Source organism: Aspergillus candidus, assembly GCF_002847045.1.
Source record: "Aspergillus candidus strain CBS 102.13 unplaced genomic scaffold BDW47scaffold_64, whole genome shotgun sequence".
Classification (NCBI taxonomy): Eukaryota; Fungi; Ascomycota; class Eurotiomycetes; order Eurotiales; family Aspergillaceae; genus Aspergillus; species Aspergillus candidus.
The window spans coordinates 17,342-78,900 of NW_020194069.1; the positions used below are offsets into that span (position 1 = coordinate 17,342).

The following is a 61,559-nucleotide window of genomic DNA, read 5'->3' on the forward strand; positions in this document are numbered from 1 at the left end:
AGCATAAACTTACCACCGGTGGTGTAAGACACCAAGGCAAAGCGCAAAGCATCAGCACCGCACTCAGGGATACCCTTGGGGAACGCCTTCTTCTGGTACTTGGTGGCAGTGGCAACCTCCTTGTCGGCAAGGTTACCGGTGAGCAGCTTGGCGTGAAGGTCGTTGATGGCAATGCCCTCCATAACGTCCAGAGGGTCAATCACGTTACCCAGAGACTTGGACATCTTCCGGCCCTCGGAGTCACGGATCAAAGAGTGGCAGTACACCTCCTTGAAAGGAATCTTGCCGGTCATCTTGATACCCAGCATGATCATACGGGCAACCCAGAAGAACAGGATATCCCAACCGGTCTCCAGGACGGTGGTAGGGTAGAGGTTCTCCAGGTCGTGGGTCTGGCGGGGCCAACCCAGAGTGGAGAAGGGCCACAATCCGGAAGAGAACCAGGTGTCGAGAACGTCAGGGTCGCGCTCCAGGGAGAACTTCTTGCCGGGGAACTTGGCCTCGGCCTTGGTCCGGGCCTCGTCCTCGGTACGGCCGGTGACCCAGTAGTTGCCGTCGCTCTCGTCGGTATCCTCGCCCTCGATCTTCACGAGGTAGGCTGGGGCCTGGTGACCCCACCAAAGCTGTCTGGACAGACACCAGTCGTTGATGTTGTGCATCCAGCGGAAGTAGCTCTTCTCGGCGGATTCGGGCTTGATCTTGATCTCGCCGTCCTCAACGGCCTTGATGGCGGGCTCGGCCAGGTCCTTCATCTTCATCCACCACTGGGGCTTGAGGATGGGCTCGATGACATCGTTGGACTTGGCACAGCGGGGGATCTTCATGGGGTTGTTCTCCCACTTGACGTACAAGCCCCTCTCCTTCAGCATCTCGATCACCTTGTAACGGGCATCGAAGCGCTTCATTCCGGCGAAGGGACCGGCCTGCTTGTTGAAGGTACCGTCGTCGTTCATGACAGAGATAGAGGCGAGGTTGTGGGCCTTTCCACGGTTGAAATCATTGAAATCGTGAGCGGGGGTGATCTTCACGGCACCGGTACCGAACTCGGGGTCGACATCGGGGTCGGCGACGATGGGCATCAACCGGTCAATGAAGGGGTGGCGGGCGTTTTTGCCGATCAGGTGCTGATAACGCTTGTCTTCGGGGTGGACGGCGATACCGCTATCGCCAATCATGGTTTCGGGACGGGTGGTAGCGATCTCGATCTTCTCCTTGCTTCCATCGACCTCGTAGCAGAAGTGCGTCAGGACACCGAACTCGACCTTCCGCTCGTAGCCCGGCACATCCAACAGGGTGCGTCCCTCGACCTCCTTGTTCTCGACCTCCAGGTTGGACAGCGACGTGTTCAGGGCCACACACCAGTTGACCAGGCGGTTGGCGCGATAGATGATGCCCTCTTCGTGGAGGCGGACGAAGGTCTCGGTGACGGCAGCGGACAGGTTGGGATCCATCGTGAAGGCCTCACGGGACCAGTCCATCGAACCACCGACTCTCTGCAGGGCGTTCTTGATGTTGGCATGGTACTCGTGCTTCCACGCCCACACACGGTCCGTGAACTCCTTACGGCCGAGGTCGTGACGGGTCTTCTGCTCCTTCTTCCAGAGCATCTTCTCGACAACGCTCTGCGTGGAGATACCGGCGTGGTCCATACCCGGGAGCCACAGGGTCGTCTTGCCCCTCATGCGCTCCCAGCGGATCATGGTGTCTTGGAGGGCGTTGGTCAAGGCGTGACCCATGTGGAGGGAGCCGGTCACGTTGGGGGGAGGGATAGGGATGACGAAGGCACCCTCGGGCTTGACCTTGTTGTCGGAACCGAATTCGGGCTTGAACAGCCCGCGCTCCTCCCACCATTCATACCGTCCGGTCTCGATGGTCCTCGGGTCGTAGGCGTCGGTGGTCTTTTCCTTCTCGACCTTGTTGGGCTTCTTCTCGGCCTTGGGGGCAGCGGGCTTGGCCGCAGCAGCCTTGGCCTTCTTTTCGGCGAACTTCTTCGCCTTCTCGGCCTTTTTGCGCTCCTTCTCCACTGATATCACACATTCGGTGTTAGTGGAAGGGAAGAAGAAAAAAGTTGATGCGTCTCAATATCAAAGACCATCCATGCGCCAATGGTCTGGATACAAGGTAACAAAGGACATACAATCTTTCTCGGTTTTCACCTTCGGAGGCACAGCAACAGCATCGGCGTTCTGGTTTCTCGTCTGGTCATCGGCCTGAGGGGGAGGGCTCACGACGGGAGCCGCGGGCTCACCAGCTATAAGAAAGTCACGACATTAGCCTGAGACCCAGCCTAAGGCAGTAACGTCCACGGCAACGAAAAGAAAGGAATACATACTCGGATTCTGGGGGGCAGAGGATTGAGCCATTCTGGAAAATGCACGATAAGTCGGAGGAGGAAGTCTCCAGGGCGCCGATCGCGCCACGAGTTGTCGGATAAGTATCTTGACAGCGGGGTGAGTCAGACCGCGATAGAGCGAGCGAGAGAGAACGAAGGAGGGGGAGGGGCGGTTGTTGTGCGAATGCGGGCAACTAAATTATTTCCTGCCGCAAAGTAAAAGACCGGAACGAATCAGCGAATGAAACGGCGACGTTGGGTGGTGGTGGTGGAGAATTGGCTGGAGGGTCTTTCAACTCTGGTTCTCGTACCGTGGAGGGACTAGGTTAGGCTGGTAGTCAGGCTAACATAGTCCTATGATATCTGAGGAGACTGGGTGGATTGTGTTGGTCGTTGAAGATCAGTCTCCGTTTCCTGGGGATCTCTGTTGTCTTCAGTCTTTGATTCTATCCATCTTTGCGGCTTTTCCGGCGAGGAAGAAAACATGCATGTCACGTGGTGTGCCGATGCGGATAAGGATGGCTTATCTTATCGGTCGTCGAGCCCTAACATCCTCCAGAGCCAGTTGTGCCAGCTTCACAGCCAGGCTGTTTATGGCTTTGATGGTGAGAGGCGTGGAGAGCGTAGTAGACCCTTTTGTCAATGGTGGGGGACTATACATATGCTGCATAGTCCGCATGTCAAGGTAAGATTAATCTGTGGTGAGGAATCTTTGATGGCGGATCACTAGCCTATTGCAATCAAACCTATTCTCGCATTTGACTTGAGTGGAAAAGTAAGTATAAAATTATTGCAAGACAGGTCAGGATACTAAGCTTGACACTCGTATCCTACTCCCGTAACATGCCATACGTGATTATGCTTTCTGCTTAGTGACTCTTAACACCAATCGATTGTTGTTGCGTTGCCGTGTGCTGCTCTTGGCGACGGACATTCTCCCTTAATGACCACTACTAGCAAATCACTGTTGGATACAATGAACCCTTCTGTCTATCTGGCCTCCTAACCAAGGCGGTTGCCGAGTGGGATCTATCTCACAAAGCATTGTTCATCCCTTCAAAAGAAAGCAGACCCTCACGCCCTTCAATGACTGATCATGATTTGTTCACAGGCAATGGTATTGGAAATAGAATAGTCATAGGCATAAACGTAAATGCAAAACATTCACAGAATCAAAGAACAAAAAAGAATCACGAGGACAAAACGTAAAGCAGATAAACAAGCAAGATCCCATCAACACCAGTCCAACATGACACGGGGAGAGAGAAATTGGGAATAGAAAAGGACAGAGAGAGGCTGGCTGTGTGGTTACGCAGAATTAAACAGGAAGGAAGCTAGCTCACTACCGTCACGCGGGGCACGCGGAGGAATTGGGCTGAGAGGGACGGTAGCCAACTGATTAGGTGTAAGTCATCTGTTCATCATCGTCGTCGCTGTCGATATGCCATAAATCATTCTCCACGCCCTTTCGATCGTACCGGCCTAAAACAACCAGCGATACGACAGTATCATATCTTTTTTTTTATTGTTTTTGTCTTTTTCTTGATCCGGTTCTTTCTGTTTTAGGGCCCCTGTTTCAATGTAGAACCACATGAAGCATGCGTATCAAGTAATCCAGGTTGCCGAGCACAGGGAGCCAGGCACCTAGAAAGTTCGGTAACATGAGAAAAATATGGCTCGTCTCGACGTTTCGAGCCTACGCTGACGTCGTGTTGTTCCTCCGTGCTTCGGTGGTCCGGACGACCTCAAAGAACGGGTGGGCCATGGCTTCCTGGGCGGTCAAACGCTCCTACACGAGTGGTCAGTTACCCTGAATCAGCGAACGGAAAGAAAAACAGCAACATACCGCATGGTCATAGCGCAGGAGCTTGTCCAAGAAATCAATGGCCTCCTCGCTGACGAACCGCTGGTTTTCAGCGTTGATGAAGCTATGCCAGGCCTTGCGGGGGAAGCGCGAGAGGATTTCATCGTATTGAGGATCCAGCTCGATCTCGTACTTGTCCAAGTACTCAAACAGCTCCTCGGTACCAAGGACCTTGGCAATCTTGACCAGCTGGTCGGAGTTGCTGTTGCCGTGGAAGAAGGGCTCTTTGCGGAAGATCATAGACGCAAACATCGCTCCCAAGGACCACATGTCGAGCGAGTAGTCGTACTCCTGGAAATCCACCAGCAGTTCAGGGCCCTTGAAGTAGCGCGATGCGACTCGCACATTGTACTCGGTGCCTTTGTGATAGAACTCAGCCAGTCCCCAATCGATCAAACGAAGCTTAATGTCCGTTAGCCCATGTCATAGTCCCGAGAACCCTGGAAAACCAACCTTGCGCTTCTCATGATCGATCATGACATTATGCGGCTTGACATCTCGGTGCATGATGCCCTTGCTGTGGCAGAAGTCCAGGGCCTTCAGCAGCTCAAAGACGTAGAAGCGAACATCGTAGTCGGTAAACCGCGGGTAGAGGGTGCGGAAGTCGGTGTTGTTGACATATTCAAAGACCAAACTCGGCGTTTTGCTCTGACTGTCCCGGACCACATCCAACAAGGCCACCACGTTGGGGCCGCCTGCCAGGTTCTGCAGGATCTTGATCTCTCGCTTGATCTTCTTCTTCTTGACCGGCTTGAGGACCTTGATGACACATTTCTGGTAGTTGACGACGTTGATACCTTCGAAGACTTCCGAGTACTTTCCACGGCCTGTGGGCAGACTGTTAGCATGCGGGGCCCTCGTCCTATCATCGAGCGAATGGAGATGACTGCCTTACCGATCTTACGGACCACCTCGTAGTTCTCCAGAACCCCCCAGGAAATGTTCACACTGTCATAGTCCCAGTATGACCGGGGCATGCGGTCGTTGACATCGGAGTAAACGCGCGCCATGGTAACGGCGGCTGACAATGGAGATCTGGTCGACAATGACTTCCCAACGACGGCGGGGTAGGGCTGAGGGGTGGCACAGACCGGTGCAGAGGAATGGAAGGATTGAGACAAAAAGAGGACCGACAACCGCAGCTGCAAGACTAGGGGGGGAAACCAAGCCTGTCCGAACAGTGCAGCCGTGCTATCGTCCGAGAGCAGCGATGACAGCCAAGATGAAATCTGGGTAGGCAATTCTTATACGCAGATGATGATCGGGCGAACTTCCCAGCATTAATTTCGGCTCCGCCTTTGCACCGGTCACGTGGTGGGATATCTTGCTTATGTCAGTCGGACCCGGAAAGATATTGATGCGGGAGATTTTCAATTTCCTTTCTCGGACAGCTTCATCTGTATCTATAATTCTGTATACCTCTAGATCACAGTCAGTGGAGATCGTCGTCCTTTTTAATCAATCCCTTGGTCAACATGTTCTATGATCTCAACGTCCCGTACAGCCCGGATGATCCCGAGATCTCCCACACCCTAAACTTCCTAGCTGAACGTATGTCATTTTCCCCCTCTCCCCTCACAAGACCAGCCGGCCTGCAAAACTTGCCCGACCACATGAGACGCTGACCTGACTCGTAGTGGGTTACACAACGGTCGCTCTATCCCAAACCATTGCCGGCAAACTGCCCACCGATCTATCACCACCGCCAACACCCGCGAACACCCCCAAGGGCCTGACACTCCTGACCCGCCTGAACCTGACCTTTTCCGACCCCGCGCAGAACCAGCGGCTCAACAACCTGGCGCAGGTCTATGACCTCGTCGCGGTCCGCCCCACCAACGAGAAATGCCTCCTGAACGCGTGCACCAACCTCGACTGCGATGTGATCTCGCTCGACCTCTCCGTGAGACACCCGTACCACTTCAAGTTCAAGATGCTCTCCGCCGCCATCGCACGTGGGATCCGTCTTGAGATCTGCTACGGCCCGGGCGTCACGGGGAGCGGGCCCGACGCGCGACGGAACCTCATCGGCAATGCCATGTCCTTGATTCGTGCGACGCGTGGTCGCGGCATTATCGTCTCGAGCGAGGCTAAGCGGGCGTTGGGAGTGCGCGCGCCGTGGGATGTGATCAACTTGACGTGCGTCTGGGGCTTGTCGCAGGAGCGGGGGAAGGAGGCGATCTGCGAAGAGGCGAGGAAGACGACGGCGCTGGCTAAGCTGAAGCGCACGAGCTGGCGCGGGATTGTGGATGTCGTGGACGGGGGGAAGACAGTCGAACGAAAGGGCAACGCGCAGAAGGGTCAGAAGGCCGCGGGTAAACAGAAAGGTGCACCGGTCGAGAACAACGGCGACGGTTTGAAAAGAAAGGCGTCGGTTGGTGCAGACACTACCACCGATGAGCCGGAGAAGGCTCTGTCTAAACGGGAATTGAAGCGTCGGGCCAAGAAGGCACGCTTAGCATTGGGGGAACCGGAAGGCGGCTCGGAGACTCCCGCTGCTGGCTAATCGCGCTTAGCTGAAAGGCCGATTATACATGGACCAGCTTGCACTAGCTGCTTCCGTCCTGCAATTGAGTCGCTAGAACAAGCCTTAGGTCTTGCAGCGACGGGGATCGTCCTCTGGTACTACCGATAGATCAGTACGTCGCACTGAGGTTCGTCACACCCTAAAACCACACCTGAATGTCAGGAACGCACGAGTGGAGTGACCTACAAGATCACTCGTTTGGGCATGGCTTTGCCCAGGCAGACAGAGAGGCACACCACGCTTCAAGTCTGAATGACTTTCAAACGAAGGCATGAAGAATGAAGAACACCGTCTATCTCCCGCTGAGAACAGCAGGTGATATCGACTTTCATACCTATGTACCTTACATTCACAGTCGATCAGACACCCGACTCGCAGGCCATCTACAGGTTACATCGCATGCTGAGTCTTAGGCGATCAGTGATGATTCACGTACGTGGCACCATCCATGACAGATTCAGTTAGCTACTTACCTACCTACTTTGAAATTATGCATGGTCTACCTAGCTACGAGTCTACTTTATCATACTCTCCTGAGAAATAGTCACATTCGTCATCGTCTCCGTAGTAGAACAACATAGTTCAATGGGTAGCTTGCACGCTACCTCCACTAGTTGCTATTCCAAGCTACATATACTCAGGGCTACAATTTAGACAAAGACCCGTCACAATGGTTCATCAACAGACACAGACACAGCGACGTATATAGATACAACTAGGTACAACTGTAGCCACGGTTACAATTACAGTTGGATATAGTTATCGATACATATAGCTCGCTAATTCGAGAAATTAAATGGATTCAAAGGAAAAAGAAAACTCTGTCTGCATCATATCTCATATTCACAATTACAGCGAGGAAGAAACAAAAGGAAGAGAAAGAAAGAAAAAGCGAAAGGAATAAAACAGACGAGGACATCAAGGCATGAATGGATGGATGTCCCTAACCTAGAGAGAGGAAACCATAGATATCAATAAAAGTAGTAGTGGTAAAGAAAAGAAATAAGGAATAGAGAATAAATGAAATAGGATAGAACTGAAAGGAGGAATAAGAAGAAAAGAAAAAGAAAAAAAGAAGTAAAAGAAGAAGAAAGTATGCAAACCCCAGGCATCCTCCATTCTCCATTGGGCCCTTTTTCCACCCATTTCACAAGGCATGTCTACCAAGTCACTCAAACAACCGTAAGATAGAAAGATAACATAGCCATGGGAATAAAAACCAGACCGTTAAACGAACCACCCCATGCTTTTCACAGCTCAATCAAACCCCATCGAACACAAAAAGAAGAGAGGAGGGCAAAAAAGATCAAACCTCCTCCCCAACCTCCACCAAAACCCTCAAATCTCCATCCATCCAATCAACACTACTAGCCGACAACAGCGCAATAGTCCACTCGCCATCATTATGCACCGTCGTAAGCCCATCCGGCAGCCACACCTTGAATTTCCACGGTGATGTGGAAGACGTCCACGTTGCTGGGTCGAGGGCAGAAGACGAGTCGGATGGAGGAGGGGGAGGAATGCCGGGTAATTGGCCGGCGAAGCGGCGAGCGATGAGCTGTCGCGTTGTTTCGAGGTCGGGACAGTGGCCTGCGGGGAGGTCGAAGCGGGGGAGGGTGCGTTTGCCGTTTTGGAGGACGTTGAGGCGGAGGGAGATGGGGTGCGTGTTGTTGTTGGCGTTGGGGTTGTTGGTGGTGTTGGAGTTGGAGGTGGGGGTGGACGGGTTGGGGGGTAATGGTGGGAAAGACTGGGGGTGGGAAAGGTTGTGGGTGGATGAGGGGACTTCGTCTTTGGGGGAAGAGAGGCTGTCGCGGATGATGCGCGAGATGTCGTGGATGATGCTGCTCGCACTAGGGGCGGGTTAGTGATGTCGTTAAAAGAGTTGTTAAAGAGAGAGAGACGTACAATTCATTTCGGGTTGGCCGATTAGAACCCCCAATTCTCCATCGCAGATCAGCAGTGGCATGGGAATCCAAGATGCGGCCGACATTTTCGTCCTCGCACGGCGTAGGGCAGTCGGCGCCGCCATGATGGTAGACCTGATAATGGCTGTCCACGGCGGCGACGAGCCCGCGCCAGTCCGGCGGCTGCAGACCAGACAGCTGCCACAGGTGGTCCATCTCGTAGTTCTGATTGTAAAAGTCGTACGACTTGGACACCGTGTTCCAGTCGGTGGGATAACCCTGGAGCAGGAGGTCCGTCAATCCCACCTCCAGTGGGTGGTGTGAAGGGGGCTCCATCTGGGTGTAGGATGAGGCCGACATGGGCGGCTGGCTCGGGGGGTACTCATCATGCAAATCATGCTGCGTATGTATCTGCAGATGGTCGTCGCCGCCAAAGCGCGATGTACTCGGGCTGTTGAAGTTCGGGAGACTGTCTTCGGTCTTGCGTCGTCGTCGCTCCTCGCCGCCGCCCTTCCTCGTCTCGACGGCGTACTGCCGTTGTCGTTCGTTGGTCACCATCCGTCGCAGTAGGGGGATCACCAGGGTGATGATCTTCTGCTGGTCTCGCGGCCAGATATAAGTCCTCGGGCCCATGCCCTCGTTGACGACGTTCTCCCCGAAGAAGCGCTCGCCGTGGCCCTCGCCCTCGAGGAATTGGCGCACGCAGTTCCACAACCGGAGCTTGACCATCTCCGTGTCGCCTTTGCCGCGTTGGCCGACGCATTCCCGCCGCTCCGGGTACTTGTCATCGAGCATGTAGCCCTTGGCGGCAGCCTGCAAGTGGAGGAAGTTCTCCGGCGACAGCTCCAGCGAGGAAAAGAGCTTCGACATGGGAGGACGGGTGCATTTCTTGTTCGCCGCAGACCCCTTGTTGCTAGACGGCTGTCGGAAGAGCGCCGCAGCCGAATGCAAGCCAATAGAGCGTGCATCGGCCAGCGTCTGGATCGGGGCAGCCCGCATCTCCAATCCATCTCCGCCGTAGTGGGAATGCTGGTGCTGCTGGTGTTGTTGCTGTTGCTGGTGCTGATGCTGCGATGGCGTCCCCCCGAGACCCGCACCCGAAGGTCCAGCCGTCAGCGCCGGGTCCAGCGGCTCCTCGTTTCTCTTCCTTTTCTTCGTAGCCGTCCGCGTTAACCCGGTCGACTGGCCCGTCTGCTCAGATCCCGGTCCCCGCAACTGTCTCCCAGCACCCATGCTGGTCCCAAAGTTCGCGTCCCCGAAGCCGTCATCGTCGATGTGTATCTCCGGTCCGTACCCATCCAAATGATGCTGGTGTCCTGTCGCGCCAGCGGCTGCAGCGACCGCCGCGGCAGCCGCCCACTCCGAGACATCCTGACCGGCTGCAGCCGTCGCGGCTTCTACCAGGCCGGCGAGCTGGTTCTCGTTAGGCGCATACCCCCCAGCGGCCATGTGGGTGTTCGAATCGACATTGGATGCAGCGGTTGTATGATTCGTCGAGAAATCCGGAGCCGAAGTGGTCGGGGGATGCTGGCCGTTGGAGCCCGAGGCCGATGTCATTATTGGTGGTTAGATGGTGGTAAGGCGATCGCTCCGAGGTGAGCCAAACAAGCGCGGATCGTGTGAGGTTGGCGAAGCGAGACTGGGACAGCCTGGAGAGAGAGTGTGTGTGTATGTGGTGGCGGTTGACGGGGTATTTCCGTAGAATGATCCGAGCCTCGACCGCCGAATATGATCGTGACGAACGCAGGAATTCCCAAAGATTTCCAGGGAGTCAGCGACAATCTGCGAGACCCAAGCTCACAAGTGCCGTAGGTCGGTCCGTAGCGAAATCAAACGCGATGAGAGGCGCCGCGCAGAGCTCCCAAGTCCGATCGGGGAGCCCGTTGTCGTCCAGCAAGGGACACAGGGGAGTAAAAACACAGGACCGTTGGGTCAATCGGTCCCGTCACGTCCAGGACAAGAGGCGCAGCAGCGGAAGAAGCTGGTCAGCAAGACCACGAGAGCACATGGGAAGCTCTGAGCTTCCAATCTTCAAGGGCAAGCTAAGTCGCGTCGAGATTCGCGATAGATGGAGCCGATATGGTCGCGGGTCCAGATGACGCTGTTTGTGTGGTTTGAAGGAACGGCAGACAGTGCAAACTCTGCAGGGCTGTGAAGTTGGGGGGTTTATCCGTGTAGTTTATCCGGTGCTAATGGGGGAGGAAAGTCCGCCTGTCACCTGTTGCCTGGATGTTCAGGCTCCACATTACAGAGAATATGATCATTCCTACGGAGTATAAAATACAGATTGGAGAAATATCATGATCCAATTTGGAACCTGCCAAAATATGACGCTATGCGATCTGCATGAGCAAATGGTATCCACGCATTCGAAAACATTCAACCGGATATCAAACATCCAACACCGACCCCGAAGCCATTAGTCAAAGAAAGACAAAAAAGAATCCACAAGAACCAAACACGTCGGGAGATACCCAGCAAGGACAACCTGCGATCCCACGGGACGATCAAAATGTGAAATATCAACACGAGAATAGATAATAATAATAAAAAAATAATGGCGGCGATCAACGTGCCCACCGGCCTAGAAGCCGTCTCCCTCCTTCCAGGGCCGCCCCGCTTCGTGGGCGCGCGCTTGCGGGTCCTCTCCCCGGATGGTGGCATTGCGGAAAGTCTCCTCGATCAGCAGTTCCTGATCGACAATCTGCTTCTCGAGCTCGACGTCCTGCCCTGGCTCCGGAATCTTCAGCTGGCTGGTCTCGCCTAGGTCGCCGTTCATGCGTTCGATCTCGATGAGCTCGGCGTCGGTGCGCCAGTCCTTGAGCTGGTCCTCGATCTCGTTGCGGCGGTTGCCGAGGCCGCGGAAGTCGTTGTACTCGTTCTCGCCGCCGAAGCAGATGCCGTAGGCGTCGCAGTAGCAGACGTGCTCCTTGGGGCAGACGACGTTCTCGCCCGTGAAGACGACATGCCACAGGTACTCCCAGACGCGGCCGGAGATGTAGTCGCTCAGCTCGGTGCGGAGGACCCAGTCGCGGTAGTAGACGAAGCGGGCCTTGGGGATGGAGACGATGCGCTCGCGCGAGACGGCGAATTGGGCGCAGCAGGGCTGGGCCAGGACGTCGGGGATGGGGTCGTCGGGGAAGATCTCGCCCCAGGAGCGGGCCAGCATGGTCTCCTCCTGCTTGGATTCGTTCTCCTCCATGGCACCGGGGTGCAGCCAGTCGGGGCAGCCGGGCCCCCAGCTGCAGCGCAGGTTCATGTAGCCCTCGCGCACGATGCGGGCGGGGTTGAGACGGGCCAGCATGTCGGCGGCGTCGCCATTGAACAAGTCGTCATTGTGCCAGGCGAATTGGTGGGAGTGCATGAAGGCGATGATGTCGGGGAGACGGTCGTAGTGTTCGATGATGTAGCTGAGGTAGACCATGACCTCGTGGCCTTTGTTTTTGGGCGGGTGCAGCGGGGCGGCCGGGTCGTCGACGACGTAGACGGCGGACTGCCATCCGGGGATGCCGTCACCCATCCACGACACATCCTCCTCTTGAGTCTTCGGGACGACCAGCATCTTGGAGTAGGGCGCCCCGGGGGGTTTGGGCACGCCGGGGATATAATGCGGTCGCGGGGCGTACGGTTGTCGGACGGGGTGGTCGTCTGGGGAGCTAATATTCCAGCGTCCGGAGGCGGGGTTGACGAGCTCGCCCAGCCCAACCTTCTGGGGCATATACTGCCATTCTCGCGAGAGACTCCGGACGGTATAGAGGAAGATGCAGAGGAAGGCTAGGCCGAGGAAGGGGATTGCGCGCCGGGAGGAAATCATGGACGTAACGGATGGGAGATATGGGGATAACAAGATAAATCAAGGTGGGGATAGAGGTCAAATAGAAAGATGGAAAAGCGATGAATAATACAGATCAAAGAGAAAATATCGGTAAATGGGAGGAGAAGAGGAGGTTGGTGTACTGCGACAGGAGAAGATCGATGATCCTGCGATCCTGAGGATGATGGCGCAGTGACGGAATGAGCCTTAAACTCTCCAACCTGCTCCACGGTCGAATCACGCGATCCTGGTGCGATTCCAAGTATCGATCGGTCGCCAGGACCCGTGATATTCAGCGATATTTAGCAATGAACCAGGTAGGTCGGATTCACTGGGATAAGGGGAAGGGGAAAGATGCAGATAAAAGGACACAGCCAGGATGTCGGTGTTCAAATCATGGAAGCGCTGTAAAACGAGGAGACAACGAAAAGACACAGCCCCGCAAGAGGAAATCAATTCCACGGGAGAAGAGAGAGAGAAGGAGAGGGAGAGAGAGGGAGTCAGTAAATAATTGAGAGTGAGTTCGAGAAAGATAAAAATGTGGTGGTGAGGAATGGTTTAAATTGCAGCCCAGGGACCACGGTCGGAGACCGAGTGGAGCATCAAGTGGAGCCGGTTGTCAGCCAGTCTAGCGCGTCTACGTCTTGGATGACGACGAGAAGGAAGCGGATTCAGGAGGGAGTTATGAGATCATGGATCAGGAACATCTCTAGGCAACTGTGATTGGAATGGTGGATCATGTAAGATGAATCATGGTGACATTGAGATAACTAGAAGAGAAAGATCGAGATGTATTACTTACATCCAGTATTATTCAGTATCCATATGGGGTACAGTCCGCTAGTCAGCGAGGGATCGGTTTGAAGAGGATGAAACATCTGCTCCCCGCACTAATCCTGACTACTAGACTCTATTGAGCGGAACATATCGAACAGCAGGAAAACAGAACATATATGCGATTCTAGACACAAGAGTTCTGACAGAACACCCACGAGCAAAGAACTCGGAATCAGAACAGGAGAAGAAGGGGTTTTGTCTGATATAAGAGGTGAACCTTGACGTGAGCGAGAGTCGCTATTGTTGTACTTGATTATATATATCTTGAATACGTGGAGGAATCGATCAGTGAGAATTGTTTGGCTTATGTAATATGTCAGAATTCAACCATTTTATTTGGTAGATAGTAAGACTAGTTACCAACTTACTATACATAAACATAGACATGATAAAAAAAAAAAAAAAAAAAAAAGACTGTCAGACATATGGTAGAGGGGGTGGAAGTGACTACAATCGAGGCATGTCAGCTGACCTGCAGGGCGTCTCACACGATTTGACTGTGTATATGTTGATGATTTTTTCAACCATCTGCCACCTTTCCATAGCTCAATATCATCATTACATTGTTTAGGACGTGTTTTCATCCCCTATTTCCACAGAGTGACCATCTGATTATAAACATGCTCAGGCTATAAGCCCGTCTAATACCCCATAGCTTGGAGTCCTGGACGCTGCCAAAGGGTCTGCTGCATTATGGAAACAGGTGTGAGGATCCATCTGTCTACTCTGCACTTCCTCAACAATTGGATATCCTGCAGTCATTCTCTTGGCATAGAGATTTGATTGTTAGGGGGGTGGATACAACAACATACGGGAATTGAACAAATAGCCTTGATGTTCGTGATAGGGTTAGGTTACTCTGGAACCCCTGTCCACTAGACTATGATGGACCTAGCTTATTGTTCTAGACATTGGCCTGACCAAGGGACAGTGTAGCTCATAACGAAAGCAGGCTTTTTTAACCTCAGGTAGGGTTTTCCCTGTCGTGTCGACAAATCGACCCCGTTCATCTGCAGTTGTTGTATGTGGCAGATCTAGTAAACCAACCACGGTCTCTCCTATCCCACTCGTGGATTCTTTGCGCAAGCCACCACAGTCAATCTTTCTCTTTCTCGCCCTGTTTCTCCTCATCTGCTTCCCGTCTCGCGTAGGGCATACCTAGTATGATCTACCCTTCTCTTTATTGGCGACGAGGAGCGAGATCCAAGCCTAGCTTCCCATCGCCCCGCATAGCACCTGCATACCCGATCCGCCTATGCATCGTCCTTTTTACTCGTTCAAATTAGAGCTCAAGCACGGCTAGCAGATTGCATACCAAGAAAATCTAGTACCATCAGCCCGCTGCCTACCCCCTCTGGCTCTAGTAGCACTAAGCCGGATGCCGAAGCCGTTCTCCTTCCACAGAATACGTGGGGTACCGGAGACACAGTCGCCACCCCATTGTTTAGCGTGGCAAAATCCACAAGGATCAGAAACCTGTGTGATAGTACCAAGACCATGCCTTAGTCGGACTTGAATGGGGTTGTGATAGTACAGCTGAGCGCCTGGATGGAGGATGCATCTATCGGGAATCCCGACTGGTCGATGGCCTCGTCATCGGCTGCAGTGATTGATGCGATGCCTCAACCTATCTGGCATACGTTGCGAGAGATGATGATGTTCTTCATGTACGGTCCTTTCAACCCCGCACCAGGTAGCGCAAAAGTGAGTCGGCGAGCTGAACAAGAGGGAGTTTCGATCTCTTCAACGTGCATCGTGGCGGCATGCAATGGGTTACATTGGCCCCGAGCCCCTGCCTCTTGCTGTATGCAGCATAGATTGAAGCAACGGGACACGAGCCACGAGAGACAGGAATGTGAGGTTGGGCAAGAGAGACTTGCTTGGAGGGGGTCGGAAGAGGAGGATATAAAAGCGAGACGATGGACCACCACTTCCTCCTTTTTCAAACAGCAACACCACTTCAAACTTCCTTCACTACAACAAGTCTCAACGCTACTTCCCATTTTCTTCTCACGATGTCTGAGCCCAAACCCGCAAGCCAGTTCATCATCGATCAGCAGGCGCAGATCCGAGAGACCCTGCCCTTCGATGACGAGCGCGACTTTGTCAACGCCTCCAGGGGCTTGATCGGCCGTCGGAACCCAAATACCGTGGACAACGACCAGGGCGAAACCGTGTGGGACAATGATGCCTACGATTTCCTGGAAGAGGAGGCGCCAGACACGGCCAACCCTAGTCTGTGGCGTCAATCAAAGCTAGTCCACCTGGACGGGCTGTATCAGGTCACCGAAGGCATCTACCAGGTGCGCGGGCTCGACCTCTCCAACACCACCTTCATCGAAGGCAAAGAGGGCCTGATCGTCATCGACCCCCTCACGTCGCAGGAGACGGGTGCTGCCGCATTCGCTCTTTACAAGGAGCATCGGGGCGCCGACAGGCCCGTCAAGGGCATCATCTACACGCACTCCCACGTCGACCATTTCGGAGGCGTTCGAGGCATCGTCACGGACGAGGAGGTCGAGAAGAACGACATCAAGATCCTTGCGCCGGAGGGTTTTCTCGAGCACGCCGTCTCCGAGAACGTCTTCACGGGCACGGCCATGAGCCGCCGCGCCGCCTACATGTACGGGGCTGCCCTCGAGCGAGGACCGAGCGGTCAGATCGGCGCTGGGCTCGGACAGACCGTCTCCACGGGGACCGTCACCCTCATCGCGCCCAACGTGGATATCACCACGACGGGTGAGTCCCACACCATCGACGAGGTCGAGATGGTGTTCCAGATGGCCCCGGACACCGAGGCCCCATCCGAGATGCTCATCTACTTCCCCGGGTTCAAGGCACTGTGCGCCGCGGAGGATGCCACCCACACCTTCCACAACATCCTGACCCTGCGCGGCGCGGTGGTCCGCGACCCGCACTCCTGGTCCAAGTACCTGACAGAGACCATCGACCTCTTCGGCCACGACGCAGAGGTAGTCTTCGCCTCCCACCACTGGCCAACCTGGGGCAACGAGAACCTCATGAACTTCCTCACCTCCCAGCGCGATCTCTACGCCTACGTCCACGACCAGACCCTCCGCCTCCTCAACAAGGGCTACAACGGCCCCGAGATCGCAGAGATGATGACCCTGCCCCCAGCCCTCGACAAAGCCTGGAGCGCCCGCGGCTACTACGGCTCGATCAACCACAACGTGAAAGCCATCTACCAGCGCTACAGCGGCTGGTTCGACGGCAACCCGGCCCACCTCTGGGAACACACGCCCGTCGAGAAAGCCAAACGCTACGTCGAACTCGCCGGCGGCCTCGCCGAAATCATCAGCAAGGGCCGCCTGGCGTTCAAAACGGGCGACTTCCGCTGGGCCGCGGAGCTGCTCAACCACGCCGTCTTCGCCAACCCGGACAGCAAGCCCGCCAAGGACCTCCTCGCCGACGTCTACGAGCAGCTCGGCTACGGCTCCGAGAACGGCACCTGGCGCAACTTCTTCATCTCAGGCTCGACGGAGCTGCGCACGGGCAACTTCGGCACGCCGACGCAGACGAGCGCGCCGGACGTCCTGAGCCAGCTCACCCCCGAGATGCTCTTCGACGCCACGGCCGTCCAGATCAACGGGCCCAACGCCTGGGATACGGAGCTGGCGATCGACGTCGTCGTCACCGACCTGGGACTCACCTACCGGTGGTGGCTGTCGAACGGCGCGCTCGTCTACAGCACGGCGAAGCAGCCGGGCGACGCTGCTGTGACCCTGACTGGGACGAGTAAGCAGCTGACTGCGCTTGCGGTCTATGGGCCTAAACCGCTACAGCTGAGGAAGGCGGGGATTAAGATTGATGGTGATACCGATGCGCTGGATACTCTTGCGTCGTTGCTTGATCCTGGGAATCCTGATTTCAACATCGTCACTCCTTAGGCTCGAGCAGGGGAGATCAAGTATGTACATACATGTATATATCTTTTTCATTGTGCTTCAAAGCTCTAGGATACGACATAGCAGTGAGCTCGAGGGGTTGAAAGAAAAAACAAGAAGAAAACAACAAGGTACATTGTGCGCGATTCGGATTTAGGCAGTGGAATATCAATCAAATCTTTTTTTTTTCTTATCTGGCTTTTGAGATATCACCATTCAGCAATATGTAAAATCTACCCAAGCATAACTGAGTAGTCAGAATGATTCTTTGTATCCCTAAGATGAGATCAATCAACCTTTCACCCCGACACAGCAAGGTGATTAGCCTGATTCTACTCGGTTAATTACTTTCACCATAGGCCTCAAAAACAATGAATGAAAGAAAGAAATCATTGGGCGATGGAGAGTGGGAAAAGAGCAAGACGGGGTCTTGATGAACATGGAGAGACGGAGTGGGGATCGAGTGATTCACAGGCCCCGTTCTGTTCTCCAGGCATTCCGCCGAGGCTCCGTCATGCGGCATCCAAATATTTCAACTCTAACCGCCTTTTTTTTTTCTTTCGCATTTTTCTTTCGCAGTTTACCTACTACATCTCAAGATACGTCGCTTATGCGGTAGCAGCATGCAACGGCTGCTCCCATTTCCGCCTCGACGAGATGTGTCACAGTTGCGCATTTCCTTCCTCGGTCGATTGCCAACCCCCCGAGCTAAACGTCATATGTCCAACTTGAAGTCCCCAAGACCCAAAGGTCTGTATTGTTTGAGTGAGGCTTTGAGTAGCGGCGCTCTACGAACCCACGCCTGGCACTAACTCCTGATTACTGCAGACCCCCCTTCTGGCCATACGTTGCGCCTAATGCCCCTGGGCGGATCCGTCACGCGTGGTGTGGGTTCTTCTCATGGAGCAGGATACAGGAAGTCGCTGTTGCGGATGCTCGAGCAGCGTGGCGTCAATGCTCGAATGGTGGGATCGCGCAGGGATGGTTCCATGTCCAACGGTGAGCATGAGGGCTGGCGTGGGTTCCGCATCGACGAGATCGAAAGGAAGGCCAGGAGGTCGGTGGAAGGACTTTCTCCAGATATCGTCATGGTCAATGCCGGTTCCAATGATTGTCTTCAAGCCTTTGGGGTCACGGAAGTGGGAGAGCGCATGAGTCAACTGCTTGAGTTTCTTTGGGGAGCTCGCCCGCAGTCCACGGTCTTACTCTCTACTTTGATCGCCTGTGCCGACAAGGAGGTGGATTCGATGGTACAATGCGTCAATGCTCAGTTTCGTGCGTTGGCCGAAAAGAAGGCGACCGAGCACAAGAGAATTGTGCTAGTAGACATGTACTCGCCGGAGGGACCTGACGTCAGGGGTCTCGTTGATGGGATTCATCCGAACGATGATGGCTATGACAAGATGGCCATGCTTTGGGTTCGCGGCATACAGGAAGCAGTCGATAGGGAGTTCATTAACTTATCAACATATAAATTTGAAGGCGAAAGTCCTCGCTGATCAACAAACTCATTTTCTGGGTTCCACGTCTTCACACTACAATGTGGGAGATATTGTTGTGACATGGTTGCTGTGGGGCCCCGAACGACACGCAGGGCGCGGCGGCAAGAAGGAAGGCGCGTTCAGAATCCCTCCAACACTTCCTCCATATATGCGTGATATAGATATCGCGGATGACCGAGACTACCGGCGCAGCAACAGTCCGCTCGACACGGTGGAGTTGATCTGCAGCCAATCGGGCTGCAAATCCACTAACGGTGGTAAATCCCATGAATGGGAACCTCGGTAAAGTAGGCGGGGAGGGCTGGTCCTCAAGTGTTAGACGTACATAGTATGATTAGTGTGATCTTGTTGTTCCTTATTTCAATGGATTGTAGCCCGTTTACTTCTTCCCCCTCCTGTTGCTCCCACAATGCTGGCCAGGTCACAAGCCCGCCGAATAGTCAACCCATTGGCCTTGCCATCCAGAAAATCCATGTCGCACTTTCGAGTTGTCGAGCATATCACACGCGGTCAACACGTCCGAGAGCAACCGGGTGCCGTCATAACCGGACGCGAAAACGAGCTGAGACTTGCTGTGAAGCAGTATATTCCCCTCAACAACCCCTGCCCGAAAGAGGGCGATGTCACTATCATCGGGGCTCATGCAAATGGCTTTCCAAAGGTAACAAACTCCTTGTCCGCATCTCGGCAACCAGTCTAACTCGGAGGATAGGAACTTTACGAGCCGTTGTGGGACGACATCCATGACAGGTTACTGAGCCAAAACAGACGCATTCGTTCGATTTGGATTGCGGACGTCGCCCAGCAGGGGCAAAGCGGTATCCTCAACGAATCAATTCTGGGTCATGACCGTGGGTTATCTCCGAAAGGACAGACGCAGATTGTATGCCTCTGACTCCATTGTAGCCGACTGGTTTGACCATGGACGTGATCTCCTTTCTATGATCAACACTTTTCAAGAACAGATCCCCCAGCCGCTGATTGGGATCGGCCACAGCATGGGTGGACTGCAGTTGTGAGTCCTTCCTGATCAGCTTGCATGCGCCAGGATATTGACATGACAGGGCTCATCTCTCTATGATGCACCCGTCCCTCTTTGACGGTCTGATTCTCCTAGACCCAGTCATACAACGGGAGAATCCAGGCCGCGAGTTTGCCCAAGCATCGACTTTCAGACGAGACGTGTGGCCATCGCGGGAGCAGGCCTCGGAGAAATTCAAATCAAACCCGTTCTATCGCGCATGGGATCCGCGCGTTTTCGACAAATGGATCCAATACGGGCTCCGGGACCTCCCCACCCCATTACATGCCATTTCCGAAAAGACAGGGCCGCACGCCGTCACACTGGCCACGACAAAGGCACAGGAGCTGTTCTTCTACGTCAGACCGTCCTATATCGACGAGCGATCCGGTCTCCCTCGCGGTGATCCCGAGAAAGAAATGCACCCAGACGATCGGGAAGCGTTCCCCTTTTACCGCCCTGAGCCCGCATACATGCTTCGTCATCTACCGGAGCTCAAACCCGCTGTCCTCTACGTATTCGGAGACAAATCGCCTTTGTCTACTCCGAAAGCCCGCCAGGAGAAACTACGACTGACTGGGACCGGGGTTGGAGGCAGTGGCGGCGTGGCCAGTGGCCTTGTGCAGGAGATTGTCCTTCCATGTGGGCATATGGTGCCAATGGAAGTTGTCCAAGAATGTGCTGAGCCGTGCGCGAGCTTTATTGATGCGAGGTTGTCAGCATGGGGCTTAAGGTCTGCACGTTTCCGTGAGGGCTGGGAACGGGTCTCACAGTCCCAGCGGGTGAGTGTTGACAGGCAGTGGGAAGAGAGGATTGGCGCCTTGCCCAAGAAACCCAAAATCTAAGGTGTCCCAAATACTGGAATCCAATTCGTATATAATCTATCTCTCCTTCCACTCGGTGTAGTCACTGGGGTGAAGAAGAAGCCCATAGACTCTTTGGAGTGTACAGAGCATGCAGGCCGCTGAGGCTACGAGATTCGCAGGTAATTAGGAAAAAAAAAAAAGATGGAATTGTTAAGCCTAATACACAACAGGCGGGATCAAGAACGTATAGAATATAAAACGAAAATTTAGAAAGAAAAGAAAATTAGAGCGAAGCCAAGATATAAATAATCAGACAGCTTCCTCTAACTTGATAGTGTAATAGATATTTACAGGATAGTATATTAGATGACCATGCTAGAACAGAAAAAGCTAACTGAAAAAGGATATTTAAAGACCCTTGATTTACAATCCAATTGCCAATAAAAAGATACAAACATTATCGTCATGTCTCCTCGTCTACCGTTTCCTCGACCGTGGCTACCCGGGCCTTCCCCTTGGAGGACTCCGAGTCCCCTTCCTCTCCTGCAGCCTGCCCGTCCACCCCGGCCGATGACTCTGCCGGTGGTGGGGCTGCTGATACATTCGACGACCCGTCGGGCCCTGTGGGGCTTCCAAAGTTCCATTGGGGCACCGTCGACGGCGGGGATGTCGCCGTCGTTGGGGTAGGATCGGGGACCCGTTCGTGATCCTCGTGCGCCGGAGGCGCATGGGCCGATGGGCTCGGACCGTCGTCGGGGGCTTGTGTCGGAACGTCCGTCGTGGGAACGGTCGGCGTCGCAGGAACGGTCGGCGTCGCAGGGTCGGTGCCCCGCACTCCCGTCGACCCCGGCGCCTGAGCGTCGGTTGCGTGGAGCGGGAGAAGCGACCACCCCGGGGGCAGACTGAGTCCCTCGGGCAGTCGGGTGTCGTTGGCCGTCATCGCGGGGGCGCGCGGATCGGACGCGAACTGACGATGCAGGGCGACGGGCGATCCGGCGGACGAGGCCGCGGAGGCAGTCGGGATTGGAATCCCTGGGGGGTTCGACGGGGTAGCGGGCAGGTTCCGAAGGCGCTGGAGTTCCGACTGCAGCAGTCGGACCAGATGCAGCTGGTCGACCGTGACCCGGAGGTTGTTGATCTCCTGCACGATCTGCTGCTCCATCTGCTGGAGATGGCTCTGCATGTCCGCGGTACTCGCCGCGGACGGCAGGGGCGCCTGTGTCGGAGCGAGGGCCGGGCCCGGGGCCGGGGCCGGAGGCCGCCCAAATCCAAAGCCGAACCCGATCTGTCTCGCGCCGGGGGGAGGGTTCGCGTTCGCGAGCGGCCCCGGAGCGTTGTTCTGGTGGATCTGCTGGTGCAGGTTGCGGAAAACGTCCCCCCTCCCGGCCCCGAAGCCGATGCGGAAGGGCCCAAACTGAAACACGCGGGCGCGAGGCAGCCCATCGGCGGGTCCATTGCGACCCGGAGGTTGGTTGTTTCCGCCTGCCAGGTTCGGCTGCGCGCCAAGACCGCCACCCTCCTGGGCGCCGTGGGGACGCGGCGGGGGGATGACCGGGCGTCGACAGGTGGGGCAGTTCTGCTGTCGTTCGAGCCAGCTCCGGAGGCAAACAAAGTGCAGGATGTGACCACAAGGCAGCTTCTTGGGTCTGAGCCGTTCGGGTATCCGGGGCCGGGCGCCGCCCGCCGGTGGCTGCCACGGGGTCATTTCTTCGCGACAGATGATGCAGACTTCCTCCCGGGCCACTTCCTCGGCGGTCGCATCCGGATAGCGCTCGTTCATGTCCCGCGTCGCATTCCGGTAGCGGATGAAGTCCATGATGCGGCGCGCGAAGGAGCGGATGGTGACGACGACGTCGCGGAGGATATGGATGGGCAAGCCGTAGAAGGTGAACAGAATGGCAAAGAAGGTGAGGTAGACGGTCAGCTTCAAAAAGTCCGTGGCTAGGTCGAGGTAGAATATCCAGCGGCCTTTCTCCTCCCAGCCCGGGATGTCCAGCTCCATCTCGTCGACCTCCTCGTCCGGGGGCAACGTCGGAGAGGGCTCCCCTCTCAGGGCCTGTTGTCGCACAGTTTCCGCCCTCGCCTCTCGGATCTCCTGACGCCGCTCCTCAATCCGCGCCTTCTTCTGCTGGTTGTTGACGTAGATCTCGACCAAGGTGATGGAGTACCGGGCGGCCGTCGAGGTGGAGAGGATGGTGAGCACGGCGAACTCAAAACCAAACATGACCATCATGTCCGGTCGTGCCTGTTCCAGCACGGTCTGGACACAGTATTTCAGCATCAGGGAATTGAACGCGACGGACAGGAGCAACGAGGTGGCCAGTCTAGCGTGGAACCATCGGGGATTGGGCGGCGGCTGTTGTTCCACAAACTCGACGCGACCCTCTCCGATCCAACCCCAGACCTTCCCGGCCAGCAAGCAGACGAACATGACCAAAAACCAGCCTCCCAGTTCTCCGCGGAAGATTGTCATGGCCAAACATGTTTCCGTCACGGCAAACCATGCCTTCTCGTACAATTGTTCGGTCTCGATGGGTCGGAGGGGTCCGTAGAGGAGACGTTGGAGCCAGAAGAGCAAGAATCCGACGGCCAGTAGGGAAACATTCGTCAGGATCTGAACAACCCATCAGCATTTATCAGTTCACTGCGACCCCGTCCTAGGAAGGAAGACTCACCATGAGATTTGCGCTACTCTGGGACAGGTAGACACAAGCGGCGTAGAAGTTGGCCCGTTGATGCAGCGCTTTTAGAAACACACCCGTGGCCAGAGCCACCGAGGCCTATGACAGAACGTCAATCTGGGGGTTCCTTTTTTCCTCCATGACCGAAAAGGGGAGCATCCATCAGCCACTTACCCCAGCGTAGGCGGCTAATCTCATGGCCACAAAGGGGAATATGTGGGCAACCAGCCCGAGATCATGGACAAGATGACCAAATCGAAACAAGCACCTCAGCGGGACATTGAGAACCAACGGGTGTCCCGAAGAGAAATGGACGGAATTCGTACGTTCAAGCAGACCGTCGAGGAAGATGATCTTGTTCGGTAGAATCGCGTGGTCAATGGCGGCGCGGAGTAAGTTTAAGGTGAGGACAGCTAAACTAATCCGGTCTTACGTCAGCGGGTCACTCCGGTCCTTTTACCCCATACAAATATCTGGGTACTTCTTCACTCCTCCTACCTACGGGGATGGCACTTGTTAGTCCTTCTCATTCTACTGATTAGAGACCGCGGAATGGTGCCCTGGGCAATGCGACATCATTCAGCAACCTTCCCTCATATCATCACCCAATATCATCTGAGAAATGTTGTCGATCTGCGGCCCACCGATGCACCCACGTGACCGCGTCGTACAGAGGGGCATCAAGGCGTCCACATCATCGTCATCCATTCCACTTCTTACAACCCACTTTCGATCGGATTTCATATCTCACAGACCAGATACTATCAATTGACGGGGATCTCAAACAGCAGTGGTGACCGGTATGCGGTCTTTGGTCTAATGGCTTCTCCACCGCCATTGTTTACGGCGACCCGCGCCCAAACACTCACCTACCTACTAGGCGTCTGTCCATTCTCTATAGCCTTCCTCGTCTTTATCAACTCCTCCATCTCGTTTGTCGTCACTGACTTGGTTGGCGTCCATGAGGGCCAGGGGGATGTCGTGGGAACGCTAGGGTTTGCGGATGAGCTGCTCGCGCTGGCGGCTTGCCCGCTGTGGGGAGTCCTGTCGGACCGCATTGGGGTCCGCTATGTAAGCTTCTACTGCGCCGTTTCTATCCTAGGGACGGTCTCTGATTGTGCCGGTGTAGGTCTGTACCGTGGGCTACGCCATCGTGGCTCTGTCGCTGGTCTTGTTCGTCCAGGCCGTGAATGTCTACCCCCAGCTTCTCCTGGGACGGCTTCTGTTCAGCTTGGGAGCCTCGGCGGTGTCGACCATGGTGACGGCGGTGTTGCCAGCTGTCACAGACCGGCCAATGCCAGTGCGACAAGATTCTAACTTGGACACTGATCCCGCCAGTGACGAGCCAGCGCCGTCCGAACCGGACGCCCGTCAACGTGCGCCTGCGTCCCGGCTGGCCGGGTTTGTTGGCATGTGCGCTGGCTGTGGAGCACTCGTGGCCTTGGTGGTCTTCTTACCCCTTCCAGCCCGGCTCCAGCAGTCGGGAATGTCGCCACCGCAATCGATCCAATGCAGCTACTACCTGGTCGCGGCGGTGGCCGTGGTGGTCAGCATCGGTTCTCTGGTTGGCCTGAAGGATCTCCCCGGTGAGGGACACAAGGGATGGCGTTCATTGTGGTCGACAGCCGACGACCCTGCGCATACGGGAGAAGGCAAGCCACATCTGCCGTATCTCGGAGAATTGAGCTCGGCGGTCGCGTTGGGATTCCGCAATCGGGATATCTTCATCGGGTATCTGGGAGGGTTCGTAGCACGCGCCTCGTCCGTCGGGATCTCGTTGTTTATCCCCCTGGCGGTCAATCACTACTACCAAACCTCGGGCCTATGCCACGACGACTCCGCAGGCAGTCCCGGAGACATCAAACGGTCGTGTCCGCGCGCCTACGTGCTGGCGTCCATCTTAACCGGGGTCTCCCAGCTGGTCGCACTCGCTGTCGCCCCGGCGATGGGGTACCTCTCGGAGAAATCCCGACGGTACCATCTCCCACTGCTGACGGCGTGCTTCGCGGGAGCAGTCGGCTTTGCCGCGTTTGCGCTCTTACCCAGTCCTGAATACAAAGGGCAGAACGGCACCGCCGCCGTGTTTTTCATCATGGGCTTGATGGGCATCAGCCAGATCGGCGCGATTGTCTGCAGTTTAGCCGTGCTCAGCAACGGTATCCTGCAGGTGACGGGGCCCACCGAACCCGAGCATGCCAACCCCACAGGGAGCGACCCGAGTGACCCGCCGGACGAGCAGCGCCCGCTGTTGGCGAGACCCGCGCCACCCCAGTCGCGCCGGCTGTCGCACCTGAAGGGGTCCATCGCCGGGGTCTACTCCTTGTACGGCGGTGCCGGGATACTGCTGCTGACCAAGGTCGGCGGGCTGCTGTTCGACGTGCTCTCCTCGGGGGCGCCGTTCTACATCCTAGCCGGCTTCAACGGGGTGTTATTCCTAGCGGGAGTCACCAGCGGACTCCTCGGCAGTTCAAAGTGGCTGAGGGGATCGCATATCGCTTAAAATTCCCTCCATTGCAACCTGCAAATAAAACTATTTTCCTGTCCAACCAAAAACGCCCACCAGATTCTGCAGACCAGCGCACACGACTGGCCGGCTAATAGTCCCTCGTAGCACAACGCCACCCGACCAAAATAACCAGACCAAACCACGCTAAAAGCATGAAATTCTCACAACACCACAGGGAACAATCAAACTAAGACAACCACTTTCCCCATTAGCATCTAGCCCGGACAGGAACCCCAATCGGACGGAACCAACCGCCGAGACAATCTCCTGCTAGCGCGCCGACAGACCCTCGGTTCGCCTTTGGATCAATAGTAACGAACTGGCCGTTGTAGTGGCGGGGTCCGTGTAAACAGTGCATTATCTCCCGGGATTCGATGCTACATAAAGAGGGGAGGATATAAGGTCTGCCTTGTCAGGCTTTTCTGGATTTTGATCGTCGTTCTCTTGTTGATAGTTCTCCAGTCTCTCGTTCTTTTTTATATTAAGTTATCGTTCTATCTTCATTCATTCGTTCAAATTTTTTTTTTCAATAATAACTATTTTGTAATACCTACACTACCACCATTACTACTATACAAAATGCACAGCAACATCCTCACCCTCGCCGTCGCCCTCCTCACCGGCGCATCCTCCGTCCTCGCCGCCGATGAAGTCGTCACGCTCTTCATGCCCCAGGCTGATCCCCAGCCTTTAGTGGGTAAAGTGATCGCCACTGTATAGCTCCCCACCCCTCTACTCCACATATCACACATCTAACAATACAATGAACAGGACGGCCCCCTCACCACCTACGTAGTCTACTGCGCACCCGGAACCGACAGCGACGAATGCGGCATGCCCGAGGACGGATACACCGTCGCCGCAGGGAAATCCACCTACAACGCGATCTATACTTATGAAGATTAGTGAGTTATTGGCCCCTTTCTATATAACCCTTAACATTCCATTTCCCGCTTCCTTTTTTTTTTTCCCCATCAATATATCAATATATCTAAATTGGTCAACACGGAGGGAACAATCACTAATAATGATGATAGCTACCTCTCCCAAGGCTGCCAAGTCTCAGGCTCAACCTACGCCTCCTGCGAGATCTCCCAGCACGACGTGTCGACCACCCACACCGACAGTGCCAGCATCACCATGCCGTCGCTGCCTATGTTGGCTGTGACCATTACGGCGACGGAGCTGGATAGCACTACGGCGAAGGCGAAGGCGACGGCGAAGGTTTCGCCTGAGCGGACTGGCGAGGCTGCGTCTACTTCTACTTCTACTTCTGGGGCTAAGAATACTCCCGGTGCTGATGCTGATGCGGCGTCGCCTTCGTCGTCGCCGACGGCTAGTGATAATGCTGCTGGGGCGCGTGTCACTGGGATGTCGGGGTTGGTTGTTGGTGCTGCTGCTGTGGCTTTGGGAATGGTTTACTAGATTCATTTCTTGAAGTGGTCAAGGTATGAGAGCGACGCACATGATAATTGATTGATGGATGGTCATGTCGGGGGGTACTTCCTGGTTTCTATTTTAATAGCGATAATTAATGTATTTGTTGATGTTTGTGCTGGTCGTTGCGGCATGTATATCCCTGGCTGCACCAATCATAAGAAGCAGATAGCGGTCGTAAGAATATCAAGTTTCTAGTCATAAGCCTCGTCTGTATACCTCACCCGGGCCGATCTATGTACATCCTATTGGAATACCCCCCGGATCCGCCCTCCCAGTCCTGTCGATTTGGCGCTCCGCTCCTCCGTCTTGTGTCGGCGTTCTTCAAGCGGCCGCACCTCCAGCCCCGAGCGGATCATGTTGGTTCGCAGCAGTCGCAGGTGTGCCTCCTGCAGGTAGCTCTCCAGGCTGTTGAGCGTGGCCTGCTGCACCTCTATCCGCAGGTCGACCTGGTTGGACACGAGCACCATCTTCTCCAGGTCGATGCGCGCCTCCAGCGTGCCATCCTGGATCAACGTGATTAGCTCCTGCACAAATGGCGACGAGGAGTCGATCTGGTTCGTCTGGCCCGAGGCGACCCCCGGCGCGAAGATCTTGGACATGGAATCCAGCGTGACGCGGCTGAACGGGACGAGATACTGCTGGATGGACTTGGTGCGGATCTGCGTGAACAGTGTGCTGACGTGGCGCTGGAGGTGAATGTCGAGGAGGTAGTCAGTCTTGTAGGACTCGAGGATCTCCAGACACGGGCGGAACTTGGAGCTGCAGAAAAAGGAAATGGCGCGGCGGATGTGGGGCTCTAGCTCGAGGAAATTGCGGAACGCGTTGTTCTCCAGCACGCGGCGTTGGAGCTCGAGGCGGTCCATCGATGCAAGCGCACACAGTCCGCCGTAGACGGCCACGTCGTTCGAAGTGATCACCTCGTTGTATGAGTCTCCCAGACTGGGCTCCGTGTCCAGGAAGCTGTTCGCGGCCTCTAGATAGGCCCCCGAATGTATTTGAGACAAACCCATAGCGGCCGACATCTTCGGCTGGTTTTTGCTCTGCTCCTCCTGTTTAGATTGCATGTTGCGTAACCGCTGCACGTTGGACTGGACACTCAACCAGTCGCCACGCTCGATCCCCACGTTGATGATCTTGAACAGCATCGACGCGATATGGGTCGGAGTCGTGCAAAAGTCCCTCATCCGAGAGTAAGCCTTAGATGCCGCGACCAGGTCACCGATCTGGTGATAATGGTGCCCGAGATCCTCATTTCCCATCTGGACCAGTCAGCGACCATCAGGCTTCGCGAAACAGAGAGGAAGAACCCACCCGAATACTCTCCTTAATGAGGTTATTTTTATATCCCCGTAGCTCGTGCTCCAACCGATCCGTTTCGACCTTGACCACCTTGCGCTGGTGATTCATCCAGTCCGCATCGGGTACGGCTTCAGCCTCGTTCGGTGCAGCCTCAGCCAGTGCCCTGACAGCCCGTTCATATCTCGCGACATCCTTGCCCGCCTTGGCCTCAGCAATAGCAGCTTTGAGCGCCTCGACAGCGAGATACGTCGAACAGGTACCGATGAGAAACAAGCGATTAAATCTGGTCCGGCCTGAGGCAGCAAAAGCCGTTAGTCCTCTCCCCGGGAAAGCAGCGGGATCTCACGCACCAGTGTAGTTCGCAATGTAGGATTCCAATTCAAATTTTGGGGGATCTAAGGTCGTCAGTACCCATTTCCATAGTGACTGCTCGGAAGGTAGTTACTGAGCTGGTGGTGAGTACATACCATCTACCCTCACAAACGGCCCGGTCGGTGCTAAACTGCCGTTCAAGGCCTCTAGATCCGTACTTGCCATGCTCGAAAGCTGTCCCTGGTAGGTTCCGGATGGAAACGCATCGAACGCTTCTGCCCCTATTTCCATCTCGGAGGCCGTTGTGTATTCTCGTCTTCGCTATGAGTACCGCCTCAACGAGCCTGCGATGGATTGTCCACGAGCACAACTAATCACGCGCTCTCTAATGACTTGAGCTAATACGGAATGGATATGAATCAGGCAGTGCTGTTGAGTCAAGAGGAGATGAACAACCGACGGGAAAACAGGTCCATATAGCGGGGAGTGATAAGTAGGCAGGTGGCAGGCGGAGTAACTGACGGAGACGATGATCGTCATTTGGCTCGCTTTATCAACACGCCCCGCTCACCGCCCGCCCCACCGCCTGATCATCGACCGTCTCCATCAACAGTCTAGGATTTGATCAACAATTCTCATTGATGTTGCAAATACAGGATAATTCAGTCATCATGCAGCTGCCCAGCTGCTCGCCATTTCAATTCACTACAATAAATGAATTACCGGAACTGGAACTTGAACCAACAGAACTGGAACAGGGGGAACTCGCGATGTCCGCATCTGAGGTCCCTGACGGACTCTGTTCCCTGCTCGTCTCTGGGTCGAATTCACTAATATCGGGTGAGAGAGGTGCGCAAGGCCGGTTGATCCAAGTAGGCGCTAGATCCGGTGCAGATTGACTTCGAGTGATGGTTGAAGGCATGGGCGTCTCATCTGGAAGGACCGACTTCAGGGGTGCCCTGTCGCTGATGAGATTACGCCTGGATCTTTCTATGGTAGCAACTCACCATCGAATTGGAGGCGGCCAAGGAAAACAGATTCTGCATTATAGTCAACGCGGATAACTTTCAAGTATCTGTGATGTCTTACTGATTGTCCGCGAAGGTTAGAAGCTGCACATCAGGCGCCTGCGGTACCCATCTATTCCCTTCAGATATACTCTGATAGTCGGGAGGGTTTATCCTTACACTGCATTATGATCGGCGGTACTATGGAAGAGTCAGTGGGAAAGATGAGACCTTGCGGTATGGTAAGCTACCTGAAGATGGTATGAGATATCTCGACACTGTCTCGTCAGTGCGATTCCACATAGAAAGCGCAATAGTCTCTTACAGGTGTCCAGTTGGGTGGTAGGCGTCACTGGAAGAACCGGAAAATTAGAGGCTAGTACGTTAAACAAACCATGGGATGGATAGCTAACATGGCTTCAAACTTGGGTAGTATACTAAGAAGTCACAACATGTCAGTCGACAACCACAGGGTTCGGGCAGGAGTACCCACTCTTGAAACTCCACTCGAGCCCAGTAGGCTGTCTCGGTGATATTTCTAGTCAAAGGAATTAGATACGGAGTCGAACCCATCAAATGGGCTGAGAGGACCGGGAATCTAACCCCTCCCAGTGTATGCCGGCATGGTTCTCGAGAAGGCTGAATGTATGTCTGTCAATCCGCCAGGTCTAACGGCATCGTCGGGTCGTTAGAAGTTTCGGATTGGTTCAATTGGCATCAACTCAGCACTTACCGCATGCTCGGGCTCCTCAGACGCGTCCCCAATGATCCTCAACTCGGCCAATAGCTTGCCATCGCGCCAGTCCCGTCTATACGTTTCCATGTTTATAGTACCCACCTGCTGCTGTCTGGGCCAGAATGCGTGGGGGGCCATATCGATGACTTTGCTTGCCTGCAGCCACTCAGCCTTGTGTCCGAACTGGCATTAGTCGACCTACCAAGAATAGAGCACCCCCTAGCAACGGCCCATTCTGGCCGAGATCCATCCAACTCCTTTTAAGACCATCCACGGGGGCCGAGATATGATGCACGGCTGAGACGTACAACGGACAGGTTTCCGAGGAATGTCCCTTGATCAAGCACACCGGGCAAATTGGAGAATGCTGCACGATGTAAGCTCATGCGCGCCTGTGGTTTTCAATAGCGCAGGGAGACATACATTGTGAATCATAGTGATGATAAATTGGTTCGTGAACGACTAGTGATGTAAGTGGTCAAAACCAGTCTATATGTTAAAGGGTAATTATAGAATTGAAGAAATGCGTGATTCTACCAGGACATGTGGCAAGTGGTTTACACTACTATTCTCAGGTCGACAGTACCCAGCATAAAGATACACATATCATCTTAGTGGAAAGGAAGTCAGGGGGGCAGCAGCCAGGTCCACGACTTCCTCTTTCGAATTAAAAGCCATCACGGTTGGTGGTCTCTATTCCGTTTACTTTGAAGTATAATCACCTATTTTCATTTACATTGCACACTATTTATACTTGATAGACCTTGCTTCTCTACTGATTAGACTCTTCAATGTTCTAGAGACTCGGAATTCCTCTAGATATATTCGAGATATAAAGACCCGGAAGCTTAAGATCGATTATAATTCCAATCTACTTGACTTAGGCAACCCCCATTGGACAGGGTACGACTTTCTACCCAAACAATGACTTTAAGACTAGGGCTGTAAAATCTCTCAATAAGTGTATTAATACTTCATGAATATGTTCACTCTAATCAGTCCAAGAAGATACATCGTCAAAATCCTGAACCGTACCGCCAAGATACTTCAAAACCACACTCCCTACCTTGACGGGGGCAAACCATGGTGAGATTCCTCGCCCTTCCATCCAGTAACAGAGTAATCAAAGCAGCCATCATTCGTATCGTAGATACGCGAACCGCCCCATTTCTCCTCGCGAGTATTAGTGTCGCCTATTGAAAGATCAGGTTAGCATCATGCAGTGGGTTAGAGAGATTGATACTGGCCAAACAGGCACAGGAAACTCACACTCATCGACAATTATTCTAAAGCTTCTCTCGCAATCCTCAGCGGATACTTCATGGTCCTTGCCGGTGTGGCAACCCGATTGCGACTCGGGATATCTGACAAGCAGATTGACGCTGTTCATGACGGTTGCTTGGTCAGGATTTTCACCCTGCTGGTCCTGGGCCTTCAGTTTCAGGCCATCCTTGCAGTACTCCTTGATATTCTTGAGGAAGTAGTCGCGGGTCTGGTGGGTATTGTTGTCCTCGTCGTGTTCCTGACACTTCACTTTCGATTCGTCTGCATGAGTCGACCAGGAGTAGATCAATCTCCCATCCCCGATACGACCACCTTTCTTTTGAGTCCTGGTATTGGTGTCGCATTCGTCGATGGTTTTCTGGAAGTTCTTTTTGCACTCACTGGTCTCACGTCAGATGTGTGCATCCTTTCCACCCTGGTTCTTGGAGAAACTCACGCTTTAGATGCAATGCCTTGATCCGCTCCCTCTTCCAGAGAGATCTTCAGGGTGTTGACAGTCGTTCCTCCAGCATTCTTATATTCCTCCGAAAATCCTTTGAAGCGCTTTCCTCTGTTGTCTTTGGACATGCGGTCACACATGTCGTCCACATGCTTCATGATGGCCTCCCGGGTGGTGCCCCGGCTGTCCTGGGTGCCCGTGCACGTCAATCCACATTTTCCGAGGAGTTCCTGCTGCCGTATCTCCGTCGGCTTTGAATATGGCTCCCCCTTGGTGCCCTTCTTCACTTCTCGGATTTTTAACTTAGGAAGCAAGGACTTGCAGCCCCAGAAATCCCTGCTATTGCAGGGAGGCTTGATGCCATTAGCAGTAACCTTTTTCGACTGTGGGTCTTCCTTATACTCCCACGCAATGATAACGGCTTTCTGATCCGAGATCTTCTGCCCTGGATTTAGTTTGATCCAGGCAAAGATGGCCATGACCTCGCCGCACTGCGCCTCGTTCTGATGTTGCGGTTCCTTGGATCCCCGACTGTTCAAGCACGCCGTGAGCGCGTTGGCCAGTTCATCCGGTACCGCTTTTTTCACGTCGCCTTTACCATCCTGGCCCCGGCGGCGCTCGTACACGACGGGCGGGTTGCCCTTTGTGGAGGAAGCGAGGTAGACGCTGCGGCCGACCTTCAAGGCCGTCATCACGGTCGGCTGCTTCGTGATGTCGATTCTCTCGGTTTTCCAGTGATCTCGCATGCGTTTGTGCGCGTCATCGGCTATCTGGACTAGGTTTCCGTCGGTCAAGTCGTCTGTGAAGGTAGCGATTGAGCTCCAGAGGTAGCTGTCGAAGCCTGGTGGCTTTGGTTTTGTGGGCCGGACAGACTTGTCCCGACGGACGTCCAGATCGGTGCCGTCGTCTCGTGCGGTGAGCTCGAAAAACTCGGTCGTGTCAATCGTTTCAATCGTGTCAGTCGTGTTCGACGAGAGCACGAGGCCCACGAGAAGGGTAAGGAGAAGGATGATTCTGGACACCATCTTGGATGTCATCTTGCGATGCAAAGGGGGATAGAAGGAAAGAGACAATGACTTGCAACATAAAGAAAGCTCAACGATGCAGGCCGGAATGGCCTTTTAAAAGATATCGATTCTCAGATACTAGAGAGTCTGGGATCATCCCGTCTAGAGTTAAACGCGCTATTTGCGCTCACACACAACTCGACTCCATCATCCTCGGCCTGACCAATCCGTTATTCGCCTTGACAACCCGTCCTCACTATGCTTGGTTTCAGAGACAATGGCAGTATAGAAACAAAGTCAGCCTTAGGCCCTCTATCAGTTTTGGCCCCCCGAGCTAGCCGTCACGACGCCGGCCCTGCACAGCCTTGCTCACCGTGCATTAGCTCGGGTCTATGAATAACTTTCCTCCAAATTAGATTTATAGTAGGCTATAGCTCTCTCTTCAGTTAGTAATGCCGATCATATCCTGGTTTGGGTGATTCTTCACTTCCTTCATGCGGCTAAGAAGTTTTTGCAGAAGCTTCTCAGCCTCCCAAGCCTTTCTTAGCGTAGTTGGCCCGCTAAAGGCGGAGATACCGCTAAAGAATGGGGCTAAAAGCAAGTGCTTATAGGGACTCGGTCGTTGTCCGGTATGGTCCGGGAAGGTCCAGTGCTTATGGTTGGTGGGTCGACATTCGCTGGTCTTGTAGTAGGGCTGTGTACGCCGCCAATTTAAGCATTATTTGGGGGCAGTACCTGCAGAGATGACTGACTTTCCCAGATCTGGCGCTCACCCGATCCCGAGATATTGATCTAAATTGGCCCTATGACTGACTTGCCCAGATTGAGTTGCTTACCCGAGGCTGAGATATGGATCTAAAAAAAATCCCAGCATCAATCGCGTGGGCATCCTAGGTTGGCGGAAGTTCACCGGTCAGCTTAGCAAGACCCATCATCACCGTCCTCAGTCGGTCTGGACTTGACTAGATGAAACAGCTGATATGAACTAGCTCAAGGCAGAATTGCAACCGACCAGGAGCAATCCACAATTAGCCCGACAGTGAACGTGACGCTTATTGTCTTCTCATTGCATGTCTAAAAAGGGTACTAGGATACGATATAGTATATAACCGCGATCAAGTTCACACCGAGACCTAGAAAGGCCTGCACTGATTTCGCGACTTGTCACTTCCATACTCCTTCTCCTTTCCTCCCTTTCGTTCCCCTTCCTCTAAACCATGGTCCACCTCCGTCAAAGCAGCGCCGTCGCGCTGCTGCTGGCTGGCTGGCACGTCGCTACCTCCAGTGCGGCGGGCATCCCCCTCAACCGGCGCGAGGACGCCTCCATCGGCGATTTCTCCTACATCAAGAAAATCGCCTCTATCGGTGACTCCTACAGCTCGGGCGTTGGTGCAGGCTCCGTACTCAAGGGCAAGGATGACGAAAAATGCTCACGATACGATGAGTCGTATCCCAGTTTTTTGAACGAGGATGCTCGCATGGGCGGTGCTGACGCCCACGAGTTCACCTACCTCGGGTGTCTGGGCGACAAGACGCCCGAAATCAAGGAGCAGGCCAAGAAGCTGGGGGGCGATATGGATCTGATCACCATCTCTGGCGGTGGTATGTATATTTCCTTCTGCTTGTCACTCGACTCTACCCTTCCCTGGCATAATTGCTAACATGTATTTCACAGGTAACGACCTGGGGTTCTCCAACATTGTCCAAGGGTGTATCTACCAGTGGGCAGTCTACAGTAAATGCGACGACGCACTTCAGAAGGCCGAAGATGTGCTAGGCAGCAGCTCTCTAGATTCAAGCGTCAACGCCATCCTCGACGAGGCCAAGAGCCACCTCTCATCAAAGGGCTCGATCTACTGGACGGGTTACGCAACCTTCTTCAACGCCGACACATCAGCCTGCGACAAAATCAAGTGGAACCTCCTTCCGGAGCTCAACCCGCAGTACCTCACGCAGGACTTCCGCCACAAAGTCAACAAGCTCGTCCTGGACCTCAACAGCAAGCTCAAGAAACTCGTCACCGACGCAGGCGCCACCTTCGTCGACTACGAGCAGCACTCGCAAGACTGGTTCGGCCGGTTCTGCGATGAAGGCGTCGACGAGTCCCAGGTGTACGACGAAAAGAATTTCGACCGCACTCGCTGGAACGACATGTTTTATCAGATGAAGTGGACCGAGGGCGATCTGAAGAAGCGCGGCATCGAGATGAAGCGGAAGCGCTCCCCCAAGTCCGACGACACCATGGACGACTACCAGCCCATGAAGGGGGACTTCGAACTCGTCGAGCGCATGGGCATCCCAGATAGCATTTCTAAGGTCTTCCATCCTACGTCTATGACGCACGAGTTTATCTCCAATGTCATCTTTGCCCTCATGACGGAAAAGCAGGCCAAGGATCATGGTGTTGATGCGAGTCTAGAGACTCCGTCTATTGATGATACCGAGAGTTGCTCTGCTTAGAGAATTAATTGATTGATTGATGATGCGTTTCACCTGGTGATATGTTGGAGCTATTTATCTTTTTTTTTTTTTAGACAGAAAAAGAGACTGCCCTTTGTAAAGTCTAGCTACACTATTTTTATGGGTCAATTTTCCCTTAGCTGAATTTGACAAATTCAATAATTTATATGAGGCATCTTGAAGTTACTCGACTATTGTAAGATCGTTACCAGAATGGATTAAAAGTACTGTTTCCATAAGTTCTTTCGAGACTTTATATCCGTGGTGCTGTTACATGACTTGTAGAGGGCTCAGCGATGTCGTTGAACTCACAACCAAGCCACCCATCTAGTCTAGATAATAAATAGAACCTATGGCCATCGTCTTTTCCAATATCATCATCATCTAAACAGCATCACCAATCCTATCACACCCACGTCCACAACCCCACCCCAAGCTCATCATCCACGACATCCAACCGGACCCCAACCCGTCCACACATCTCGCTCACCTCCACCCTCTTCTCCTCCGACCAGTCCACCTTCAACGGCGCCCACGCCCGCAACACAACGCCCCTCACATTCGGACATCTTGCAATCAAACCCTCCAAATGCCGCTCAACCCACTCCAGAAGCGACACCACCGTCCAATCCATGCTCCCGACGCCCCCACAATCAAGCCTAAGGCAGATCTCCTCCACAGACTCGGGCAGTATCGCGCTCAGATCATCCAACGATCGCGTCGAATCCCACCCCACGAGTAAAGTAACGGGGACTTCGATCTTGCGCGCGGAATTCAATTGCGATAGGAATCCCTCGAAGGGTGCGCGGAGAGTTTCCTCTTGCTCGCTGTCGAGGTAGTACTCGCCGAAGGTGGGCGGATAATATTCTAGTCCGAGGGAGAGGTTCGTTATCGATGGGGCCATGGAATCTAGCCCGCGTAGAAGCTCTGTCCCGTTCGCTAGGGCGATTTCTTGACCCCAGCGGTAGGCGAGTCCGAGGTGGAGGGTGTGAAGGGCGGGGGTCGTCTGAGATAGGAGACGGGGGACGTCTTGTTCGCCGATAGTGGCTCTTGCAAGAATGAGCGTGTGCAATTGGTGGAGATTGGACCTGTGGTCGATATCTCGCGCGTCGCGCAGCCAGATTGCCAACGCCTTGAGCGAGGGGAGATAGAACCATGCTTTGAACTGCTCGGGCTCACAGTCCGGGTAACCTTCGACTGTGTCAAGATCTAATTCCTCTTCGATCCGCTCTGCAATGCGCGCGTTGCTCCCGTAGTCCACAGTTTCGAGAAATTGGAAGGTTGGGAGGCGGCTGCTGCTGCTGCTGCTGCTTGCTGAATTGGTGGGGAGTAAGGCGTGTTGCAGCATCAGGCCAGGGAAGCCGGACATCCAAACAAACATATAGTCCAGTCTAAGAGTACGAAGATTATGCAGGCGCGAAAGGAGAATAGAAGCAAAGGCGTGAGGGTCCCCTTCTTGGAGAGCCTGCTTCCAATTCCCCGCGTCCGGAAATAGCGCATCATCGACGAGGCCTTGCGCCTGGCAAACCACATCGCGATACTCAGCTTGCTCCAAGTCCCAGTCAATGTCTGATTCTGGAGGCGTCCATGGCTCGCTGGAGAAGACTTCCTGGGTCGAAACGAGGCTGAGATGATAGACGTGAAATGCTAGTTCTGGACGGTGTATGATGGTCCGTAAAAGGCGGAGAATGCGCCTCGTGGGAACTGGCTCGTCCCATGGCCAGGAGATTGTGCGGTATAGGAGAGGCTCAACTGTTGAGCGAATGTCTTTTGAGACGAGTGACAGAGACAGGAGATCATCTTGAGGGAGATGCTCTGCGATTGCTTTCCAGCAGTCGTACGGAAGTGCAGTGTGCATTGTCATTCTTTTTGTTGGTTTGATTAATCATGGGGTGGTTATTTGTTGTCTTAGGTGTTGAGATGGCATGGCATTCTGTTTCTTGGAATTTATACGATTCAAAGAATGAAATGAGTCGGAGACTCCGCCCCCAACGTGGATCCAGCTGGATAAGGCAGATTTTAGTGAGGGTTTAAACTAGTTTTTTTAGTTTCAGGCAAGAATATATCAGCTTACCACCCACTTTTGAAGAAGTCTCATGAAATATGCTTGGTTCTTATTTTCTTTGGCAACTTATGTACCTTTCAGATGAGTTGATTCTTATAGTTTTCAGAGTTGTCCATAAGTAGTGAGATCTATGCGGGAGAAGTATCCGTAGTTTGAAATATATATATCTTGAGTACAATGAGAATTACAAAATTCAAAGCTTTTTAGCTCAAATATTCCTGGAAGACATAGATCCAAAATATAAAGTATCATTATCTATATCACAAATTATATATATTATTCATATAAATTGTAAAAAATAAAAACAACATCTTCAAAGCTTCTTGCGTGGAACTAGATAGCTCAAAATACTTAGACCGACTTCTCTTCTTTCCCAAGCGTCAAGCCTCTAAAATCTCTCACGGGCTCTGATGTACTATTCTGGGTATTTTGTTTTGAAGAACCTCACAGTGGTTCGCGAGTGAGGGTTCAATGGGATATCAAAACCTCAAGACCCCCGGTTGATCTGACTTGGTAACGAAGAGGTATCCGACTCGAAGGTGGTTGATAGTCTAGGTAGCTCATAAACAAAAAGAGAAGTAAGACTATCGAGTACGTATACTCAATAGCTTGGAAGAGTGTCTATACTTCCGAAGGTAAATTGTTGAGTATACAATCGCGTGCGTGCTTCTGGAGGTCGGGTAGGTCCCTGAGTATTACAGTGCTGAACTGTATAGGAGAATATATAGTAAAGTGCGGTAATTTGGTTGTATGCATTTAATAAGGAGTGATATTAGTTAACATGGGAGGTAATGCAATGGCTGTTTTGGTAACAAAACTAGACAGCCCCATATGATTAATGATTAAAATCATAACAACATAATAGAAAAACGAACAAAAAGCAAAGACGGCGCACGCTCCATGAAAACGCTGAAAATCATGCAGGGAGAATGTGGATGTGAATGTGAATGTGAATGTGTAAGACTGAAGATCGTAGCACTGCACATCGAGTCGAGTCTCAATCTATCACAGTCGACGTGAGCCATTCCATTTTATTCCACTCAAAGCAAGGACGCGAAACCGGCAAGGAACGCGCCCATGGCAAGGGCCGCAGCGTAAATATGACCCATCTCAATCGACGGCCTGGCGCCGATGTTTTCACCCGCGACGCCCGTGAACGCCGGCACAGAAGTGGTCGCTTGGGGGGTCGAGGTCGTGGAGGTGGTCTTGTTGGCGCGCTTGGGGTCCTGGGCTCCGCAGGGATGGTCGTCGCGACACCGGGACTGGCAGCTTGATTTGCCCTCGCATTTATTGACGCACTGGTTGTTCTCCTCGGTGCAGATGAAGTAGGGGATTGTCTGGGAGTATTCCGAGGCGTTGGGAGATTTGCCGTTGTCGCAGACGCAGCTGTAGGAGAGGGTGTCCTATTGCAAATATAGAATCAGTAATGCATCAGGAATTGGGCTCTGCATTCCAGCCAACTTACGGAATCGCAGTCGTTTGAGGTCGGCTCGCTGGTTGACTTGGGGTATTGAAGACACAGGAGCGGGCAGGACGAAGTCTGCGACAGGCACCAATGCTCTGTGGATACTGGTCAGATTTTTTTTCTTCTGGTTTATTTTCATTTTCATTTTTTCGACATACCCCTCGTGGCTGGATCAACGCTGCTGGGGTCAATGGTGACAACCTCTTGGGCGTTGATAGCCCTCGCCAACGAGGCGATCACGGCGAGCGATGGCAAGAGAAGCATTGTTGTATTGTTGTGAGGTGTTGAGTCTGTACGATCTGTAAGATAAACACCGATTAGAATGGGTTGTAGATGTTGCAAGTGGATCAGGCTGCAGATTCCAGAAATTTGGGAAGTAGTCACCTTGAGATTTGCGAGGTGGGCGGTAGTTGAATAAAAGACCAGTCTTATATTAATATAGTAGTGGAAATAACAGAGGAAGAAACCAGTTCTAAATTCCAGTCGGAAAGAAAAGCAAAGCAAGCGGGAGGAGAAGAGGTGAATGGGGATGACAGTGGTGACTTATATGTGGTGCAAAGTCCATTTTTATTTCAGTTCAACCTGACCACAGTCGTTGTACACGGAACATGGTACGACTTAGTCTCTCCCTAGCTGTTAATTGCGACTTTGACTTAACTGTCTTGGGGCAGGAAAGCGAGGCTGGGGTGGCGACGCTATCCATGAAGCTCCAAAGCCAGTCCGAACGGACCCTGCGACTTCCGGCCACGGCGTCATGTAGATTTGACCCGCATCTTGGGAGCAGCTAGTTTCATATTGTTGCATTGAGATTGAGCGATCTGAGCCAAAGCCACGACCTGTGTGATGAGACGGGACTGCATTTGCAAGCGCATTACTCCATTTTGCCAACAAATCAGCAGAAAAGAGAAGAAAAAAAGTAGAAGATACAAAGTAAATTCAATCCAAACGCAACTGGAGATGCCGATCCGGGGACAAAGAACCGAGACTAGTCCAGAGAAGTCCAGAGTTAGCTTGAGACGCATCAGTCGCTGCAGTCTGGGATGTGCTGTATGTCTCCGTTGCTAACTTTGGTATCAGACCACTGTGACAGCCATGTCTCTGAATTGGCCTCTCCCAGAACCCCTCACCTACACTGGAATGTCTTAGAAGACCATTGGAAAAAAAGTGAATCCCTAACCAGCTGACTTGGGATGTGGAGTTTGAATGTCTTGGATTCCCCGATGTTCTAAAGTCGTTGATTGGGTCTGACTCTGCTTGGCTTTTTACTAGCAGGGACCCTAACGATATCGGCTCCAGTATCATGATCCTTTGATATCCGGACGTTCTCCTGTTTGAGGTAGGGAGGAGACACTATTTCTTAACGATAAAAACGGGAAATCTGCTCAGTAACTCTGAATACGGTTTAATGACGTGGACTAGAAGCATCCTGGTTGGCATTAGTCTGTATTTAGCATATCCTGCATAACCCAACATGATATGACATGTCCGGTGTCTTCAATATAGGGGGTTAAATCTCCTGCATGGCACCGAGGTTATTGCCAGAGATAATAAGGCTGGTAGACCCAGACGATACACTGTCATTCTTTGCATTGTCATCTTGAGAATTTTTCCATTAACTACTCCGTACACGATGTCTGTATACTCTGATTACGGGCCTGACAAGGCAACTTCTTTCCCATTTGGGCAATCGATGTCTTGGCTGTCAGGTGACTTTCCGAGGGAATGGAATGCCAGGAATGCCTGAAGATTGATAGCGGAAGAATGCCTCAGGATACCATGATTGATGAACGGAAATCTCCAGCTGCTTCAACTTCCTCCGACCAAACCCTTTGCTCACTCACACTCCTTGATCAATCCACCGCAGACGTTTCATAATCTGACCACCGACAACTAAAAATAACGAGAATACACCGTGTACACCTGGTTGGACGGATAATCCCATCCCTGTCGTCCAACAAGCGTCTTCCGGAGTAGCAGGTAAGCCGTCCTTACTTCGCACCTACCACCTCCCCTCGCACCCCAATACCCTCTTTTAGGTGGCACTCCAACTGATTCCTTCCTCGTGACTCGCCAGTATCACCTCCCTGGATTTGTTGGAGAAGACCTAAATGGATGGATCCAGCGAATGAGGAGACGGGCTCGGTGCCTCGGCCACAACCCCTTCCCCAACCTTCCCCGCCTCAATCTTCGACGCCATCCAACGCCGGCGTTACAGACTCCACCGCGCCGTCGAAAGGAGCGACGGACAGCAGCAGCAACAAGAGCAACCATAGCAGCCGCGATAATACCAATGTCTCCATCCTCCCCCAGCCCCAGCCCCGCCTCACTCATACCACTTCGAAAGATCGCCCCGTGTCCGGCGTAGTTCCACCCTACTGGAGCCACCATCGGGATTCGTCGCGTACCTCTCAAGCCTCGCTGGAACAGTTGCCTCCCATCAGCTTGGAAGATCACACGGAGGACCCGAACTCGGAAACTACCAGGGGACTGTGGGCGCAGAGTGTCTCCATAGACGACTATGCGGTGGTCCAGGGAAAGACCGGCGTAGGGTCGTATGTGGTCTGGAACTGCACGATCAACACTCTCGAGGTTAGTCAAACCCTATCCACCCGGGTGTTGAGCATACTATTGACTGTTGGAACAGGGCGGTCCCATCACCGTGCGTTTGAGGTACTCCGAATTCGACGACCTGCGCCGACGACTGGCTGCGTCATTTCCACACGCGAAGAACGCTCTGCCGGTGCTTCCTCCGAAAAGTATCATCTGTACGTGTCAAACACACCCAGACGAGGGATAACCCGCCGGACTAACATTCGTGCAGACAAATTCCGACCGGCGTTTCTCGAATCGCGAAGGATAGGACTGGCATACTTTCTCAAGTAAGACTCCTGCAGTGCAATCCTTTATCCTTGCATAACATACTAATAATACCTGTAGCTGTGTTCTTCTCAACCCGGAGTTTTCGAGCTCGCCCGTCGTCAAGGAGTTCCTCTTTGGTCGGATGTGCTGACGCCACCATATAACCCTACGCACGGCTACGAAGTTATGTATTTCCTGCCACTTTATTATTATTACATTTTGCATGGAGTGGTGGAGCGTCATGGATGAACGGTTTCCTTGGATAGATTATATTGCAATGATGATTTCAGAGTTCTGTCACATTCTGCATAGAAACCCAGCCCCTAAATCTAACATCTCGAATGGTATCCAAACATCTCCAATGGCCCCCTAATTCACACCCTTCTCATCACTCGCACCAACAACAACCGCCCGCGCAGCATTCTGGTCCTCCTCCCTAGCCTTCTTCATACTCATCGAGTACCTCTTCCCAGCAACAAACCACCAAAGCAGCTCGAGAACCACAAAGCCCCCAACGCACACGCAAGTGTAATTCATATTGGATGCTGGATTAAATGTTCCATTAGCAATCCACCACGCAGCCCTCAACCACGGAAGGACGAGAGAGAGAGATACGCACCAGACACAGGCTGATAATAAGGGAATGAGAAAAACACAATAGCAAACACCAGCCAGCACACGGTGATGATATTAACCGCCATGCCGGCTGCATAGTTTAGGAAAAACGGCCCGCGGTGCATGGTGCGCCGTCCGACGAGGACGTTCGTTAGGATGGGGACTAGGTAGGCGAGGTTGTTGATTGTGCTAGTTTTGGTTAGTTCACTGGGATGCAATGTTTGGGATGGGTGCTTCTTTCGGATGGGGGATGAGAGGAGGTTGGAGAGCGGCGGTTATGACGTACACTGCGGAACTCATCATTGCGTTGAATGCCGTGCTGGATCCTAGGTAGATGCAGCCCAGTAGAGCGATGATGACTGCGACGCAGAGTTGGGCGTTGAAGGGGGAGCCGAGGCGGGGGTGGACTTTGGCCCATCTGGTTTGATGAGTACCTGGCATATAGCCTGACTAGCCTGGGGAGAATTTTATGGCTATACAAAAGCGTCACTTACGTCTTGGAAAAAGGCAGGCCATCGTCTCTAGCGAATGCCCAGACCATCCGCCCGGTGCCTGGAGAAATAACAGTTAAACGATCGAAGATCCCCCGAGGCGATATAAGTTGTCTTAGATAGGAAACTCACTCAATTGAGACCCAAGCATACACGGCCCCAGCGCAACCCAGAGAATGAAAACCAGCGCAAAGGCACCGCCGCGGCTTTGTGTAGCCTGGCGGAAGATTTCGGCCAGGGGAAGGCCCGTCTGGGAGTCTTTCAACGATTCCCAATTTTGGACGGAGAACATGAGGCTGAGGAGATAGGATAGACCCGTTACGAATGCTATGCCGAGTGTGCAGGCTGTGTGGATGGGCTTGTGATGAGTATCAGGATCTAGATCCAAGATGGTAGCCACATACCTAGGGCAAGAGGTGCGTTTCGGCCGGGCTAGGGGTATATGTTAAGCTCAGTCTGGTACCATGAGTAAGACACAAGGGTGTATGCTACTTACATTGGGCATTTCCTCCGTGATGTGCTACGCCTATGTTTTAGCTTTTGTATTCGTTAGTGAGGGCAGCAGACTGACTGTGATTCCATCCAGACCGCCGAGGGAGTACAACGGGTTCACAAGGCCGGTGATGAAACAGATAACGTTGTTCTCCCACCCCGTGTTGTTAACCCACGTCTGGAAGACGAACTTGTTGTTATTGTGTCTCGGCGCCGTAGCAACGACAGTGACCATGATGACGAACCATGCCAGTTGGAGGTAGCACACTATCGAGATCAATCAGCACAGGCGTGCTTTGCTCTGCCATTCCAACGCCAATCCAGATCCAGAACCAGACTCACGCGAAAACTTGTTAATCATAGGAATGAACCGATTTCCAAACATGACTATCCCCGCCGTCAACAGGTTTAGGCCCTGGTAAGCCACGAATGTCATCCAGGGCTGGATGGTTAAGTCCGTGTGGTACAGCGCAATCAGCGCCATGAAGTTGGTCGCGTAGATCAGGTTGGTCGATGCGCTTGTGAATATCCCTACATCCACCGTCAGTCTCCATCCATCCGTCTCAGGAAGTCACGACGACACCTACATCCGAAGACCGTGCTCCAGCCCGTCGCGAAGCTCAGAACGCTATTGTACCGCTTGGGCGCAATGGCCGCGATCCAATGGTACATCCCCCCTTCGACGGGATACGCGGATACGAATTCCGCTAGTGACGTTGCCAGGAATGACTGAAGGATGAAGACAAGGATGAAGCCGTAAATCACTGGATAGGCTTTTAGTCTTTTATATGTCTCTCGCGCCATAGGGATGAACTCCGCCATACAAGCTCCAGGACCACCAGCGTCGATCGCCGTGATCAAGCCAAGACCGAGTCCTACATAGATAGTCAGATTAGAGAACAGCAGAGAAGAGAGGTGTAATAGACACGTACCGGTCCAGGAAATGGTGCAATTAGCAGCCAGTCCGATCAGGCTCCAGACCGAGAAATGGCGCTTCAATTCCTGCTTGTGGCCTTTCCAAATACAAACATCAGCGATTCCTTTCATGCAACCCAGGAAGATATCAACTCAGCTAACACACCCATCTGAGCCAGTCGCAGCTCATCCTCGTTCTGCACATGGATGACCCCTGATCCATCGTCGGCATTTCCAAGAGGCTGAGCAGCAGACGCCGCACTGCTCTTTACTCTGCTGCTCAGCGTTGCACTACCTTTCATATCACTCATACTGTCTTCTCCAACAAGATACCCAGCAAAAGTCAGTAAAAATACAGAGTAAAACCGGCCCCAATCGACCCTTATGTATGCCTATCCCTTGTGCAGGCCCGTCGTGCGGGGGTCCTAGAGCTTGCTATAGATAAAGATGTGTGTAACCCAAGCAATATTGACGGACTGATCAGCCCCACAACGAAGCTTATCGACGACCGACCATCTTGACCCTCCAGCGCCGGTCATTTTTCGCGGTTTACCGGTCGGGGTGGCTTGATTCCCCGGGAGGGGGAGAGAGCTGACCCTATCATAATGCGGAATGGGACGCGGAGGTGGTTGGGATGTGGATGGATTGACTACCGTTGCATTGCGATGGACGAACGAAGGAAACGCTAAGGCCGAAAGAAGGGTTAGCATGCTGTATCTAAATTATGATTACATCCTGGAAAGCGGGGGGAGACAGGAAATAAGCAGAGAACAAATAAGCAGACGATGGAAAGCAAGGAGTCTAGGAAGCTCTTGTGTCTCATTTTATATACGGATGTATACTATGGATCAATCTCATTCCAAATGCATGTACAAACTCTATCGATCCTCGCCAATGCTACAAATATTAATCGTCTATATACTGCGACAAGATGTCGTCTAGCGCAAAGCGCATGAACCATCAACCAAGTCGTTATCTCGTCAATCGGGGCCGGGACTGACTTGTAGGAGGACGGCTTGCCAATGAAGTCGGTGACAAGCAGGCTCCTGACTTCCTCCATCGTATCCCGGTTGCGGAATCCCCCCCGTCGGAGGACTGTTATACATATGTTCAAAACGGTGAGCCCACAAGCCCTTGACTCGTCCTCCTTCGCTTCTCGATGGAAACCAGCCCGGGGTTTAGTTCTGCTTGTTGGGATCGGTTAGCAGACTGGGCGTTTCCGGGGCTGTTTCCGCGAGTTCAAAGTAATCTCGGTCACGTACGGCAGACCTGTCTTTGCGGATGGTCAGACAGTTGATCCCCAGGAAAGTGGTGATGCGGTTGATGATCAGCACGGCCCAGAACATGTAGGCGATGAAGACCACGATGCAGACGATCCACAGGTACATGAGTTCGAGCGATGCACCGAGTGCGGGAAAGCCCAACACCGGCAGGTTGACGAGCACAGCACCAAGAACAACGGGAATCTGCAGCACGGTCCAGTGCGGGAATGGCTGTTTCAGCAGATGAGCAAGGATGATCATAGTGGTCATCCGTCCGAACACGAAGGCGATCATCCAGCTATACAGGATGATATGGTTTTCGCCGAGGAGAGTCGAGTAAGGGGAAAACAACCAAGCGAAGTTGCTGCAGGTAAAGACTCCAATTGGGATCCACTCCTTGAAGACCGGCGCCACGGGAAGACCTTGGTTTCGGCGGGTGTTAACCACGTTGAGGATACACCCGGGCATATGTCCAAGGAGGAACGACCCAACGAGGATTGGAACCCAAAGATCCTTGAAGGAGTTGGTCCCGAAAATCCCCCAGTCGATGAAATCGGTAATCGGCCGGGCCCACACCTCGGGCCCGCAAACACCGGACACAATCATCATTGCGATTGCGACCAGAAGTCCTTCGGTCGGTGCGTTGATATATCCGAGCCAGAGAGTATGGGTGTGATAGGTCTCCCAAGTCGAAAAATACATCGCAAGGCACGGAACGATGGCAGTGTAGGCTCCAAGCGAAGTGGAACCCAGACCCATTGCTGCAGTCGAAAGTAGGGCGCCGAGGGTGCAATTCAAAGAATCGATGCCGTGACTATAGACCAGTCAGAACCCGTTCTCTGGTGACATCTTCCTTTCACATACTCGAAAAGTTCTCCAAGACCGCTGGAGGTGCCGGTCCTCCGCGCCTGCTTGCCGTCGATGTTATCCAAGGTAGAATACCTTCATTTCGCATTAGTCGAGTCCATTCAAGTAGGGACGAGGGTAGAATCGTACATCCACATGCCAAGGGCGAAACTGAAGTAGATCCAAGCAGGTCCCTATCGCCTCGAAAAGACGTTAACACCCGGTCGGAACTGAGTTATCCAGGCACGGCATCCTTACCGGTCCCACAAGATCGGGCACGAAGATTTGTATGAGAAACACATTGCCAACAATGAACATGAAGCCTATCAGAGTGACCATGTTCGGGGCCATCCAGAGGGGCACAAGTTCGACGAATGCATTCCACTGATAAGGGGGAATTCTTCCGTCAGATCTATTTCCCCAGAGAATTCCTTTATGATGCGGGGCAGTCATACGTAGTGTCTTAAAATATAATTCGAGATGAACGACTTGTCCACACTAGAGTACTTGTAACTCTTCAGGGGAAGGAGGGCGTCGTCCGAGAGCGATTCCTGGATCGCTTTGGTGCGAAAAGAATCATTAGTGTCAGGTACACCAAATCGCTCGTAAGGATTGTCAGGGCAAACCTTGGATCCGGCCTAATATCCCACTCATCCTGTCTCAATTGTACTAAATTGTATATAAATCGAATAAACAGCGGTAAAGTTTGACCTTAGTTCATAGCGCGTTATCGGAGTCGGAGTTAGTAATGATTTCAAGACGACCAATTGGAGCGGATAAGGATAGCGTGGAAAGAGGACAAAAATAATTTTTCAAGGACAATCCGTGGTGACAATGGCGAAAAAAGGATAGAAGAAGTGGAAGTCGCCCCCAATAATGACCGGGAACAAGAGAAGTCTTGGGAAAGTAAAGAGGAGGAAGGGAGATCGGCAGAGAAGACGACGCCTCTTCCTTTCTCCCCTCGGAAAAAGGGCCATCAATCACGTGTTGGCGGCCCAGCTCCGCAGCTCTGGATTCTGGATCCGACACACGCGACGTGAGGGTCTGAATGACGACGGAGTGAATGTTTTGTGAGCTTGCCACTGCTCCCCCCCTTCACTTCAAAGTATACCACTGTCTATCAGTGGTCTTTCATTCATTTGTTTCTTATTATGGGACTTTTCTGAAAACCTTTTCCCCCATTTCTACCTACCTCCGGACCATCTCATTCTCCCCGCTAGGAACAGCACCTTACCTGCAACTCCCTTCGCCTACCTACGCGATCGCTTATCATCCTCCGCTTGAATCGCTGTCGAAGAAAACCTCCCCCGATAATTTTGACGATCGCTCTTGGAGCTTGGACATGACGGTAGATGATCAACGTGGCGCTCGCGGCGCGGTGTACGGCTGAGTATTTTGCGCCATGCCAGGCGTCGTCGACACTCCCATCGGTCCTGTTTCACCAGGCCTGGGATATACGGTCGCACACCAGAAGGTCGAGTTAGAGATCGATTTTGCGAGCAAGAGTCTCAAGGGGAAAACAGAAATCACAATCCATCCGCATCACAGAGACCTCCGGACTATTCGCCTAAATTTTCGCCAGGGCGAGCTCAAGCGACTGAATATCAGCAAAAAGGTGCCCACGAGCAAATATGTGGACCCCTACGAGACCCTTCATCTATACGGACCTCAATACCATCCTCGTTTATTCTCGAAGATTGATGGCTTGCTCAAGACACCCCCGGAGCCAGAGCTCCTTCTGACAATCCCGAAGAGTGTTCGAATCGAGGAGCTTGATCCTCTGTCCGTCGAAGCTCAAGACCAGCTGGTATTGCGGGGGACTGCTGCTGCGGATGATGAGGGGCTTATGAGTTCGAAGGCAACAGAAAGCGCTCTTCCGCGGTTTACGGCCTTGACAGTATATGTGGAATTTGCCATCGACAACATACGCGATGGCTTGCAGTTTGTTGGAGTCGAACATGGCGACAGGCGATACCCGCATGCTTATACCACGAATTCGCTCGGATATGGAGTCGGGTGCCCTCTGTTCCCTTGTGTCGATGACCCTTCCTCGCGCTGCACCTGGGAGTTTTCAATCAAATGCCCGTGCTCCCTGGGGGATATGTTCAGTCGGAAATCTCGGGAGACCGCGGGAGCGCATGGATCGGGTCGATCAAAGTCTTCTGTTGGTCGATATATCTCTCCGGACGATGAAACGTTGGATCTATCGGTGGTTTGCTCGGGAGATATGACAGATGAGATCGTCGATGCGCTCGATCCCAGCAAAAAGACAGTCTCCTTTGCATGCTACTCTCCGCTGTCCGCCCAGCAAGTAGGCTTCGCTGTGGGCCCTTTCGAGTATATTAACCTGACGGATTTCCGGGAGAGTGATCAAGATGAGCAACTAGGACAGAATGCGATCCCTGTTCATGCTTTTTGTCTCCCCGGAAGGGGGGATGATGTGCGGAACACATGCTTTCCTATGGCCAAGGCGATCGATTTTTTCTCTTTGACATATGGCTCTTATCCGTTCACAAGCTACAAGATGTGTTTTGTGGAGGATACCCCCGAAGACACCGCGCCAACGGCTTGCCTGTCGATATGCAGCAACCATCTCCTGTTCCCTGAAGGGATCATTGATCCGATAGATGACTCAACGCGCGCGCTAGTTCATGCTTTAGCATGTCAGTGGATCGGCGTCAACATCGTTCCCAAGGAGCCCGTGGACACCTGGGTCACCGTTGGCATTGCTTGGTACATTACGGATACACTGATGAGAAAACTTTGTGGCAACAACGAGTATCGATTCCGACTGAAGCAGATGTCGGATAAAGTGTGTGACCTGGACTATGAGCGTCCGTCGATCTATGACATGGGGACTATACTGAAGATCGATCCGTCAGAGATCGAATTTATCGCCCTCAAGGCTCCACTTGTTCTGTTCATCCTTGACAGACGCTTGACGAAAGCAAGCGGGAAGTCCACGATGCCTCGTATCATTTCTCGCATCTTTTTGAATTCGCGGACGGGCGATATACCCAATGGCGCGTTGACAACCTCCATGTTTCAAAAGACCTGCGAACGACTCGGTCACGCGAAACTAGACTCGTACTTCCAGCAGTGGGTTTATGGCGCCGGGTGTCCTCGGTTCCAAGCCACGCAGCGATTCAACAAGAAGAAGCTGGTCGTCGAAATGATGATCCGGCAAGTGCAGTCGGAACAACCGACCACGCGGGATTTGGACAAGAACACGTTCATGCGCGACGTCAAAGAGGAAGTCCGCAGTGTCTATGCCGGCCATGTTCAGCCCGTCTTTACCGGCTCCATGACCCTCAGGATTCACGAAGCTGATGGCACGCCTTACGAGCACATTGTTGAAATCAAAGAAGGCGTCACGAAATTTGAAATACCGTACAACACCAAGTATAAAAGGCTGAAGCGGAACAAGCGACAAAAAGAGCGCGCAGCTGCCGTCATCGGTGGTGAACCCGGTACAGAAGTGCAGGAGGATGTCTTACTGTATTGTCTGGGAGATGTATTGCAGAGCGAAGAGGAAATGCAAGAATGGCGACTGGCCGACTGGAGCAAAGAAGATGAAGAACGGATGGGGCAAGAATCCTACGAATGGATCAGAATGGATGCTGATTTTGAGTGGATCTGCAAGTTATCCTTGGTCATGCCTGGGTACATGTATCTCTCCCAGCTCCAACAAGATCGGGATGTTGTTGCTCAGCTAGAGGTGAGTCAATGAGCTTCTTTACTTCCTTTCTACTTACTAATGTCGATTCTCCCACAGTCTTTACAATACATGGCAGCCCAGAGAGAACATCCGTTGATTTCTACAATCTTTGTCCGAACTCTTATGGATCGAAGATACTACTACGGGATTCGTGCAACCGCAGCACGGTCTTTAATCAAACATGCCAAAGAAGAAATTAATTGGCTTGGACTCTACCATTTGGAGAGGGCTTTTAGGGAACTTTTCTGTCTTCCCGGGTCAGCAATGACTCGATCGAACGACTTCTCTGACAGGGCTGCATACATTCTTCAGCTTGTCATCCCCGATGCCATCTCAAAGGTCCGCGACAAAGCCGGAAAGACTCCGCTGGATGTCAAGCGCTTCTTATATGATAAATTAAGATTCAACGACAACTCAAATAACGAGGTATGTGTCCCCCACGTTGCCTAACATCATCACCTGCTTATATACGACATAGTTCTCGGACAACTTCTACGTTGCGACCTTGATGCAATCACTGTGTCATGCAATGTTGGGGAAGAGTGATCAGCGCTCGGACGACATCGATGACTTTGACATGGAGCGTATCATTCGTGTCCAGGAAGAGGAGCAACTCGAAAAGGATGCCTTGGCAGAAATTGACAGGTACCGAAGGATGGATGAATGGTCGAGTTCATTTCAGAACGTCTATTCTCGAGCAGCCTTGCGCTGTCAGATGCAACTCATGCAGGCCAATATATCGGAACTCGATGTGATGCAGTTTCTGCCGTATACTCGCGCGGGGACCTATGATCTGCTACGAGCTGACGCGTTTGAGTGCCTGGTTGAACTCGATATCTTTAGAAGCCCTGAACTTTTAAAATGGTTTATTTTCACCATGTCAAGTGATACATCTCGTTGGCTTAGGCGACGACTTCATGGACTACTTGGGAAGGCACTTGCGCCCATCGCCTTTGGCCACAAGTCGAACAAAGAGGCCCCTGCCCAGAACGAGGGTTTGATCATCGAGCAAGAATCCTCTACAGATGTCCGCCAAGCAGACCTTGCTCGGAGACAAACAGTGCCAGGCGCGCTGGAGGCCCTCAAGCGTGAAATTTCTGGAGACCAAACCTTGAAGGAATCTTTATGGGCTGCCTGCAATTCTCCCTATATTGGGATAATTGAGCTTTCTGAGTTTGTCGATCTCAGCTCAGTCTTGTATGACCCGATAACTTCGGTTAGAGTGGTTCTGAAGTACCCGCGGTACTGGCAAGTGAAGCACCTTGGAAAGGTTCGTAACATGTTTTCTCAATTCCCGCCTTGATTTATGCTAACATACGGCTTAGGGACGTCTACATTTTACCCGGTCCAACAAAGTGCGCACGACTCTCACGCCGTCCAAGGACTCGACCGCTGGAAAGCGCAAACGAGAGGAACCAGGGATGCCTCCACCTCCAACTCGCATCACATTCAAGCAGTCAAAGACTGGGCCCAGTACTCCGTCATCAGCGAAAGCCCCCCAGCAGTTTCCCAAGCTGCACATACCGAAACTCTCTTCTCCCGCCCCTCAATCCACACCCAAAACCGCAGCTACTCCTGCTACACCGTCCACTCCTGGTGGTGGGCTCAAGCTGAAGCTCAAAATTGGCCAGAAGCCAACCTAGCCGGCCATAACAATAAGCCGACTACTCCCACACCTTGTATCCTATATTTCACTTTTGATGTTGTTTGTTTCTTTGGTATCTTTTCTTATGACTTTTGGGGGGGGGGTTGGTCAACGCGATATTCACGGCGCCATGGAAGGGATTGAAGTTGCTGAGGTTATTTATTTCTACACATGATGTTGCTTTCTCTTACCTTTTAGTCCGATGATTCTCCTGGGAAGATTGGGGCCCGTCTCTAGCGTGCGTCATTTCGCCAACCTCATTGTTCATGATTGATGTCTTGCATAACAATCATCAGATTCTCATCAACAATTCAAATTTCCAAATCAAAGCCCTTAATATCTCTAAAAAGTGCATGTGTATTTTAATTTTCGTAAAACAAATAAGCGATGACATCGAAATTGCCTTCGATCGTTCCAGAAGAAGCTGACCCGTGAACTCCATGTTGCATTAAGAAAACCCCCACGACGAAGACCAAATCTACCCCTTTGGCCGTTTATTTATCGCTTATCCGTTCCAGAGCCTGCATTGAATCTCTCGTTAGTTACCTATCCAAAGGACGCGAATACGGGCCTGGAAAGACTTACCTCCAGCATCACGACCGAGTTACCGCGGATGACCTTGATCGCTGTTAGTCCCTTCCTTTGTAAATCATGTCAAAGCCGTGATCCCAGTACTCACCACCATGCCGATAGCGACCTTCTCTCCACCCTGCTTCTCCTCAAACGCCTCGTCGAGGACAATGTTCATAAACACCTGCGAGCCTATTATCAGTCCTGCTATCCAAACAACTCCCAACCCAGTAAAATCTGCTCGAGACAAATCGATAGAAAGGAAAGGTTCAGGTCGTATCCACGTACATCGTAGCCTCGCAGGATGCCGATAACTTTGCGGTTGCCGTTCAGTTGGCAGAATATCCGCTTTTCCATGTACTGTTTGAAACCAAAACCAAGCGGGTCAGCTCGCCATTCCGCTCGTAAAACCATAATAGGTGAGATTCGCAACAACATACCTTCTTGAGTTCGGGCTGGGCTTGAGGCATCTTGGCGGTTGTTTCTGGCGAGGGACGTCTGGTCGGGGATGTTGGGGATCTTGTCGCGCGCCGCGGACTTTGGATGTGGCTCGATAAAGCTGGGTCGGGAGAACGTTGTTCCCGCAAGCTTTCAAAGTGTCGCGGAGTGCGGAGTGACGTCTCTTCTACGGTGATCCTTGGCTTTCTTTTCTCTTACGGAATAAGTGTTTTGTTTTGGGATCATTTGATTACTGATAGTCGCGACTATGAGTTCCAAGTTTGCGAATCGCAGGAAACCGCGCAAGGTTGGTGGGGATGATGAGGGGGGCGAAGAAGAGCAAGGTAAGTCGTGCCTGGACCATGAGCGCGCCACCACGTGAATATGAGATTAATGGAGCATTTCTAATCGATTACTAGATAACGGACCTGTTGTCAAGCGACCGACCAACACCAAGACAAAACAAAAGTCGAAATTACGTCTCTCGTTCGGCCCCGGTGGAACCTCAATGACCGATGACGATGGCGCACAGGAAAGTGAAGTGGTGATGCCTAAACGACACGGCTTGGGAAGAATGGCTATAGAAAAAAGTGCTGCGCAGCGGTCTTCAACACCATCTGGAATCGCCAGTCCTCTTCCGATGCGGGTTGGTCCGGAACAGGATCGACCAAGTTACAGCAGTGAGCACCTCAACGAGCTCCGACATTCGACACCATCGACGCCTAAACCCCCTGCCGATGATGGGAAAGAGAGAACGATAGATGTCGCTGCGAAATTTGGCGAAGTGATGCAAGTGTCGGCGCCGTCCGCGATTCCCAGCGAAGCAGAAATCAGAGAGAAGAAATCTAGGAGAGCGCGCTTGGCAAAAGAGCAGGAATACGGCGGAACGGAGAAGGACTTCATTTCGCTCGACGATAACGTATCCGACGAAGACTGGGACCCCAATAATAAGCCGGAAGATTCCAAGGACACGCGTCTGCTGCGGGACGATGAGGATTTCGCGGAGGGTTTCGACGAGTTCGTTGAAGATGGCCGTATATCTCTTGGAAAGAGGGCCGAGCGCGAACACAAGAAGAAGCAGCGCGAACAAATGCGAGAACTCATAGATGACGCCGAAGGGCTGTCTGATGAGGATGATACTGATCTGGAGGAAAAGGCAGCCTACGAGGCTGCTCAAACAAGAGCCGCCATGGGACATGGTGGTAAGGACCAGATAGAGCGACCAAAGACGCCGCCGAGGATGACCTCGCTTCCGCAACTTTCACACAGCTTGGATCGCCTAAGGACGACGCTGGCTGTGATGAACCAGTCGAAGGTCCAAATGATCAATCGAATGGAAGATCTCAGGAAAGAGAAGGCCGACATAGCCACCCGGGAGGTGGAAATCCAGGCACTGATCAAAGAAGCTGGTGACAACTATGAGAGGCTTAAGCAGGAGGCAGGCGCTGCTCCGGGACCAGAAAACGATGCGTCAGGTGAGCGAGGACTAGAAACGATTGGCTCTGCGATGGATATAACACGAGACAACGCTGAAGACGCGACGTGATCTATTGGTATCGTGGATTTACACAAACCCGTCTCATTGAGACCACCGACTTGCGAAGGCATTGCTTGCGGTCGTTCTTTCCGGCCACGGTGACATGCGAATCTACATGTTGCTCCGGTTGATACCTTGACGCCCATCGATGACCACCAGTCAGCCCCACTTGCATTCATTGATGATACCCATCGAACCGCTTCTGTATGATAGATTATTGAATTATGACACCGCCACCGTTTCTTGCTCTTTTTCGCCAACCCCTGCGTAGGACAGCGTCTGTCAGCAGAACCACGCAGTGAGTCAAAAACACATCTGAACTGGGTTCGCTAGTTTGACGTGAGGAAATAGTTCTCGGTACGGAGGCATCCCGTTCATCGAAACGCCTATTGACGAAAATGATGGCGACCCACCGCATCTCTACCGCCATTCCGACGCGACGCCGATAGAGTTATTCTTTGACCTTTTCTTCGTTGCCAACCTATCCACGTTCACAGCGACCCATGAAATTCACAATGTAGAAGGTGTGAGCAATGTTATGGTGCTATTGCTATTCATCTTCAGTCTAACGTCGCTGTATACTAGCGCTGGGCGCGTACATAGGCTTTCTCGCAGTGATATGGTTTACCTGGCTCCAGGTGACGCTCTTTGACACTCGATTCGCCAGGGACACCATATTTGAACGGATATGCAAGGCCATTCAACTCGCTGCGATGGTGGGATTTGCATCTGCTGGCACCCGGTTGACTACGCGTGTGCAGGATGAGAATGTCTGGGCATTCCAGTCACTGAGTCTTTTCCTGGGGGGAAGTCGAGCTTTGTTGTCCGTGCAGTACGCTGTCAATATTGGTTTCCTCCGTCAGCGGATGAGGCCCGCCTCCAGGGGTGTGTCTCTGATAGCAGCCACCTTGCTGGCCTCAAGCCTGGTGTATTTAGGGGTAAGTAGGTCTCACTCCGCGGGAACAATCCTGGCGATATCTGGATCATTTGTAGCCTGACGTTTCTCAAGATGTTCTGGGCCTTCAGGGAACGTACCGAATTACGATCCTACATAAGGATCGTTTGGGGGGTCCTGTTCGGGCTGGAGACGTTATTGACAATGGGGATATCCTGTTCCACGCCAGGAATAGGATTCCACGAGACTCATCTAAATGTGCGGATGGGACTCCTCACCTTGATCATTATTGGCGAAGGAGTCATCGCGGTCACTAGGATTGTCAACAAAACGGTCCGGCCTGGCGGCTGGACCAAGTGGTCGTTTGTCCATATCCTGGGTGTCACCCTAAATGTGGTAAGGTGTCAACGGCCTCCCTTATCCAGTCCGCCCTTTTTGTTTCGGTCATGCTGATATCCATGGACTAGTACTTTTCGTGGCAGGCTTATTTTGACTTGTCTCCGAGACAGTCGCTGGGACAGTACTCCCAGCAAATATGGGCGCAACTCCATTACCCTTTCCACGTGGTGCTTATTCTTCTCCTGGAAGGCTCTCAGATCCTTGCCCTGACCCTGGACATTACCCTGAAGCTCACGTACCTCACGGAAACGATCATGTTTGCATGCGAAGAGCCCCGGCCCCCGTCGGACACCGCCATTGGCCTATTGCGGAGCACCATTGAAGACATGGAGATCAACTATAGCCGGGGCGCAATCGCGCAAGAGATTGCGATAGCTGAGATTCTCGGGGACCTACCGAACCACCCGCTATGTATGACCTCGGAGGTCATCAGCTACTCCGTGACTAATAAGCTCCTAAACGATCTGGTAGGCAATGTGACAGCGGCTCTGTTTACCAGTATGGGAGTGATGCCGTCGAAGGGGTCGCGGATGGACCAAATGACCAGCGACCAGCTCCTGAGGATGTACATGGAGGTGCTGGGGTTTGTCTACATGTATTTCTTTGCGGTAGCGTCGCTGGCCATGTTTCTGTTCGCCGCGTTCGTGTCACTCGCGCATTCGCGCAGTCGGCCCCGGCGCGAGATTGGCATCAGGATAGGCGTTCGCATGGCGCTGGGGATGATTTTGGCGTGTCTAGTCGGCTTCATTCGGTATTTTGCGCTTGCATATGCTTTCATGACGTCCCCTGTCATCATGTACGCTTTTACCTTTACCTTACTCATTGGTGGGTGTTTTCTTCTTTCCTTTTTTTTTTTTTTACAAAGAAAAAAACAGATTATCATCTGAAGAATAACTGACGGGATCTAGCGCTACTGACAGACCGACTATTGGATCAGTACGGAGCCCAGGCACGAGCCCGACGGACGCAGGAAAGCGAAGTCACCATGATCTGTATTAGACACGATGGAAGAAGCGATCCATCCTGGGACGAAGACTCTGGACAAAGCGCCAGGAACGTGAGCGGACCAGTCCACGATGTGCACATATCAATTTGAAAGGGGACTGCGTGTTCAACAACCGGCATAACGATCCGGTTTGGGTTGTGTACTCCGTACACTGTGGTTATGCCCAATCGGTGATATGGAGGATTTGAGTGATGACCTCGAAGGATATCAGCATGATACAAAACAATAGGCTGGAATAGGTCGGTTGTCGGTTCGTAAGAGGATTAGAAGAATAGGACAACCCCCGTCTTTGCGAGGAGGAATGTGGGGACAAAGAAAGCGCGCAAGCCAAGGCGGGAAGAAGATTCCCTAGGAGATTATTAGCAATGGATCATGGAACAAAAGAACCAAACCCGGGATGAATAAAATAAAATAACTAAAATAATAATCATAAAGCATTCCAACTGTTTGAATAATTGAGTGATTTGCGTCCTGTACGACGGGCAAAGCATCTGGGCTTGAGGCCACAGTGGGGAAAGTCCAAAGACTTCTTTCTAGTACCAGTAAATAGAGATCAACGGCAAACCGAAGACGCGGGAGCGGACATATCAACGGCGGATGGATACTCTGATGACAGGGGTGGGATTCAAATTTCAATCAATGAATATGTGATACTCATATTTTCTATTTTTTGTCTCCGAACATTCTTCTAGGGGAGAAGAAGAGAAAGAAAGAAAGCAGGGTACGTAGTATTGTAACTACATGTAGTGAGCTAGCCCTACTTTCTCTTGGCATGGTATACAATGTATGTACCTATCCAAGTACGTATATGATTTTGGAGTAAGTAAGAATCGAGAACCTCACACAGTGCAACCCCAGACAGACACAGTGGTCTGGGATTATCTCCTTCCCTTCTCGAGGGAGACACACAGAGGAAAAAGTGCAGCTACACGGATTCGAAGCCGAACTGGAGGGATGGATCGGGGTTGTATTCTGCTATATGTGGTGAATAGACTTGTCCACATGTGAGCAGGGAATATGGCGAGTAGTGAGTACGGAGTAGCAAGCTAGCTAGCTAGCAAGCAGGCAAGGCTCTGCTGGGGATGGTGCGCGGGGGGCTTATTTGTGTGGTTGGTGTGGTGGTGCTGCATATACTGCTACTATTACTGCTACCTATCATATATTGGATGGACTGTCTTGTACACTCACACAGTCCTGTCCTCTGTGTGTGTGTGTGTGTGTGTGTGTATGCGTATGTGTGTGTAAATAAGAGAAGCATGCAGGGAAGAGTAGGAGAATAGATAGAGATAAAGAATCCTAAAGAATATAATCAGTATTCTATGAATGTGACAGCAGACAATCTGTAGAAACGGTCTAGATTTGCTTTTTATTTACTAATTCAGTTATTACTATTCAAAATAGATGCTTTGTTCTTTCCACGTTCTGTTTCCTTCTACACTTCTATATGTTTATACATATGTCGTACCTTGATATGCATCCTGTTCTTCTTCATTGTCACCCTTCCTCTCTTCTTTCCTCGTTCTGCTTTATCATTTCCATTGAGTATATCTCATTTTAGTATCAAATCAATCATATTATTGTTATTAAACCCAGGATAGGAGACTATACCCATCAATCCATCCTGCATCGGATGTGGAATTCCGGATTCCACCACGGAACAAACCGAGAAGTCTTGGCTTTCATTTATTTGATTTTCTTTCTTTCCTCTCTTTTCTTCTTATTCCCTTCTATTTTTTCTTTGTTCGAGATGAAAGAAAGAAAAACAGACAAGCTCAATCTATCGGTCTTGACCTCGGCTGGTTTGACTACCATAATTCATGTATCCATGCCGACCCAACGAGACTAAGTGTTAATATTACTATAATTACTCCATGCAATGATCCCTAGATCATAATAACAAAGAAAACGCAAAGACTGGAATACAGAAAAGACACAGAAAAGGAAGGGGAAAAGTGCAGTAAGAATTCCATTGTATGCAATTCGACCTATCTCCCAGAACAAATCCATCAAGTTTGATCAACAAGCTCTGACTAGTGACCTGCATATGCAGACATCCCACCCACCCGTCAACTACTAACAGCAAATAGTACCGTCAATTATACGACCAGGGAAAAATAAATAGGCCACCCCATAGAATGATGAATGAATGGCAACGGGCCCATCCGAATCCTCCGGTCAAACGTCCCCTATACCTCGGAACCAATCGTTGAGATATATCCCCGGTCTGTGGCTGCGGTGGATGGCACGGCATGCACGAACAGACGTTGCCCTCTATATGGAGGTATGTATGTACCCGACTAGCAGGTTTGGATTGACCATCCCGTAAAACATCCTGGGAAAACATCCTGGGATTTTGTCGGTGCGTTCTTTCCTTTCTTTTTCATTTATAATAATAAAAATATCTTGTTCTGACGTACTTTTGTTAGCCCTCACGCCACAGACGGCCGGCTGTCCCTCTTCAGTCCTGTACTGCACACACCTGCCTACAGTATACCATGCGACACCGTTAGACTTGTCAATTGTCACAATTGTTCGCCGAGGCAGGGATCTGGTAGAAATTACCCTTTCCCCCGTGCCCGACGTTCCGTCTATGCTGGCTTATTGGCACGAAAAAGGGGTCATAATCATACTCCCCGGTTGTAACTCAGGGGGACAACATCTTTGGTACGAGAAAGATGATGGCTACTGATTGTACTACTGGTTCAATAGCTTGTACCTGGAAGGGTGGGCATGTGTCTGTCCCGTGGGGAGCTTTATTAAAAGGTGGTTGATATCTCGAGGTTGATATTTTGTCTTGTCGTTCTTCCTTCTTGGATCATAGATCTTTTACTTCCCTCCTATCTGGATAGCACAGTGTTGTTCCTATCAGCATACATAGCACCAGTATCCCATATAAGGGCGTCTTCCAGATTCTGCTGGCTCTCGTTCCTGAAAACCATATCCTCTGAAAGATCAACAACTGAGACATCAACGCATTACCTCACCTGCACATCCCAAAGAAAGTAACCCGCTAAACCGCATCGTGGACGCGCCCACGCATAGAAGCATAAAGCAACAAAGCTCAAAGCATCGAAAGACAGAGAACAATCTTACCGCTATTTCACATCTCACACAATCATCCAAGGTTCATGCCCATTGTCCGAGCCCACCCATAGACACCAACACTTTCCCTATTGCTTTAGAGACAACGCCCAACGTCTAAGACATCGCAGCCCAATTCCGACGGACCTTCATGCACCAGGTAAGTCCAGCAATGGCCTGAAACCCATCCACAGAGAGTGTATCAGCAGACATACATGCTAAGTAACAGCACGCACAAATCTGCAGCCGTCCCCCAAGCATATCGTGCATGAATCAGACTCTTTAATTCCGATACACACACGCGGGCCTCATCTGGTATCTGGCAAATCGAGACACCGGGTGTAGGCAGGCAGCGGTGAGGTGGCCGGTCCATAGAGTGGTTGACTGGCTGGCTGTCTCAATTTAAATCGACGATGATGCTTCGCGTTGTCGATCCCCGTCATCAGCATTCTAAGACAGGGCTGGCTTTCGAGAACGCTTTTCTTTTGACTCCCCCGTCTGAAGAGCCTTACTTCCTCTCCATGGAAGGCTTTGGGAATATGTTGTTATCTCCGACTGATATCTACAACCCGACTGCGCTTGCCGAGCCGACAATCTACCCTAGCCAGCATCAAATGAAGCAATATCTAGACATGGAGAACGAGTCAGCAAATTTCAACACGGTATTCCACGCGGAACACCCCCCAGAAAAACACAGCACCAGCTTCTGGTCGACAAGCCCCTCCACATTCAAAACCAGTCAAAAGAGAACGCGATGCTACGATCTCCGAAGTCAATCAACCGCACATCTCGATAGAAGCGGGTCGATACTCCCGCCTGACAGGGCCCGAGACTACGGATACGGACCCATACCATCGGCGTCGTCAGATGTCCACGGCCCGATTGAAGGATCGTCCATCACCTCGTATTCCGAGTCGGAGAGTGAGACAGCCAGCAGCGGGTTCAGTCTCAGCCCTAATGGCCACGAGCATGAGCACGAGCATGATCCTCCTTGCGTCTTGGCCCCGCAAGTCTGCGATCCACCTGGTTTGTATTCGTACATGGGTGGGTTGCGCGTTGAGGCGGTGCCTGGATTCGATAGACAAGCTGCTTCTGAAACGTCCGTCTGCTCGTATGACGGGTCTATAGACGATGAGTGTAAGCCTGTTTCTCAGAACACTAGCTGGGCAGCTGGAAACCTGTCGGATGGCTCTATGCTACAGGATTCACCGTCGGTGGGCACGGCCACTGATTCATTTGGGAGCTCCTGCGGTGCGGTGACGCCTCTCTCGTGGAGCGCGTTCAACGCCCAGACAGGCATCGACATGAGTCAGGAGGAGCCTGCGTACGGGGACACTCACGCTCTCTGGCCCTCTACACAGCAATTCCCAGATGAACCGACACCGTTCCTCCCGGTAGCAACTACAACAACAAGTCACTATGACCCAGCTCCTAGGGTTCCAAATGGCCTCCCACCCCCAGAAGAATACCAAAACCACAACCAGCGGTACTACCACCAAGAACAACAACCTATCCGAACCACACCCAACCGCCCAGAACCCTTCAGCATCCCGCTCACCAAAGACCACCCCATGACC

At 52.4% G+C, this 61,559-nt stretch overlaps 22 protein-coding genes across 22 annotated transcripts in view; 10 read left to right on the top strand and 12 right to left on the bottom strand.

Moving 5' to 3' along the window:
• The window catches only part of BDW47DRAFT_120408 (valine--tRNA ligase), a gene marked incomplete at both ends in the record, with an annotated part of 4,785 nt that extends 2,422 nt beyond the window's left edge, over window positions 1–2,363 (bottom strand). Inside the window, 3 exons of the mRNA XM_024815483.1 lie at window positions 14–2,023; window positions 2,138–2,251; window positions 2,333–2,363. Coding sequence (XP_024668372.1) covers window positions 14–2,023; window positions 2,138–2,251; window positions 2,333–2,363 — 2,155 coding nt within the window. The remainder of the gene's footprint in view (window positions 1–13; window positions 2,024–2,137; window positions 2,252–2,332) is intronic.
• A 1,289-nt stretch (window positions 2,364–3,652) lies between these two features.
• BDW47DRAFT_78195 (casein kinase II subunit alpha/alpha') lies at window positions 3,653–5,296 on the bottom strand. The gene is made up of 4 exons (XM_024819845.1): window positions 5,092–5,296; window positions 4,650–5,023; window positions 4,179–4,598; window positions 3,653–4,121 (listed from the first exon to the last, which is right to left on the bottom strand). Exons 1-4 carry the CDS (start codon window positions 5,204–5,206, stop codon window positions 4,029–4,031), a joined length of 1,002 nt encoding a protein of 333 aa, XP_024668373.1. The 5' UTR covers window positions 5,207–5,296; the 3' UTR covers window positions 3,653–4,028.
• A 352-nt stretch (window positions 5,297–5,648) lies between these two features.
• Window positions 5,649–7,257, top strand: BDW47DRAFT_112316 (ribonuclease P subunit p30 family protein). Its single transcript, XM_024814143.1, has 2 exons — window positions 5,649–5,747; window positions 5,834–7,257. The coding sequence occupies exons 1-2, from the start codon at window positions 5,672–5,674 to the stop codon at window positions 6,700–6,702; spliced, it is 945 nt and encodes a 314-aa protein (XP_024668374.1). The 5' UTR covers window positions 5,649–5,671; the 3' UTR covers window positions 6,703–7,257.
• Window positions 7,258–8,029: 772 nt separating this feature from the next.
• Window positions 8,030–12,441, bottom strand: BDW47DRAFT_120411 (uncharacterized protein; the record flags this gene model as incomplete). Its single annotated transcript, XM_024815484.1, has 3 exons — window positions 8,030–8,573; window positions 8,629–10,040; window positions 11,329–12,441. 3 exons carry the CDS (start codon window positions 12,439–12,441, stop codon window positions 8,030–8,032), a joined length of 3,069 nt encoding a protein of 1,022 aa, XP_024668375.1.
• A 2,852-nt stretch (window positions 12,442–15,293) lies between these two features.
• Window positions 15,294–17,186, top strand: BDW47DRAFT_129093 (alkyl/aryl-sulfatase; the record flags this gene model as incomplete). Its single annotated transcript, XM_024816944.1, has 1 exon — window positions 15,294–17,186. One exon carries the CDS (start codon window positions 15,294–15,296, stop codon window positions 17,184–17,186), a length of 1,893 nt encoding a protein of 630 aa, XP_024668376.1.
• Window positions 17,187–17,786: 600 nt separating this feature from the next.
• BDW47DRAFT_112322 (SGNH/GDSL hydrolase family protein) lies at window positions 17,787–18,765 on the top strand. The gene is made up of 2 exons (XM_024814144.1): window positions 17,787–17,933; window positions 18,012–18,765. The coding sequence occupies exons 1-2, from the start codon at window positions 17,807–17,809 to the stop codon at window positions 18,680–18,682; spliced, it is 798 nt and encodes a 265-aa protein (XP_024668377.1). The 5' UTR covers window positions 17,787–17,806; the 3' UTR covers window positions 18,683–18,765.
• A 331-nt stretch (window positions 18,766–19,096) lies between these two features.
• BDW47DRAFT_134353 (alpha/beta hydrolase) lies at window positions 19,097–20,551 on the top strand (the record flags this gene model as incomplete). The annotated part of the gene is made up of 4 exons (XM_024818061.1): window positions 19,097–19,346; window positions 19,398–19,536; window positions 19,592–19,700; window positions 19,750–20,551. The coding sequence occupies exons 1-4, from the start codon at window positions 19,158–19,160 to the stop codon at window positions 20,549–20,551; spliced, it is 1,239 nt and encodes a 412-aa protein (XP_024668378.1). The 5' UTR covers window positions 19,097–19,157.
• Window positions 20,552–20,822: 271 nt separating this feature from the next.
• On the bottom strand, window positions 20,823–23,538 carry hrdA (E3 ubiquitin-protein ligase HRD1). Its single transcript, XM_024819846.1, has 2 exons — window positions 23,188–23,538; window positions 20,823–23,126 (listed from the first exon to the last, which is right to left on the bottom strand). The coding sequence occupies exons 1-2, from the start codon at window positions 23,188–23,190 to the stop codon at window positions 20,976–20,978; spliced, it is 2,154 nt and encodes a 717-aa protein (XP_024668379.1). The 5' UTR covers window positions 23,191–23,538; the 3' UTR covers window positions 20,823–20,975.
• A 177-nt stretch (window positions 23,539–23,715) lies between these two features.
• BDW47DRAFT_112329 (putative MFS transporter) lies at window positions 23,716–25,713 on the top strand. Its single transcript, XM_024814145.1, has 2 exons — window positions 23,716–24,264; window positions 24,323–25,713. The coding sequence occupies exons 1-2, from the start codon at window positions 24,013–24,015 to the stop codon at window positions 25,691–25,693; spliced, it is 1,623 nt and encodes a 540-aa protein (XP_024668380.1). The 5' UTR covers window positions 23,716–24,012; the 3' UTR covers window positions 25,694–25,713.
• A 385-nt stretch (window positions 25,714–26,098) lies between these two features.
• Window positions 26,099–27,326, top strand: BDW47DRAFT_78254 (putative GPI anchored glycoprotein). Its single transcript, XM_024819847.1, has 3 exons — window positions 26,099–26,413; window positions 26,471–26,604; window positions 26,737–27,326. The coding sequence occupies exons 1-3, from the start codon at window positions 26,279–26,281 to the stop codon at window positions 27,122–27,124; spliced, it is 657 nt and encodes a 218-aa protein (XP_024668381.1). The 5' UTR covers window positions 26,099–26,278; the 3' UTR covers window positions 27,125–27,326.
• On the bottom strand, window positions 27,322–29,252 carry BDW47DRAFT_112331 (COP9 signalosome complex subunit 1). Its single transcript, XM_024814146.1, has 4 exons — window positions 28,906–29,252; window positions 28,789–28,833; window positions 28,451–28,731; window positions 27,322–28,398 (listed from the first exon to the last, which is right to left on the bottom strand). The coding sequence occupies exons 1-4, from the start codon at window positions 29,039–29,041 to the stop codon at window positions 27,382–27,384; spliced, it is 1,479 nt and encodes a 492-aa protein (XP_024668382.1). The 5' UTR covers window positions 29,042–29,252; the 3' UTR covers window positions 27,322–27,381.
• Window positions 29,253–30,189: 937 nt separating this feature from the next.
• On the bottom strand, window positions 30,190–30,928 carry BDW47DRAFT_134355 (uncharacterized protein; the record flags this gene model as incomplete). Its single annotated transcript, XM_024818062.1, has 4 exons — window positions 30,190–30,425; window positions 30,491–30,649; window positions 30,696–30,860; window positions 30,917–30,928. The coding sequence occupies 4 exons, from the start codon at window positions 30,926–30,928 to the stop codon at window positions 30,330–30,332; spliced, it is 432 nt and encodes a 143-aa protein (XP_024668383.1). The 3' UTR covers window positions 30,190–30,329.
• A 549-nt stretch (window positions 30,929–31,477) lies between these two features.
• On the bottom strand, window positions 31,478–33,457 carry BDW47DRAFT_78296 (uncharacterized protein). Its single transcript, XM_024819848.1, has 3 exons — window positions 32,214–33,457; window positions 31,763–32,157; window positions 31,478–31,686 (listed from the first exon to the last, which is right to left on the bottom strand). The coding sequence occupies exons 1-3, from the start codon at window positions 33,251–33,253 to the stop codon at window positions 31,556–31,558; spliced, it is 1,566 nt and encodes a 521-aa protein (XP_024668384.1). The 5' UTR covers window positions 33,254–33,457; the 3' UTR covers window positions 31,478–31,555.
• A 799-nt stretch (window positions 33,458–34,256) lies between these two features.
• Window positions 34,257–35,817, top strand: BDW47DRAFT_112334 (SGNH/GDSL hydrolase family protein). Its single transcript, XM_024814147.1, has 2 exons — window positions 34,257–34,825; window positions 34,899–35,817. The coding sequence occupies exons 1-2, from the start codon at window positions 34,441–34,443 to the stop codon at window positions 35,681–35,683; spliced, it is 1,170 nt and encodes a 389-aa protein (XP_024668385.1). The 5' UTR covers window positions 34,257–34,440; the 3' UTR covers window positions 35,684–35,817.
• A 174-nt stretch (window positions 35,818–35,991) lies between these two features.
• Window positions 35,992–37,687, bottom strand: BDW47DRAFT_134357 (uncharacterized protein; the record flags this gene model as incomplete). The annotated part of the gene is made up of 2 exons (XM_024818063.1): window positions 36,153–37,687; window positions 35,992–36,015 (listed from the first exon to the last, which is right to left on the bottom strand). Exons 1-2 carry the CDS (start codon window positions 37,545–37,547, stop codon window positions 35,992–35,994), a joined length of 1,419 nt encoding a protein of 472 aa, XP_024668386.1. The 5' UTR covers window positions 37,548–37,687.
• Window positions 37,688–38,476: 789 nt separating this feature from the next.
• BDW47DRAFT_112336 (uncharacterized protein) lies at window positions 38,477–39,620 on the bottom strand. Its single transcript, XM_024814148.1, has 3 exons — window positions 39,372–39,620; window positions 39,214–39,308; window positions 38,477–39,151 (listed from the first exon to the last, which is right to left on the bottom strand). Exons 1-3 carry the CDS (start codon window positions 39,475–39,477, stop codon window positions 38,789–38,791), a joined length of 564 nt encoding a protein of 187 aa, XP_024668387.1. The 5' UTR covers window positions 39,478–39,620; the 3' UTR covers window positions 38,477–38,788.
• Window positions 39,621–40,662: 1,042 nt separating this feature from the next.
• On the top strand, window positions 40,663–42,366 carry BDW47DRAFT_112340 (uncharacterized protein). The gene is made up of 5 exons (XM_024814149.1): window positions 40,663–41,190; window positions 41,288–41,802; window positions 41,858–41,978; window positions 42,035–42,092; window positions 42,151–42,366. The coding sequence occupies exons 2-5, from the start codon at window positions 41,326–41,328 to the stop codon at window positions 42,221–42,223; spliced, it is 729 nt and encodes a 242-aa protein (XP_024668388.1). The 5' UTR covers window positions 40,663–41,190; window positions 41,288–41,325; the 3' UTR covers window positions 42,224–42,366.
• A 2-nt stretch (window positions 42,367–42,368) lies between these two features.
• Window positions 42,369–45,313, bottom strand: BDW47DRAFT_78342 (putative choline transporter Hnm1). The gene is made up of 12 exons (XM_024819849.1): window positions 44,752–45,313; window positions 44,603–44,683; window positions 44,258–44,545; window positions 44,013–44,201; window positions 43,750–43,937; window positions 43,675–43,698; window positions 43,583–43,610; window positions 43,311–43,523; window positions 43,182–43,239; window positions 42,974–43,105; window positions 42,692–42,876; window positions 42,369–42,617 (listed from the first exon to the last, which is right to left on the bottom strand). Exons 1-12 carry the CDS (start codon window positions 44,894–44,896, stop codon window positions 42,442–42,444), a joined length of 1,707 nt encoding a protein of 568 aa, XP_024668389.1. The 5' UTR covers window positions 44,897–45,313; the 3' UTR covers window positions 42,369–42,441.
• Window positions 45,314–45,422: 109 nt separating this feature from the next.
• On the bottom strand, window positions 45,423–47,594 carry BDW47DRAFT_112346 (sn-1,2-diacylglycerol cholinephosphotransferase). Its single transcript, XM_024814150.1, has 6 exons — window positions 47,320–47,594; window positions 47,149–47,252; window positions 46,952–47,077; window positions 46,844–46,887; window positions 46,712–46,789; window positions 45,423–46,661 (listed from the first exon to the last, which is right to left on the bottom strand). Exons 1-6 carry the CDS (start codon window positions 47,345–47,347, stop codon window positions 45,764–45,766), a joined length of 1,278 nt encoding a protein of 425 aa, XP_024668390.1. The 5' UTR covers window positions 47,348–47,594; the 3' UTR covers window positions 45,423–45,763.
• Window positions 47,595–47,989: 395 nt separating this feature from the next.
• Window positions 47,990–52,348, top strand: BDW47DRAFT_78375 (transcription initiation factor TFIID subunit TAF2). Its single transcript, XM_024819850.1, has 4 exons — window positions 47,990–50,411; window positions 50,469–50,837; window positions 50,890–51,681; window positions 51,737–52,348. The coding sequence occupies exons 1-4, from the start codon at window positions 48,096–48,098 to the stop codon at window positions 52,052–52,054; spliced, it is 3,795 nt and encodes a 1,264-aa protein (XP_024668391.1). The 5' UTR covers window positions 47,990–48,095; the 3' UTR covers window positions 52,055–52,348.
• Window positions 52,349–52,361: 13 nt separating this feature from the next.
• BDW47DRAFT_78381 (putative small nuclear ribonucleoprotein SmG) lies at window positions 52,362–53,133 on the bottom strand. The gene is made up of 5 exons (XM_024819851.1): window positions 53,067–53,133; window positions 52,915–52,986; window positions 52,736–52,810; window positions 52,642–52,674; window positions 52,362–52,577 (listed from the first exon to the last, which is right to left on the bottom strand). The coding sequence occupies exons 1-5, from the start codon at window positions 53,094–53,096 to the stop codon at window positions 52,551–52,553; spliced, it is 237 nt and encodes a 78-aa protein (XP_024668392.1). The 5' UTR covers window positions 53,097–53,133; the 3' UTR covers window positions 52,362–52,550.
• A 199-nt stretch (window positions 53,134–53,332) lies between these two features.
• BDW47DRAFT_120426 (uncharacterized protein) lies at window positions 53,333–56,956 on the top strand (the record flags this gene model as incomplete). The annotated part of the gene is made up of 8 exons (XM_024815485.1): window positions 53,333–53,408; window positions 53,484–54,606; window positions 54,953–55,125; window positions 55,187–55,440; window positions 55,611–55,829; window positions 56,006–56,720; window positions 56,804–56,874; window positions 56,930–56,956. 8 exons carry the CDS (start codon window positions 53,333–53,335, stop codon window positions 56,954–56,956), a joined length of 2,658 nt encoding a protein of 885 aa, XP_024668393.1.
• Window positions 56,957–61,559: the final 4,603 nt, after the last annotated feature.

What these genes read in the sequence shown, in the direction of transcription:
- BDW47DRAFT_78195 (XM_024819845.1), bottom strand. Translation starts at nt 5,206, where the DNA reads ATGGCGCGCGTTTACTCCGATGTCAACGACCGCATGCCCCGGTCATAC. An exon ending in CGAGGTGGTCCGTAAGATCG is followed by an intron (nt 5,024 to 5,091) that starts GTAAGGCAGTCA and finishes GTCTGCCCACAG; the next exon opens with GCCGTGGAAAGTACTCGGAA. An exon ending in TCCTGCGCTATGACCATGCG is followed by an intron (nt 4,122 to 4,178) that starts GTATGTTGCTGT and finishes CCACTCGTGTAG; the next exon opens with GAGCGTTTGACCGCCCAGGA.
- BDW47DRAFT_112316 (XM_024814143.1), top strand. Translation starts at nt 5,672, where the DNA reads ATGTTCTATGATCTCAACGTCCCGTACAGCCCGGATGATCCCGAGATC. An exon ending in CCTAAACTTCCTAGCTGAAC is followed by an intron (nt 5,748 to 5,833) that starts GTATGTCATTTT and finishes CCTGACTCGTAG; the next exon opens with TGGGTTACACAACGGTCGCT.
- BDW47DRAFT_112322 (XM_024814144.1), top strand. Translation starts at nt 17,807, where the DNA reads ATGCAACGGCTGCTCCCATTTCCGCCTCGACGAGATGTGTCACAGTTG. An exon ending in GAAGTCCCCAAGACCCAAAG is followed by an intron (nt 17,934 to 18,011) that starts GTCTGTATTGTT and finishes TGATTACTGCAG; the next exon opens with ACCCCCCTTCTGGCCATACG.
- BDW47DRAFT_112329 (XM_024814145.1), top strand. Translation starts at nt 24,013, where the DNA reads ATGGCTTCTCCACCGCCATTGTTTACGGCGACCCGCGCCCAAACACTC. An exon ending in ACCGCATTGGGGTCCGCTAT is followed by an intron (nt 24,265 to 24,322) that starts GTAAGCTTCTAC and finishes GTGCCGGTGTAG; the next exon opens with GTCTGTACCGTGGGCTACGC.
- BDW47DRAFT_78254 (XM_024819847.1), top strand. Translation starts at nt 26,279, where the DNA reads ATGCACAGCAACATCCTCACCCTCGCCGTCGCCCTCCTCACCGGCGCA. An exon ending in TGGGTAAAGTGATCGCCACT is followed by an intron (nt 26,414 to 26,470) that starts GTATAGCTCCCC and finishes TACAATGAACAG; the next exon opens with GACGGCCCCCTCACCACCTA. An exon ending in ATCTATACTTATGAAGATTA is followed by an intron (nt 26,605 to 26,736) that starts GTGAGTTATTGG and finishes TAATGATGATAG; the next exon opens with CTACCTCTCCCAAGGCTGCC.
- BDW47DRAFT_112331 (XM_024814146.1), bottom strand. Translation starts at nt 29,041, where the DNA reads ATGGAAATAGGGGCAGAAGCGTTCGATGCGTTTCCATCCGGAACCTAC. An exon ending in GCCGTTTGTGAGGGTAGATG is followed by an intron (nt 28,834 to 28,905) that starts GTATGTACTCAC and finishes TGACGACCTTAG; the next exon opens with ATCCCCCAAAATTTGAATTG. An exon ending in TCATTAAGGAGAGTATTCGG is followed by an intron (nt 28,399 to 28,450) that starts GTGGGTTCTTCC and finishes TGACTGGTCCAG; the next exon opens with ATGGGAAATGAGGATCTCGG.
- BDW47DRAFT_78296 (XM_024819848.1), bottom strand. Translation starts at nt 33,253, where the DNA reads ATGACATCCAAGATGGTGTCCAGAATCATCCTTCTCCTTACCCTTCTC. An exon ending in CAAGGCATTGCATCTAAAGC is followed by an intron (nt 32,158 to 32,213) that starts GTGAGTTTCTCC and finishes ACGTGAGACCAG; the next exon opens with TGAGTGCAAAAAGAACTTCC. An exon ending in TAGAATAATTGTCGATGAGT is followed by an intron (nt 31,687 to 31,762) that starts GTGAGTTTCCTG and finishes ATCTTTCAATAG; the next exon opens with GCGACACTAATACTCGCGAG.
- BDW47DRAFT_112334 (XM_024814147.1), top strand. Translation starts at nt 34,441, where the DNA reads ATGGTCCACCTCCGTCAAAGCAGCGCCGTCGCGCTGCTGCTGGCTGGC. An exon ending in GATCACCATCTCTGGCGGTG is followed by an intron (nt 34,826 to 34,898) that starts GTATGTATATTT and finishes TGTATTTCACAG; the next exon opens with GTAACGACCTGGGGTTCTCC.
- BDW47DRAFT_112336 (XM_024814148.1), bottom strand. Translation starts at nt 39,477, where the DNA reads ATGCTTCTCTTGCCATCGCTCGCCGTGATCGCCTCGTTGGCGAGGGCT. An exon ending in CGTTGATCCAGCCACGAGGG is followed by an intron (nt 39,309 to 39,371) that starts GTATGTCGAAAA and finishes CAGTATCCACAG; the next exon opens with AGCATTGGTGCCTGTCGCAG. An exon ending in CCTCAAACGACTGCGATTCC is followed by an intron (nt 39,152 to 39,213) that starts GTAAGTTGGCTG and finishes TATTTGCAATAG; the next exon opens with GACACCCTCTCCTACAGCTG.
- BDW47DRAFT_112340 (XM_024814149.1), top strand. Translation starts at nt 41,326, where the DNA reads ATGGATCCAGCGAATGAGGAGACGGGCTCGGTGCCTCGGCCACAACCC. An exon ending in GCACGATCAACACTCTCGAG is followed by an intron (nt 41,803 to 41,857) that starts GTTAGTCAAACC and finishes CTGTTGGAACAG; the next exon opens with GGCGGTCCCATCACCGTGCG. An exon ending in GGACTGGCATACTTTCTCAA is followed by an intron (nt 42,093 to 42,150) that starts GTAAGACTCCTG and finishes TAATACCTGTAG; the next exon opens with CTGTGTTCTTCTCAACCCGG.
- BDW47DRAFT_78342 (XM_024819849.1), bottom strand. Translation starts at nt 44,896, where the DNA reads ATGAGTGATATGAAAGGTAGTGCAACGCTGAGCAGCAGAGTAAAGAGC. An exon ending in TATGATTAACAAGTTTTCGC is followed by an intron (nt 43,938 to 44,012) that starts GTGAGTCTGGTT and finishes TGATCTCGATAG; the next exon opens with TGTGCTACCTCCAACTGGCA. An exon ending in TCACGGAGGAAATGCCCAAT is followed by an intron (nt 43,611 to 43,674) that starts GTAAGTAGCATA and finishes ATATACCCCTAG; the next exon opens with CCCGGCCGAAACGCACCTCT.
- BDW47DRAFT_112346 (XM_024814150.1), bottom strand. Translation starts at nt 47,347, where the DNA reads ATGAGTGGGATATTAGGCCGGATCCAAG. An exon ending in TGCCCGATCTTGTGGGACCG is followed by an intron (nt 46,888 to 46,951) that starts GTAAGGATGCCG and finishes TCGAGGCGATAG; the next exon opens with GGACCTGCTTGGATCTACTT. An exon ending in GGTCTTGGAGAACTTTTCGA is followed by an intron (nt 46,662 to 46,711) that starts GTATGTGAAAGG and finishes ACTGGTCTATAG; the next exon opens with TCACGGCATCGATTCTTTGA.
- BDW47DRAFT_78375 (XM_024819850.1), top strand. Translation starts at nt 48,096, where the DNA reads ATGCCAGGCGTCGTCGACACTCCCATCGGTCCTGTTTCACCAGGCCTG. An exon ending in ATGTTGTTGCTCAGCTAGAG is followed by an intron (nt 50,412 to 50,468) that starts GTGAGTCAATGA and finishes ATTCTCCCACAG; the next exon opens with TCTTTACAATACATGGCAGC. An exon ending in AAGTGAAGCACCTTGGAAAG is followed by an intron (nt 51,682 to 51,736) that starts GTTCGTAACATG and finishes CATACGGCTTAG; the next exon opens with GGACGTCTACATTTTACCCG.
- BDW47DRAFT_78381 (XM_024819851.1), bottom strand. Translation starts at nt 53,096, where the DNA reads ATGCCTCAAGCCCAGCCCGAACTCAAGAAG. An exon ending in CCCAGCCCGAACTCAAGAAG is followed by an intron (nt 52,987 to 53,066) that starts GTATGTTGTTGC and finishes GGTTTCAAACAG; the next exon opens with TACATGGAAAAGCGGATATT. An exon ending in ACTCGGTCGTGATGCTGGAG is followed by an intron (nt 52,578 to 52,641) that starts GTAAGTCTTTCC and finishes GATTCAATGCAG; the next exon opens with GCTCTGGAACGGATAAGCGA.